This window comes from Apodemus sylvaticus, chromosome 11 (genome assembly GCF_947179515.1).
Source record: "Apodemus sylvaticus chromosome 11, mApoSyl1.1, whole genome shotgun sequence".
Lineage (NCBI taxonomy): Eukaryota > Metazoa > Chordata > Mammalia > Rodentia > Muridae > Apodemus > Apodemus sylvaticus.
This window is the reverse complement of record NC_067482.1, coordinates 5,689,668-5,751,854: the sequence shown is the minus strand read 5'-3', so window position 1 is coordinate 5,751,854 and position 62,187 is coordinate 5,689,668. Positions and strand designations below refer to the sequence as shown.

The following is a 62,187-nucleotide window of genomic DNA, read 5'->3' as shown; positions in this document are numbered from 1 at the left end:
GTATCTTGTGAGAACAGCTTGCCATGCCACAGGACGGCTCTCAAAACCTGCCTCCTTATTTCCTGTTCTCTGCATTCTGTTCTGACCTTCAGATTCTGAGGTAGGACTCGAGTTCTCTTCTGAATCTGAGGTAGCTCTCTGACTGATGTGACCAATGGAATGTGGAGAAAATGATATTCTGGGTACATGTGGTGAGAATACCAGGCCACAGCCAGAACGCAGTGACAAGTTTCTGCTGAGGACCCTGAAGTCAACCCAGTCAAACCTCCCGATGTCTACTCTGTACGAGGCAGTCAAAATAGTTGTTTTAAAGGTACAAAGTACAAATAAAAAGGTATTGGATGACGTCTTGACGAAGCAATAGATCATCAAACACTGGATTTGTTTCAGCTGTTGTCTCATTTTGACTTTGCTGTGGAGCTGGTTCTTGGCTTGGGTGTGGGAATTTAGAGAGTCTACAGCAATGTCCTCCTCCCAACCCTTCCCAGAATCCAGTCTCACATGAGATTATAAGTTTCATTTAGGATAGACCTCAGGCAGGGTCGTGGAGCCACCAGGAAGTGTAATTCAGAACCAGAACAGAACACATGTCATTTAGAGCTTCTCCCCACCAATGTTGGCCTTCTGACCAACTCTGTATGAAAATAGACTCCTCCTCTTCATATCCTGCCTCGCCGCCGCCGCCCAAGTTTTAAGCTCATACTGTATAAATCTAATAATTTACATATTTGAAAATGTTTTCCAGGCTGCTGTATCTAAAAAAGCAAGTGAGTCATGAAGGCATTTCAGTCAAGGTAATTGTACACCTCAATCCATCCATTCATACAAAAATATATTTACTGAGGACTTAGGGTGACCCAAGAATTGGCCCTGGCATTAGGGGCATTGTGGTATTGTGTGTACTTCACTTAACAAAACAAGCATCCTTGCCCTTGGGGAAATTAAAGCCTGGTGCTGTATATTGTATCGTTTAAGCGTTTACTTAGCGGCATGCGATTGTTACTTGAGTATGCTCCTGAACAGGTGCCAAACCCACTTCCAGAACCCTCAGCCAACTTCAGTACACTCCTCAGGAAGATTCTAGCAAACGATGTTTTCATTTCAGTTTTGGTGATGGAGCAGATGCTCTTGGCAATACTCCTCTGGATGCGATCCACTTAGTTAGCATTCCTCTAATCCAGTTCTGATTTCAAAAATTACTAAAATGTGCTAAGTAGTTTCAGGGGATAATGGAGCATTTTTGTTGTTGTTGTTGTTGTTGTTAAAAATAAAAGTTACCAAAGGGAGGCACTTTAACACTTTCTGTTCACATGGAATCGTGTGAAAGGCCCTTCCTTAGAGCAGTAAGAATTTGGAGTCTTTGCATATAGATGGGGTAAGGGGTGTTTAGACTGTTAAAAGTTAAAAGAGGAAGAGAAGAGATACAAGGCCATGTTCTCAACACTAACAACCTAGAAACATCTAAAGTTTTAGTGGCTTCCCTCATGTACTACCTGGAAATAGGCACCAACAGGAAGGTCTCTACCCCTCTCTGACTTGCCTTTCCCGGCCCTGGGTCTTTAGGGGATGTGTAGGTGGGCGGGAGACACGGCCATTGTTTATAATGCTCACAAGCCTGCATGGATGCGAAGTCATATATTTAGAAAGCAAAATAAAGCTTTAGGAAGATCTTCAATTTAATGGAAACTAGTCTAGTCATTTGAGAACCACAAGAGCTTTTTAGAGAAGGCCCACTTCTGCCAGCTGGAGGAAGTGTGGGTGTATGGGGTCCCTGTGACACCTGTGATGTCAGTCACCCCGAGCCTGAGGCTCATTGGCTCTGAGGAGCTGCAGCAGAGTTTAAATTCCGCACTGTCAGACAAGCCTTCTGAGCAGCAGCTGGAGAGTGGCTTCTCTGAGGTTCTCTGCAGGAGAGTTACATCACGTCACTGAGCTTTTGACCTTGTGGGGACAGACCTTGGGACCGAGGGTAAGGCCTTTCCGTCATTTAATTCTTAAAGTGACTTTAGCTTTGGTGTTTAAATATAGGAAATATGAGCATGTTACAAGGCATTGATTTCCAGAGGAAGATGGGCAGAACTGAGCTAGAGTGAAACAGATTGTTATTTTTGTTTTTTGGGATCACTGTCACAGCAGCAAATGACACTGATATTAAAATGACACATTAAGTCAAAGGAGCCAAGTGCTTTCCTGGCAATGCCTTAATTAGATCTCTGCCTAATTACTTTGAAAGAGAACATTTACTAAGCAGGAGGCTGATGGGAAAGTCCCCTTGGAGTTTAGTCCCCTTTCATTAATAAAACACAACCTTTATCTGTAGGGTTCTTAGAGGTGGAGATGCGAGAGGACCTAAATCAGTGTAGTCAATGCTTCAAAACTCAGTCAGGTAACTGAATGAGGTAACTGAATGCCACTCAGCCTAGTTCATTCAGAGAGCGTGGTGGCCATTATGGATTGTCTATACAACGGAAAGGCAATCATGACAGTGTGCATTTGGGTAGCTGGATATTCATGTCAGCATAATACTTTGCATGCAGTAGACTTTGATAAATGCTGAGTGGGACTGCCTGTTAATTAGGACACACACACACACACACACACACATACATTAGGTAGGATATACACGCACATACCACATACTCACATACACACATACATTAGGTAGATAACAGACACACACACACACAAATACACATACACACATTACACATGCCACACACATATATACATTAGGTAGGACATACATATATGCACCTACACCTACATTAGGTAGGACACACACACACACATTAGGTAGGAAACACATACAAACACACACATACACATACAGTCCCACCAGACATGATTTTACTCTACATTACTTCACTTCATCAGTAGCTGGAGTATCTGTCCTTCATGACAGAGAGTGGTCAGGCCATGTGTCTTATGATGTTCAGAAGACACTGCAGGGAGAAAGTGAGTTGTCTTTTTTGAGAGCCAAGCCTCCTGGTGCCCTCAGGTCTCTGTTTGACTGGCACTCTTGTGGCCTGCCCTTACTTAAAACCCTGTTGACTGAACACATGTGAACAAAGAATTTTCCAGAGATTCTCTGGTCTGTTTACTGTTCACCAAACGGTGATGTGGACCAGGGTGTCTCAGATGTTTGGAGGTTTCTGCAACCTGTGTTTGGAGCACTTTGTGATTATCCGCCGTGGAGGAAGGCGTATAATATTGGGTTGGTAGCAATTGTCCTGGAGACACTCATGATTACTGGAAAGATTGGACAGCTTTATTTGTTCAGTTAGTTCTCTGAATTCTAGATGAGTTCATATTCTGATAAAATCACACTTGATTTTCAAAGAGGAACGGTGAAGACATTAAAGCAGGTGCTGATTAGCCGATTGTAGTAATAATACTTACTACCATTTATTATTGTATAGGGTAAGTATTGTATCTCAGTACCTAGAACAGTCCCTAGCATATTGGCTGTTCTCAACAAGTGTTTATTAGTGGCTAGTAAACAAATATATTGTTCCTTAGTATTCTCAAGGTTAACAATGAGAGGAAAATAAATCTAAGTTTCTTTCCAAGGTTTTAAGAAGAGAGCCTATGACTTTTCATTTTTTGATTTCCTCCCTTTGGCTCCTTCTTCATTTCAGATTACATCAAAGAAGATATATACCTTACGAGTGATACTTAGTTTTGAGGAGATGCTAAGACAAGTTTCTTACTCAACATAGAGTTTTGAACATACTTGGAAACACAGCCCTTTCCAGATCCTGACTATTTAGGTCCTTTCAACTCCAGGTTAACAACCCAAAAGGGCTGGATGTCTCTAGGGCAGTGGCTTCTGAACAGACATGATTCAAGTCATGGCTGTTGAGTCCCGTCACTTGGATGGTCTTATAAAACAACCACATATCAAAGGTAGAAATTCTGTAACCAGTTATGGAAGGAGGGCTTGTGGCTCTGGGTGCTGATATGCAGGCCTGGAGCTGCCTTGTTAGCCTGATATTCAGAATCCTCAGCTGATATCTGCTTCTAATTTTTCTTGGAGAGTAGCTACAAGTTTGGTGTTTTCATTTGGAAATATTCTTCACCAAAACATCAACAGCACAAGAAAATACTAATTGAAAACCCAGCCTCGGCTTTAGGGTGTGACCTTCTATTCCTTGGGGCTGTATTCTCTGGGGGCTGACATCAGCTCTCTCGTGACACTAGGGTGTCTTGTTTTTGGTCTCCAGGTCTTCTATTTGGGAAATTACTGTTTTAGGTTGGGATGTAAATGGTATTCCTAGAAGCCCGAGCGAGTTAGGGCATCTTCCTTACTCTGCCCACTACTCCACTCCTGAGAAACTTGAACAGTGGCATCATACACTTCCTGGTGGAAAAACCTGTAACCTTTATTGGTTTAGAGTAGCTGTGTGTTTTAGCTCCACATTTTTTCAGTTATTAGATAGTAGAGGAATTAAACAAAATGCAAGAGAACTCAGGAGTCACTGGTGTTTTCTGGGGGTATTTTTGTAGAGTTATGAAGTTATAACTCTATTCAAACTGTAAAATCAGGAAGTTATAAAAGGCAGGAAATCTGCACAAGTTTCCTTTTGCCTGTGAAATTAAAGTGACTGACTGACATGTAGTTAAAATTGCATCTGGAAATTTTTTTTAACCTTTTAAAAGGAATGAGTCTAAGAACTTAAAAAATGTTTTGATTGTAAGAAGCAATGTCTGCTGACTTAGACTTATTTTAGGTATAGTTGCATCTCTTTTGATATGGTCTTCCCAGTTGATATTATGGAAAGAACTTAAGAGTAAGTCAATATAATATGAACACTACTCATTGTAGTACGTCAAATTACAATAAAGAAAATATTTCGAAAGATTCCCAAGTGGTACTAATTGACAGTCTATGTTGTAAACCTATGGCTTAAATGTGTTTTTACTATCTAGCATGCATTCTATATAAACAAAGAAACAGACAAGTACTGAGTCTGAAATGAACTTGCAGAATTTCTTAAAATGTGTGAAGCTCAATCAAGTGTGCCTGTTAGAGCAGCTGTGACTGTTTACTACGGCAGGGAAATTATTCCCTTTAGACCGTTTTGATAGCTTCCCCACCCCCCCAACACCAGCATTGGGTAGGTCCATGTTGAGATAAAGAACCAATTATTTTTGAAGCTACTGGCTCACAAAGTTTGGAGCGAAGCAATCTTCCCAAGGAGTGGAGCTTGCTGTGTCCTGTTTCTCTCAGGGTGACCCACAAGTGTTTCCCTAACCTCTAATCTCCTCTGGGTCCTTTGGTGCTGTGAATGACACCTGAGAGAATTTAGCACAGCCATGTATGACTGAACGCGTCACAGTCGGCATTAAGAGCTTTCTGAGGCTGTAATCTGAAGCCTGCCACAGCACGTGGCTTGAAGATCAAAACAAAGAAAGTGCAAAACCAAGTTCTTTTTTGTCTAGACTTTATTATATAGCTATAAAATGACTGAAGACACACACATGCATATACACACATGTGCACACACAGGGGATTAGTTTTAGAATAAAAATGTTAGGCTGCTCTGTAATACTGGCAATATATCTGTTCTCTTTTCTTTAACACCTTTCTTTTTACATCTTATGAGTTGGTGAAGAGATACCTTTAGGCCTCCTCTTTGAGATTTTGTTTCTCATGAGTGAGGTTTCCATTGACTTTTTGAACAGCTTCATGAGGTGTAATTTACACGGCACTTTCCTATGAGAAGCATTCAGTTTTTGCACACTCACACGTGTGAACAACATTTACCACAATCCCTTCAAGACATCTTCATCACCTACAAAAGACATCTGCACCTCCACCCTCACTTAGCTCCCTGTCACTCCAAGCCCTGAAAACCACAGATCTGCTTCCTGTCTCTAAAGATTTGTGCATTCTTGACAACTTGTATAAATGGAACCTTGCAACTGGGGTCTTTTATACCTGGCTTCTTTTTAACCTGGGCAGTGCCGCCAAGGCTTTGTTCTATTTTATGGCTGAATGCTATTCTGGTGTACAAATGCAGTCCGTGTTCTTCACTCTTTCATCCACACGTTCCGCATCCTGATTACTGTATCATGAAGTGAAACATCCATGACTTTCATTACAGGTAGAGGAGTCACATCCCAATATGAAGACTGTCACCCTCCTTGTGTTTCTTTGGGGGCTGTCCTGTGCTCTCCCAGTAAGTATAATGATAGAGATAATATCCCTCTTATACCTAAAATTCCACCATCTTTAATGACTGTACATTTCAGTAAGGTGAGAACAATAGTCTGTTTAGGAAGCTGTTTTCTTTAAACACAGCCAAGTTATTTCTTATTCTGTTCACTTCTGTTCACCCAACTGTGATTCTGTTCTTCCTCATAGCAATGTCTTAAAAGCTGAATTGCAAAATCAGCATTAGTCAGGACTCTGTTGGAAATTCATATTCTTGAGTCCTACCTCAGATCCACTGCCCAGATTCTCTAGGAATGGACACAGACAGCTGAGCTGTTGCTAGGCCACAGGGTGATCTTACTATAGAATAAAAGTCAACGATTACTGCTCCCCAGTATGTGGGGTGTTGAGAGGTGCTGTCTTTACCATTTCCTTGTGTGTTTATTGTGTATGTTCTGCTTTCTAGGTCACCAGATACCAAAATACTGAATCTGAAAGCTCTGAAGAGAGGACAGTGAGTAGAAATAAGACATTCTGAAATATTTTAATTTGTGACTAGTATTTTAATTTAATATGTGACTAGTATAACCTAGTTGGTGTGATGGCTGTAATAAGTTAAGAGCATATACATGCCAAAGCTATAGGTAGCATGAACTATAATAGAAGAAAATAATGCTCCAGTTCTTTCATGGTGTGATTTGATGGGGAAACCCCTTTCTGGTTTTGTTCTGATCCTGATGTGAACTGTGGTACAGGGAGAGAACTAACGATGACCCAGCTGTTCGTGAGAAATCAGAACTTGAAGTCTGTAAACAAGAGGCGTTTATTAGGCTAGGATACCTAAGAGGGCACCGGGTAGTCCTTGTCATGATGGTGATGTTTACTGAGTGCTGAACTCCTAATTACTCTATAGCTACCAACTGCCAGTCATTCAAGGATCACTGCCAGATAGAATTCTGAGTATTTTGTACTCATTTCTCATTTTCCTGTCAACACAATAGATTAGGCATGTCTTATTCCTTTACTCAACAGAGATGGAGGCACAGAGATTAATGTAGTCTGTCCAGGTTATATGCTTAATAAATGTTGGGGGCTGACTTCAAGCTTATGGTGCTGTGGCAGAAAGGTCTACACGTTCACTCAGTGTAATAGAGTCCTCCCAGAGGGGAGCCAGGGCCAGGCATTCTTCAGTTCTTAGACCGGAACTAGAGGCCAAGGTTAAGCACTAAGCTGGAACGCCATGTTCACCATCTTGCTTCCTGTTGGCTTATCCATACGGAGCAGCGTGGACCCATTTCTCTTGGTACTTAGCAAACAAAGTCAGAAGCCCGGAATTGGGTCCTGTCCTGCCTTAGGTGGCTCTAGACCTTGCAGGATATATTGTGAACTTTTGCCCTTTGATTTAAAAAGCATTCACTGTGGATCTCTCATTTACACGGAGATTTAGAGACACATCTTGCTCTCAAGTCTATCATGGCTTAAGAAAAACACCAATGCTTCCTCTCTTCTGACTGTTAATCCAAATGATGGCCAGCTGGAGAAGGTTTCCACTGTGTCTGCTTGCTGTACCTTAGAGCAAAGACAAAAGGTTGCAGCTCCTTTGTCTGAGATACCCCAGGCTAGCCCCATTGAGAGGCAGGTGGAAAACTTGCCAGGGGCAACTATTCCTCTTTGTATTGAGGGCATTTCCATGTTCAAGAAGAACAGCCAAGGTGGTGACGTAGGGGACAGGGCAGAATTTGCTCAGTGATTATGAGCAAATGGTCATAATTATGCTTCTCATGGGACTAAGGAAAGTGAAAGAAATCACAACTACAATGGTAGCGGTTATTTTACATTCGCCTTTGATGTCGGTATTCTCTGCTGACTCCACATTCCTTTCTCAATTCAACTTTGTCTATTCTTGAGTTTTGTATGGTGGAAATACTCAAAAGTGTATCAGTTCTTTGATTTACACCACACTGAACAATACCAACGACATTCACGTGCCATTGGCTGAATCCACTCTCACAGTCACGGTGTATCATTACACAGTGCGTGGCACTTTTCTTGGTGAGTGAATTAGGAGCTGGCGGTCAGTGGGGGCGAGTTGCCACCCTTTCATATACAAGCAGCCATTCCAGAACACCTGAGTCTTAAGGGTTTCATGGACATAGGACTTTGTTGCTAACAACAAAATGGCTGTGTTGAAGGTCAAAACTGGAAAGCAATGGGTTGGTTGGGACTTAGCTCTGGATTCTGAGTCCCAGTGTTTTCCTATATTATATCTTCTTCCGGTTGTAGGAGCATATGTATAAATATAGATTACTGTGTTACATGTTATTCTGACATATAGATGTTAGGTAAAGTGTCAGAAATATAGTAATCTATGTCTGTCTCAACATATTTCAGGTTATTACTTATTTTACCTTAGATTTTAGCTATTTTATCTTGAGTGTACGATTTACCTCTCCCTCAAACTTAAAAATCACCTGAAGTTATTTTACACATTTGCAGTGACATAACCTACCCCAAAAGAATAACTTTCTTCCCTTTGTTCTACACAGGGCAATTTGGCTCAGTCACCACCACCACCCATGGTAAATATTGCATTTAGCTTTTGTCAAAAATGCCTCATGAAGTGACTTTAATATTCTTTTCCCTTTCACCATCCTGAAAGTAGTAAATATAAATGTTAAAGGAACGGTGTGTATCATAGTTTTCCTTGGGAACTGCAGGAAGGAAGACAAACATTTCTCTTTTCCCTTTCAGGACAGTGAGTCATCAGAAGACAGTAAAGCTAGCCCAGAGGGACAGGTAATTAGACATGCTTCCTCAGCTTTCCCGCTGCCTAGGACCCGGAGGGGAGTGATGGGAGATTAAATTACCTGGCGACAGTGCTAAATATAATATTTTCTAACCATTGGTTATGCAGGATAAACAGTCCCATAAAATAAAAAGGGAAAGGCGGGTGAAGAAAATTCAAATGTGGACCCGATGTTCATTCCATTTTTATCATCTGAGACACTGTATCCCTAAATGTCCCTCTTAGTTAAAATTAAAAAAAAAAAAAAGACAAAACAAGGGGCAAAAACAACTAACACACACATGCACACACACTCACTCACTGACCAAGTCAGATAAGTAATGACTTTACTAAAAACAGAGGCATTTCGGGGTGCCTGTCTCCCTAAGGCAGTTCTATCATAGTCCTAAGGGATAAGAAAGACAGAAAGCTAATATGTTTTATTTAAAAGTCTCTCTCTCTCTCTCTCTCTCTCTCTCTCTCTGTGTGTGTGTGTGTGTGTGATGTGTGTGAATGTGTGTGTATGTGTGTGATGTATTTGTGTATGATGTGTGATGTATGTGATGTGTATGTGTATATGTGTATGAGATGTGTTTGTGTGTATATGTAGTGTTTGTGTATGTATGTGTATGATGTGTGTTTGATGTGTGATATGTGTTTGTGTGTATGATATCTGGTGTGTGTGTGTGATGTGTGTGAGATGTGTTTGTATGATATATGGTGTGTGTATGTGTGTGATGTGTGATATGTATGTGAGATGTGTTTGTGTGTATGATATGTGATATGTATATGTGTGTATATGTGTGTATTCGTGTGTGTGATGATGTGTGATATGTGTGTGTGTGTGATGTGTTTGTATGATATATGATGTGTGTGTGTATGTGTGTTGTGTATTGGGGATCAAAGCCAAGGTCTCATACTTGCTACCTGAGGCCTCTATTACTGAGTGGCCTCCCTAGCTCTGTCCTCTCCTTATGCCCAGACTGTGCTGCGGGGACCCCAGAAAGTGTAGGATTTGGTTCTTTCTGAATTGTAGACTCACTTTGATCCCTCCCAGGGCCAGACGGAGGAGATGAGTCATTAGCCTGCTTTATTCTTACTAACTATTCATCAAGGAATATTATGGAAATTTAAAGCCACAGCATTTGGGAAAATGACTGCTTAGGGGAGAATGTGATGTATTGACTCTGCATTCTGACGTGTGTCAAGGATCGGTAGGAGCTGGTGCTTGAGAATGGTTTCATGTATGTGTAACTGCTTAGCAGGGCACCAAGGGATAAGCATACAAAATAGGAAGTAGCTGGGCATGATGTGTGTAATTCCAGCACTCAAGTGGTCCAGCCTGGACTACATAGTAAGTTCAAGGTTAGCCTGGGCCGTAGGATAAGACACTGTCTCAAAAAAAAAAAAAAAAAAAAGACAATTCACTTGAGTTGCAACCTGTTTTCTACTTCTGATTTAAGTTCTGATTTAGGAGCATAGGGGGGAAAAGCAGAAAGAGCTGGTATTACCCCAGCTATCTCCCTCTGCTTCAGCCCCTGGACACTGACCAGAGCTGTTTACCTTGACTTCAGGCAAATAGTGACCACACGGACAGCAGTGAGTCTGGAGAGGTGCTGGGCTCCGACGGAGGCCAGTATAGACCGGCTGGTGGTCTCTCTAAGACTACGGGAACCGGCGCCGATAAGGAGGACGATGAAGACGACAGTGGAGATGACACCTTTGGCGATGAGGACAATGGCCCAGGGCCCGAAGAAGGACAGTGGGGAGGACCCTCCAGACTGGACAGTGACGAGGACTCTGCAGACAACACACAATCCACCGAAGACAGCACCTCTCACGAAAACAGTGCCCAAGACACGCTCAGTGACAGCCAGGAGCACGACAGTGAGAGTGAGGGACATCGGGTGGGAGGTGGCAGCGAGGGGGCGAGCAGCCACGGGGACGGCTCCGAGTTCGACGATGAAGGGATGCAGAGCGATGACCCCGGGAGCACGGGGAGCAACCGAGGCCACGGCAGGAGGAGCAGCGCTGGTATCAGGTCGGAGGAATCTAAGGGGGCCCATGAGCCCACAAGCACGCAGGATTCAGATGACAGCCAGGCAGTGGAGTTTTCGAGCAGGAAGTCCTTCCGAAGGTCGCGCATCTCCGAGGAAGACGGCAGAGGTGAGCTTGCTGACAGCAGCAGCAGGGAAACGCAGAGCGACTCCACAGAGGACACCGCCTCCAAGGAGGAGAGGAGCGAGTCTCAGGAGGACACAGCCGAGAGCCAGTCCCAGGAAGATAGCCCGGAGGGCCACGACCCCAGCAGTGAGTCCAGCGAGGAGGCTGATGGGCCATCCCAGGAAAGCAGCAGCGAGTCTCAGGAAGGGGCGGCCACTGAGTCCAGGGGTGACAACCCAGATAGCACAAGTCAGGCAGGAGAGCAAGGAGACAGTGAGTCCAGTGAGGAGGACAGCCTGAGCACACTCTCCAGCTCAGAAAGCCAGTCCACCGAGGAGCAGGCTGACAGCGAGTCCAACCAGAGTCCCAGCCTCTCAGAGGAGAGCCAGGAGTCCGCCCAGGACGGGGACAGCTCCAGCCAGGAAGGCCTCCAGTCGCAGAGCGCATCAGCCGAGAGCCGGAGCCGGGAGAGCCAGTCTGAGCAGGACAGCCGATCTGAGGAGGACGGTGACAGTGACTCTCAGGACAGTAGCCGCTCCAAGGAGGAGAGCAACTCTACAGGGAGCACTTCCAGCAGCGAGGAGGACATCCTCCCCAAAAACATGGAAGCCGACACTAGGAAACTAATGGTTGATGCCTACGACAACAAACCTATCGGGGATCAAGATGACAACGATTGTCAGGACGGCTACTAGCATTAGCGTGTCTAAGAAATGGCTCTCACAGGACGGAGTCCTGGGGACCCCAGAGTAGGGCGTTCACTAGAACTATAACTTATTGATGTTTTTGATCAGAAGGAAAACCAGGGGAGGGCTTTTTTTGTTTGTTTTTTTTGTTTAATTGTTTGTTTGTTTGTTTGTTTTTCCCTGTGAGGAAAACAATTTCCCTGTGAGGAATTGTTGGACATGACACTTTTTTCTAGGGTGTCCCCCATTCCTTAGAGGCTTAAGTATTCGGGCTTCTGTCAGAGCACAGGTGGTGAGAGTAGAACACAGGAATCGTGCCCACAGCAGCTTCACGGATGCTCCGGTTCACCAACCTGACAGTAACTGAGCTTCTGTTACACACCAGGCTCAGTACTGGGTGGGGGGAGGGGCGGAAGTGCTTCAGGCTCAGTCCTGCTCGGAGGAGTTTGTTCCAACGAGATACTCAAAAAGTAACACACTAAAGGATACAAAGAAGTCGCTCCTGTAGCAGTGAGTCTGGGCTACACAGCCTTTGTTTCCCGGAGAGTTGGAAATGACTGCCACAAGCCCCTGCCACCGCTGAGGTGTGTTCTACAGGGAATGGGGGCACCACAGGGAGTGACCAGCTTTGCTTTGGAGAATCGGAGGTTCCAAAGTAGCAAAGCCTGGAGTTGGAGGGCTACATAGGGTTTCTCCATTGAAGACAATATAGTTCTATTTATTCTTGAGAGAAACAGCATTACATCTTATGCAATTAAATATTTAGTATGTAAAGGCATTCTCAAAGGATGGCACAATGGGATCCATCTTAGATAGCATTTTTTCCCCAATTAATTTACCCTATTGAGTGCTTTTGTGGGCCTTCTGTAAACGTGGCCTCAGTGGTGATGAGGATGAGGAAAATTTGGTGGGGAGATGGGAGAAAAACATAATTAAAAAAAAAAAGGATGTATAGCTTTATTTTTTCAGACTATTTATGTGCTGTGCGAACACTCTCCCCAGCCCGTTCCGTGCGTTGCACACATTGAAATTCTGCACACAGGCTCCGCTGTTTTGTTGTTCTTTCTTTCTTTTTTCTTATTTTTGTTTTGTTTTTTTGGTCAAGTGCCATTGAAGTGTTACCTCATGAAAAATATTTGTTTTGTAATAAAGATATTAATTCCCAGAGAAATTGTGTGCTTATTTATTATGGTGCCTTTGATTATTAGAATATATTCATGGTAGGCAATGCTTTCTTTAAAACTTTTCCAAATACTTTGGTTTTTCCTTATTAAGTTAAAGTATGTTTTCTTAATTTTTTTTCATGGAAAATTTCTTTGTAATTAAGGTAGTAGTGTTATAAAATTGATTGTTGAAGAGGACTGGAGGGATGGTTTACTGGTTAAGAGCTCATCCTGCCCCTGTGAAGAACTGGAGTTTGGTTCCCAGCACCCATACCCATGACCCCATGTCCAAGTGCACTTGCATGTGTGTGCACACACCCCCACCCACATAACCAAAAATAAAAATGTATGTGCTTGTGATAGTTCACTAAATATACCTATTATAGACAAGGAGAGACTGGAGCAAATTGTTAGCTTCGATGAGACCTCATGAAAGCCTTGTGATGTTTGAGATTGATATTCATTCTTAATATTCTGTCAGAGGCTCATCTGCGTATTCTAGAAGGTATGGGAAAACAAAGCCCTTCAGCTTTTGTTTTTGAGGGAAACTATTTCACCTCAGCACTCCTGTCTCATCAGAGTGTTTACCTTCAGATGCGCACCACAGCTCATGTGAGGTTTCCCACCAGGTATCCCTGCCTATCCCTACTGTTAAGAGAATCCAGACTTTCCCCTTTATCCTTCCTTCACAAGGTCAAAGCTGTGTTCCCTTGAGGACACACACACACACACACACACACACACACACAAGTATACATATGTGTGTGTACATATATATGTGTGAGTGTATACATTTAAATATGCATATGTATTCTCTAATCCTTCCCTTTGAGATGCTAATTTAGGAGGTCTTGAGTAAGACCAGGAATTCCTCTGCTATAGCCCAGCATATGTGTCTGTCTGGGTTCTGGGCTCTTTGTAGTAAACTGTAAAAGATAACTGTCCTTCAAAGGTGTCCCACCTGGGGGGTCACCTGAGGCATAGGTGACTTGTTCTCACTCCTCAAATGTCCCACCTGACCCTAAGTGTCTGACACCAGGGAGCCTGTCTATAGTGACTTGCAGCTTCTAGGAAGTCAGTGGCAAGGCTTTCCCTGAATGCGATGATGCTATCAGGTCTAATTTGGCCTTTCCTTCCTGGAAACCTGGGTATACAAAAATAAGAACTGCAAAAGTGGTCAGAACAAAGCCAGGTAGGGACTGGAAGCAGAAATGGGGAGGTGGTGTGGGTTGGCCTGGTGTTGTCTTCTGATGTTCACTCTGCTTCCTCAAGAGCGGTTGCCCCCACAAGCCGTCCATCGCATACTCAGGTGATCTCGTGTGAACCTTCTCCCCATTTTAGCCTGTCAATAAAGGCCAGAGCCTGTGATTGGGCAGTGGAGGGGAGAAGTGTGACTGGAGGTTAGAGAGAGGGGACAGGTAGGAGGGAGAAGGGGAGGAGAGGGGATGGAGAGAGGACAGAAGACTCGATGGTCCTGAACCACGTGGCCAGGAGAAACCATAAGTAGCAAGGGGATTATACCTGGGGAATAAGTTAGTGTAGGGCTAGGTCTGCCAAATCTAGCCATATAGCTTACAATTATAGCAATTGGACTGTGTTTTTTATATGTTTATTGAGGTTGGAAATTACAGCAGCAGAGAGAGGTACACATACCCCGTTAATACGATGCATAAAGGAAAAGCATCGCACTCCCAGTGCTGAGGGAAAATGGCGTTCTTCCGATTGCACACTCGGACTACCCACCAGGCCCATCTGATTCTTCTCAAGTCCCCCTTCCCTCCTCCCCACACACCCACTGTCTTAACAACTATAGTCTTTGTTTTTTTTTGATTTAGAAGCCTACTGAACACAGGTTCATAAGTCAGCGTGTTAAGTTAGCCAGTTGCCTTTCGTCCATGACTCCTCAATGAAGCGAAGTCACAGATGTTTCAAAAGGAAGAACGATAGGAAGAATGTTCCCCACGTTCACACTACAAGTCCTCTAAGGCAGAAAATTGGAGGTTTCCTTTAAGTTCTATCAGCTCAATTAATGTAATATAATATAGATGTACATATATACAGTATAGACATAATTAATCTATTTATAATTATATACAATTATGCTATAATATACAATATACATAATTATAATATATTCTATATATACATATAATATAAGCACATATACATTATAAATATATGTTATATATACATATAATTATATATTATATAACAATTTATATATATTAATGAATGTATAGACATTCTTTTTTTCTTTCTTTTTTAAAATATTTTTATTTTCTATATTCTTTGTTTACATTCCAAATGATTTCCCCTTTCCTGGATCCCCCCTCCCCATATGTCCCATAAACCTTCTTCTCTCCATCCATTCTCCAATCACCTTCCTCCTTTTTTTCTCTGTCCTTATATTCCCCTCCAATGCTAGATCAATCCTTTCCAGGATCAGGACCTTCTCCATACTTCTTCATGGGAGTCATTTGTTATGCGATTTGAGCGTTGGGTATTCAGGGCTTCTGGGCTAATTAATATCCACTTATCAGAGATTGCATTCCATGTGTATTCTTTTGTGACTGGGTTACCTCACTTAGGATGATATTTTCCAGATCAAACCATTTGCCTAAAAATTTTGTGAATTCATTGTTTCTAATTGCTGAGTAGTATTCCATTGTGTATATATACCACATTTTCTGTATCCATTCCTCCTTTGAGGGGCATCTGGGTTCTTTTCAGCTTCTGGCTATTATAAATAAGGCTGCTATGAACATAATGGAGCATGTGTCTTTATTGCATGCCGGGGAATCCTTTGGGTATATGCCCAGGAGAGGTATAGCAGGGTCCTTCGGAAGTCTCATGTCCAGTTTTCTGAGGAACCGCCAGACTGATTTCCAAAGTGGTTGTACCATCTTACAGCCCCATCAGCAGTGCAGGAGTGTTCCTCTTTCTCCACATCCTTGCCAACACCTGCTGTCTCCTGAGTTTTTGACCTTAGCCATTCTGACTGCTGTAAGGTGAAATCTCAGGGTTGTTTTGATTTGCATTTCCCTAATGACTAATGATATTGAGCATTTCTTAAGGTGCCTCTCGGCCATCTGAATTTCTTCAGGTGAAAATTCTTTGTTTAGATCTGTACCCAATTTTTAACAGGGTTATTTGGTTCCCTGGGGTCTAACTTCTTGAGTTCTTTGTATATATTGGATATTAGCCCTCTATCAGATGTAGGGTTGGTGAATATCCTTTCCCAATTTGATGGTTGCCATTTTTTCCTTTTAACACTGTCCTTTGCCTTACAGAAACTTTGTAATTTTATGAGGTCCCATTTGTCAATTCTTGATCTTAGAGCATAAGCTATTGGTGATCTGTTCAGGAACTTTCTCCCCATGCCCATGTCCTCTAGGGTCTTCCCCAGTTTCTTTTCTATTAGTTTCAGTGTGTCTGGTTTTACATGGAGGTCCTTGATCCACTTGGAGTGAAGTTTAGTACATGGAGATAAGAATGGATCAAATCGCATTCTTCTGCATGCTGACCTCCAATTGAACCAGCACCATTTGTTGAAAAGGCTATCATTTTTCCACTGGATGTTTTTGGCTCCTTTGTCGAAGATCAAGTGACCATAGGTGTGTGGGTTCATTTCTGGATCTTCAATTCTATTCCATTGGTCCACTTGTCTGTCACTGTGCCAATACCACGCAATTTTTAATACCTTTGCTCTGTAGTATTGCTTGAAGTCAGGGATACTGATTCCCCCAGAATTTCTTTTGCTGTTGAGAATAGTTTTAGCTCTCCTGGGTTTTTTGTTATTCCAGATGAATTTGAGAATTGCTTTTTCTAACTCTGTGAAGAACTGAGTTGGGATTTTGATGGGGATTGCATTGAATCTGTAGATTGCTTTTGGTAAGATGGCCATTTTAACTATATTAATCCTGCCGATCCATGAGCATGGCAGATTTTTCCATTTTCTGAGGTCTTCTTCAATTTCCTTCTTCAGAGACCTGAAGTTCTTGTTGTATAGATCTTTGACTTGTTTGGTTAGAGTCACACCAAGATACTTTATATTGTTTGTGGCTATTGTGAAGGGTGTCATTTCCCTAACTTCTTTCTCAGCCTGCTTATCCTTTGAATATAGGAAGGCAACTGACTTGCTTGAGTTGATTTTATAACCAGTCACTTTGCTGAAGTTGTTTATCAGCTGTAGGAATTCTCTGGTGGAGGTTTTCAGGTCACTTAAGTAGAATATGTTATCTGCAAATAGTGATAATTTGAGTTCTTCCTTTCCAATTTGTATCCCCTTGACCTCCTTATGTTGTCTAATTGCTCTAGCTAGAACTTCAAGTACTATATTGAAAAGATATGGAGAGAGAGGACAGCCTTGTCTAGTCCCTGATTTTAGTGGGATTGCTTCAAGTTTCTCTCTGTGTAGTTTGATGGCTAACGGTTTGCTGTATATTGCTTTAACGATGTTTAGGTATGGGCCTTGAATTCCTGTTCTTTCCAAGACTTTTAGCATGAAAGGATGATGAATTTTGTCAAATGCTTTTTCTGCATCTAATGAGATGATCATATGGTTTTTTTCTTTGAGTTTGTTTATGTAGTGGATAGCATTGATGGGTTTCCTTGTATTGAACCATCCCTGCATCCCTGGGATGAAGCCTACTTGATCATGGTGGATGATCGTTTTGATGTGTTCTTGGATTCGGTTGGCAAGAATTTTATTAAGTATTTTTGCATCAATATTCATAAGAGAAATTGGCCTGAAGTTCTCTTTCTTTGTTGGATCTTTGTGTGGTTTTGGTATCAGCGTAATTGTGGCTTCATAGAACCAGTTGGGTAGAGTTCCTTCTGTTTCTATTTTGTGGAATAGTTTGAAGAGTATTGGTGTTAGGTCTTCTATGAAGGTCTGATAGAATTCTGCACTGAAGCCATCTGGTCCCATGCTTTTTTTGGTTGGGAGACTTTCTATGACCCTTTTTATTTCTTCAGGTGTTATGGGACTGTTTAGTTGATCTATTTGATCCTGATTTAGTTTTGGTGTCGGATATCTGTCTAGGAAACTGTCCATTTCCTCCAGATTCTCCAGTTGTGTTGAATATAGGCTTTTGTAGTAGGATCTAATGATTTTTTGAATTTCCTCAGTTTCTGTTGTTATATCTCCCTTTTCATTTCTAAGTTTGTTAATCTGGATACTGTCTCTGTGCCCTTTGGTTAGTTTGGCTAAGGGTTTATCTATCTTGTTGATTTTCTTAAAGAACCAGCTCCTGGTTTTGTTGATTCTTTGTATGGTTCTCTTTGTTTCTACTTGATTGATTTTGGCCCCGAGTTTGATGATTTCCTGTCTTCTACTCCTCCTGGGTGAAATAGCTTCTTTTTGTTTCAGGGCTTTCAGGTGTGTTGTTAAGCTGTTAGTGTATGCTCTCTCCATTTTCTTTTTGGAGGCACTCAGGGCTATGAGTTTTCCTCTTAGCACTGCTTTCTTTGTGTCCCATAGATTTGGGTATGTTGTGTCTTCATTTTCATTAAGTTCTAAAAAGTCTTTAATTTCTTTCTTTATTTCTTCCTTGACCAAGGTATCATTGAGTAGAATATTGTTCAGTTTCCACGTGTATGTGGGTTTTCTGTTGTTTTTGTTGCTATTGAAGACCACTTTTACTCCATAGTGATCTGATAGGAGGCATGGGATTAGTTCAATCTTCTTATATTTGTTGAGGTCTGTCTTGTGACCAATTATATGGTCGATTTTGGAGAAGGTACCATGAGGTGCTGAGAAAAAGGTATATTGTTTTGCTTTAGGATAGAATGTTATATATATATATATATATATATATATATATATATATATATATTAAATCTAATTGGTCCAAAGCTTCAATTAGTTTCATTGTATCCCTGTTCAGTTTCTGTTTTCCTGATCGGTCCATTGAGGAAAGTGCAGTGTTGAAGTCACCCACAATTATTGTGTTAGGTGCAATGTTTGCTTTGAGCTTTAATAATGTTTCTTTTATGAATGAGGGTGCCCTTGCATTTGGAGCATAGATGTTCAGGATTGAGAGTTCTTCTTGTTGCATTTTTCCTTTGACCAGCAAGAAGTGTCCCTCAGAGTCTCTTTTGATGACTTTGGGTTGAAAGTCAATTTTATCTGATATTAGAATGGCTACTCCAGCTTGTTTCCTGAGACCATTTGCTTGAAAAATTGTCTTCCAGTCTTTTACTCTAAGGTAGTGTTTGCTTTTGACCCTGAGGTGTGTTTCCTGTATGCAGCAAAATGTAGGGTCCTGTTTATGTATCCAGTCGGTTAGTTTATGTCTTTTTATTGGGGCATTGAGTCTATTGATGTTAAGAGATATTAAGGAATAGTGATTGTTACTTCCTGTCATTTTTGATGTTATTTTAAAAATTTGATTGGTTAACTTCTTTTGGGTTTGATGAGAGAAGGTTACTAGCTTGCTTTTTCCAGTGTGAAGTTTCCCTCCTTGTATTGGTGTTTTTCTCCTATTATCCTTTGTAGGGCTGTGTTTGTGGATAGATAATGGGTAAACTTGGTTTTGTCATGGAATATCTTAGTTTCTCCATCTATGGTGATTGAGAGTTTTGCTGGATATAGTAGTTTTGGCTGGCATTTGTGTTTTCTTAGAGTCTGCATGAGATCTGTCCAGGATCTTCTAGCTTTCATAGTCTCAGGTGAAAAGTCTGCTGTGATTCTGATAGGTCTTCCTTTATATGTTACTTGGCCTTTTTCTCTTACTGCCTTTAATATTCTTTCTTTGTTTAGTACATTAGGTGTTTTGATTATTATGTGACGGGAGGTATTTCTGTTCTGGTCCAGTCTGTTTGGAGTTCTGTAGGCTTCTTGTATATTCATGGGCATCTCTCTCTTTAGGTTAGGGAAGTTTTCTTCCATAATTTTATTGAAGATATTTGCTGGCCCTTTAAGTTGTAAATCTTCACTCTCATCTATGCCTATAATCCTTAGGTTTGGCCTTCTCATTGTGTCCTGGATTTCCTGGATATTTTGGGTTACAAGCTTTTTGCATTTTGCATTTTCTTTAACTGTTGAGTCCATGGTTTCTATGGTATCTTCAGCATCTGAGATTCTTTCTTCTATCTCTTGTATTCTGTTGTTGATATTTGTATCTCTGTCCCCTGATTTCTTCCCAAGGTTTTCTATCTCCAAAGTTGTCTCCCTTTGAGTTTTCTTAGTTGTTTCTACTTCTGATTTTAGATCCTGGATGGTTTTGCTTAGCTCCTTCACTTGCTTGTTTGTGCTTTCCTGTAACTCTTTAAGAGATTTTTGTGTTTCCTCTTTCATGACCTCAGCCTGTTGACCAAAGTTCTCCTGTATTTCTTTAAGTGATTTTTGCGTTTCCTCCTTATTGGTTTTTGTATTCTCTTGAATTTCTTTCAATGATTTTTGTGTTTCCCTTGTAAGGGCTTCTAACTTTTGATCCGTTTTCTCCTGAATTTCTTTAGGTATGTCCTTCATGTGTTCCTGTACCAGCATCATGACCAGTGATTTTAAATCCAAACCTTGTTTTACTGGTTTGATGGGGTACCCAGGACATGCTGTTAAAGGAGAATTGGGTTCAGATGCTGCCATATTGCCTTGATTTCTGTTAGTTATGTTCCTGCGATCTAGTTTTCACTTGTGTTTGTTGGTCTTGTCAATGCTGGACTCACCAGTGCAACCTGCCTATTCCCAGGTGGCCTCTGGTGCACAGCTGATCTCTTGCACTGCCTGGAGACAGGGTGCTGTGGCCCAGGCTGTTCAGATCCCGAAGCAGACACCTGAAGGCCATGCCGGGGCCTGCTGGACTCACCAGAGCACACTGACTCCTCCCAGCCAGCCTCCCAGATGCCCCTCTTGCCTCTTGCAGGACCTGGAGATGTGGTGTTGCAGCCCAGGCTGTTCTGGATCCCGAAGTGGAGATCTGAGGGCTCCTGCCAGAAGCCTCAGGACTGGAACCTAAGCTCCGTGCTGCTGGAGCAAGCTGTGCGCTCCCAGTCTGTTTCCAGGTGCACACTGAAATTCCTCACTGAAGGATGTGGTGTGCAGTCCATTTGGTTAGCCAAATCATAACTGATGTGTTGGGTAATTTCAAAACAAAACTTGATTGAAGAGGAGCACCTAGGGGTCAGTGAAGTGCGAATGACAGTGAGACAATTAGAACGTGAGACCTGAACAATGGACCAATCACTGCATGCATGACCTTTCTCGTTATTTATTTATTATTTATTATCAGGTACCCGTTAGAAAGTAAGCGTCAAGGCCTTTGGAGGAAGGAGTCATTGCAGGTGTTGGCCTGTGAGCCACTTCTTGCCCTTCCTGAGAAATTCTTTCTCTGCTTCACGTCTGCTGTGATGTGGGCTGCTTTGCCCTGCCCGCGCCCCTCACACCAGGCAGACTGAACCCTTTAAAGCCATGGACCCACATACATCTGTCTTCTTTGGTTGTGTTTAGTGGGTAGTTTTTTGAAGTGATGGCAAAAAGTACCAGGTAATTGTTAGGTGCAGCCAGTGCAGAGAGCTTGTACTATAATGGTCAATTCTAGATCTTTGGCCTGTTCTTAGGCCTTTGTTGGGTGAAGAGGAAACAGTAAGTGAGAACACTAATCCCAGTTCATTTGATGGACTGGACTCCGGCCCTCTGCCCCGGCTTGCTGGATTCCGCTGACAAGAAGTTGACAGGTGTCTCACTGGGTATCTGGCACGTGCACCTTATTGGCTGGCTCCCAGATGATAACAATCAAGACACAACCAGTCATCAAGACAAAATACAAGGATGTTTTGCATCTTGAAAAACCGCCCATCTGAGCATTAGTTACAGAAGGTGCTGTCTGAGTTCTCTCGCTGTCTTTCTCTCTGCATTGGCTTCATGTCAAGACAAACCATGATTTAAATAATAAAAGGTCTCCCTCTGCCTTTGTATCCTGACACACCAGACATAAGAGATCCCTGCCAGAGAATCATCTTCTGACTGGATCAGGCATGGTCAGGAAGCCTGGCTCCCCCTTCTAACACAGATCAGGACTGTTATTCTAAGCGCCTGAATATACATGAGGTGACTGCTCAGAGGTCCCTTTGTGTAGCTGACAGGAAAGGAAAGGCAACATGTGCAACAGTCTGGCCTGGAGACCTGCTAGAGGTTAGTTCCGGTCGGGAAGAAGGCCAGGCGAGCCCAGGGGAACAATTCCCGCTACCTCCTTGCACCCTCGTGCCCTTTCTGCCATGGGATGCGCCCTACCCCATTCCCACCGGCTGTACTAAGAAGGCTTATATTTTCTGTGCTTTCAAAAGGCATTAGTACAAGTAAGGGCAATACGATTTTTCTTCAGATGGTCCTCAGAGGACTATTTCCCTATCTCTTTCCATGTAAGGCAGAAGGGATGTGAATCCCTGCCCCTGGCCTTATCAAGGGGAAGGCTTGATGGAGGCAAATGACCTGGAGGGACGAGAAAATTCTAGAACCAAGGAGAATGAAAAGACATGCACAGACAGAGGGAGGCACAAAAGAGAAGACTTCTTGTCCCAAGAACGGGATTCCGTTTGGGCTGATAATTTGTCTTTTGAGAGGAAAAAAACGAAGAACTTGTTCCACCATTTTCTAGAAACTATGTGTGTGTGCACATGTAAGGGGCGCAGTTGAGATTCCCTCGACTTACTTTGCGTTTCAAACGTGAGAATAATCAGGGAGCCATGGAGGAAATAGCATACTCACTGCGACACAGAAGGTTCCTGAGGCCATTCACCCATCAGCAGACACAGTTCGGCCTCTTGGCCGTACTCTGAAAACCTGGACATTTTCCATGGTCGCAGTCAGAGCCATTTTTATGTGCTTATCAATACACACGTCTTCTTGTGTTTTATAGTTTTTACATCCACACAAATTAGCCAAATTATGTTTGTATCTTTCTTCTTTTTCCTTAATAATTTTAGTGGCAAAACTGCAAACAAATTTGCGCTAATATAATTTTGCTGTTTGCCATCCTTAGACGCTCTGTTCTGAATTAACTAAGCGAGAAAAGCACCTCCTACCCAAAGTCTGCCAAGATACGAGATACGTTACAGTTATTCTTCTAGCGGGTCTGGGTGGAGAAACAATCACACAGGATCGGAAGTCTGCTCTACACAAAGCGCTGTATAACTAAGCTAGGTTTCTTGACTTGGTGCTGGTACCACGTGAGAGTAAAAAGGCAACTCACTCAAAGATGACAATTCCTAAGTTGCAGCCTTTCCAGAGTTCAGTGTAGAGTTACAATTTAACAATACCATTATGATTTAGAAGATGAACATTATCATTACATATAATTGGAACCAACCTCCCTCCCATCTTTCGTTTCTCCCTCCCTTCTGTCTTTCCTCCTTTTCTCTCCCAGGCTTGCTTCAAGTTCACTGTGCAGCTCAGGCTGGCCTCCAACTCTAGACCATTCTCAGACCCCCAAGTAGTGGGATTATCACCTATGTAAGTCACCATACCCAAATCTACATTTCTTTCTTTTCTTTTCTTTTCTTTTCTTTTCTTTTCTTTTCTTTTCTTTTCTTTTCTTTTCTTCCTTCCTTCCTTTCCTTCCTCCCTTCCTCCCTCTTTCTTTCTTTCTTTCTTTCTTTCTTTCTTTCTTTCTTTCTTTCTTTCTTTCTTTCTTTCTTTCTTCCATCCTTCCTTCCTTCCTTCCTCCCTCCCTCCCTCCCTCTTTCTTTCTCTCTCTCCCTCTTCCTTCCTTCCTTCTTTCCTTTCTTTCTTCCTTCTTTCCTTTCTTCCTTCCTTCTTTGCTTTCTTTCTTTCTTTCTTTCTTTCTTTCTTTCTTTCTTTCTTTCTTTCTTTCTTTCTTTCCTTCCTTCCTTCCTTCCTTCCTTCCTTCCTTCCTTCCTTCCTTTCTTTCTTTCTTTCTTTCTTTCTTTCTTTCTTTCTTTCTTTCTTTCTTTCTTTCTTTCTTTCTTTCCTTCCTTCCTTCCTTCTTTCCTTTCTTTCTTTCTTTCTTTCTTTCTTTCTTTCTTTCTTTCTTTCTTTCTTTCTTTTTTTTCTCTTTTTTTATTATTCGATATAATTTATTTACATTTCAAATGATTTCCCCTTTTCTAGCCCCCCCCACTTCCAGAAAGTCCCGCAAGCCCCCTTCTCTTCCCCTGTCCTCCTACCCACCCCTTCCCACTTCCCCGTTCTGGTTTTGCTGAATACTGTTTCACTGAGTCTTTCCAGAACCAGGGGCCACTCCTCCTTTCTTTTTGTACCTCATTTGATGTGTGGATTATGTTTTGGGTATTCCAGTTTTCTAGGTTAATATCCACTTATTAGTGAGTGCATACCATGATTCACCTTTTGAGTCTGGGTTACCTCACTTAGTATGATATTCTCTAGCTCCATCCATTTGCCTAAGAATTTCATGAATTCATTGTTTCTAATGGCTGAATAGTACTCCATTGTGTAGATATACCACATTTTTTGCATCCACTCTTCTGTCGAGGGATACCTGGGTTCTTTCCAGCATCTGGCAATTATAAATAGGGCTGCTATGAACATAGTAGAACATGTATCCTTATTACATGGTGGGGAGTCTTCTGGGTATATGCCCAGGAGTGGTATAGCAGGATCTTCTGGAAGTAAGGTGCCCAGTTTTCGGAGGAACCGCCAGACTGATTTCCAGAGTGGTTGTACCAATTTGCAACCCCACCAGCAGTGGAGGAGTGTTCCTCTTTCTCCACACCCTCTCCAACACTTGCTGTCTCCTGAATTTTTAATCTTAGCCATTCTGACTGGTGTAAGATGAAATCTTAGGGTTGTTTTGATTTGCATTTCCCTAATGACTAATGAAGTTGAGCATTTTTTAAGATGCTTCTCCGCCATCCGAAGTTCTTCAGGTGAGAATTCTTTGTTTAACTCTGTACCCCATTTTTTAATAGGGTTGTTTGGTTTTCTGGAGTCTAACTTCTTGAGTTCTTTATATATATTGGATATTAGCCCTCTATCTGATGTAGGATTGGTGAAGATCTTTTCCCAATTTGTTGGTTGCCGATCTGTCCTCTTGATAGTGTCCTTTGCCTTACAGAAACTCTGTAACCTTATGAGGTCCCATTTGTCAATTCTTGCTCTTAGAGCATACGCTATTGGTGTTCTGTTCAGAAACTTTCTCCCTGTACCGATGTCCTCAAGGGTCTTCCCCAGTTTCTTTTCTATTAGCTTCAGAGTGTCTGGCTTTATGTGGAGGTCCTTGATCCATTTGGATTTGAGCTTAGTACAAGGAGACAAGGATGGATCAATTCGCATTCTTCTGCATGCTGACCTCCAGTTGAACCAGCACCATTTGTTGAAAAGGCTATCTTTTTTCCATTGGATGTTTTCAGCCTCTTTGTCGAGGATCAAGTGGCCATAGGTGTGTGGGTTCATTTCTGGATCTTCAATCCTGTTCCATTGATCCTCCTGCCTGTCACTGTACCAATACCATGCAGTTTTTAACACTATTGCTCTGTAGTATTGCTTGAGGTCAGGGATACTGATTCCCCCAGATTTCCTTTTGTTGCTGAGAATAGTTTTAGCTATCCTGGGTTTTTTGTTGTTCCAGATGAATTTGATAATTGCTCTTTCTAACTCTGTGAAGAATTGAGTTGGGATTTTGATGGGTATTGCATTGAATCTGTATAGTGCTTTAGGCAAAATGGCCATTTTAACTATATTGATTCTACCGATCCATGAGCATGGGAGGTTTTCCCATTTTTTGAGGTCTTCTTCCATTTCCTTCTTCAGAGTCTTGAAGTTCTTGTCCTACAGATCTTTCACATGTTTGGTAAGAGTCACCCCAAGATACTTTATACTGTTTGTGGCTATTGTGAAGGGGGTCATTTCCCTAATTTCTTTCTCAGCCTGCTTATCCTTTGAGTATAGGAAGGCCACTGATTTGCTTGAGTTGATTTTATAACCTGCCACTTTGCTGAAGTTGTTTATCAGCTGTAGGAGCTCTCTAGTGGAGTTCTTTGGGTCACTTAGGTAGACGATCATGTCGTCTGCAAATAATGATAGTTTGACTTCTTCCTTTCCAATTTGTATCCCTTTGACCTCCTTATGTTGTCGAATTGCCCGAGCTAGTACCTCAAGTACAATATTGAAAAGATAAGGAGAAAGGGGGCAGCCTTGTCTGGTCCCTGATTTCAGTGGGATTGCTTCAAGTTTCTCTCCATTTAGTTTGATGCTGGCTACCGGTTTGCTGTATATTGCTTTTACTATGTTTAGGTATGGGCCTTGAATTCCTGTTCTCTCCAAGACTTTAAGCATGAAGGGATGCTGAATTTTGTCAAATGCTTTTTCAGCATCCAATGAAATGACCATGTGGTTTTGTTCTTTGAGTTTGTTTATGTAGTGGATTGTATTGTCTTTCTTTCTTTCTTTCTTTCTTTCTTTCTTTCTTTCTTTCTTTCTTTCTTTCTTTCTTTCTTTCTTTCTTTCTTTCTTTCTTTCTTTCTTTCTTTCTTTCTTTCTTTCTTTCTTTCTTTCTTTCTTTCTTTCTTTCTTTCTTTCTTTCTTTCTTTCTTTCTTTCTTTCTTTCTTTCTCTTTCTTGAATAGGTTTCTTTCACAAATATTCAAATCCTGAAACTAACATTGGAATAAAAATGGGTCAGTGGTGTAATTTCTACAATTTCCAGAAGGTGGCAGCATTGCCTGCTGTTGTAGCCTCTGAACACCGCTCCCCCCCCCCCCCCCACTACCCCCTCCCGGAGGATGCCGGGATCCAGAGCACCGGAGGTTCTTAGGTCTAAGGTCCTGGTCCTTTAACTGCCACCAATAACTTTATATATTCCTGGGCATGCTGTCGCTACCTCTGTGAGTTCATTCGTGTGTCAGTGCTGACGTGTCAGGAAGAGACCGTTTCCATTGCCTCGGGCCCTCACAGTCTTTCTGCCTTCTCTATGGAACGAAAATCAATAAAAACCAAATTAAACAAACAAACAAACGCACACCCTGCAGTACCTCTCTACAAGTGTTCACTTTATTATGAAAAAGGCTCCCACTCCTTAAACTAAAGGTTACGTATTTTCGTCCTGACTCCTTTTACCTGTCTGTGAGTAGATGAGGGGTTAGCACACACCAGCCCTAAAGCTGCCATTCAGATGCTGTTGCATTAACCGTGTGGGGATTGTGGTCCCTCTGGTGTCATCTGTCTCTTGAGAGCAGAAGATAAAGTTCACATGTGAAAGATGCCCTTGCCAAAAGGGAAGGATAGTGGTTTTTGTCAAGGGGCATGTGTAGGGCCGAGGGAAATAGGAGAAATGTCATCGACATTAACCGCATTTTTATTGTCACTTCCCTACCTGGATAACTGTACTCTCGGAGCTCCCTTGCCTTGCTCTGTCTCCTCGATTTTCCACTGTGTGCAGCTCAGTGCTTGAGTCCAACTCCATAGCTCCCGGTCTTCACTCCCCCGCTAGGTTCTCAGGTCGGGCTGAACAACCCAAGTATAGAGATAAAGTTTGGCTTCCCTCACAGAGGCACGCAACAGAGAGACAGGAAGCAAGAAGCACAATTAGGAGGTTACCATGGCGTGTCAGTTAGGACTGTTTAAATGATGGCAGAATTAAAATCGGAAATTATCGTAAGGAAACAAGAGGCCCAAGGAGGGAGACATCTGCCTCCTCCTGCTCCCGGAGCTCCGCCTCCTGTTCCCGGAGCTCCGCCTCCTGCTCCGGGTTCATCTCTACCTTTTGTACACTTCCTTCCTCTTCCTCAGACACTGGTGTGTTCTACTTTTGTTAACACATATGGAGATAAGTATGGCTACTAGCATCCACACCCAACATTTCCTCTACCACAGATGATTTTTTTTTTTTTTTTTTTTTTTTTGGTCAAGTCTAGGGAAAGATTTTGCCTTGTCTAACTTAGACTGACCCAGTGTTATCAGTCATTTAAAATGGACCTATTGAGTATGCACTTAGAAGCAGGCCATTTCCAGATGTGAGGTGGGGTGCATAGACCCAAGAACGTGTCTAATCCACATCGAGATCTAGACAGAAGCCATGCCGTGTGATGCCATTGTGACATGGGTGACATGATGTGGCAGTGATAGGGTGATTGGTGTAATGGTGACACAGTATCACACTGGTGTGGTGTCATGTTTCTATGGTGTGACAGTGTTAAAGTTTATGATGTCATGATGACATGGTGACATGATGACATGCTGTCATGGTATCATGGTGACATGGTGACATGGTTACATGCTATCATGGTGACATGCTGTCATGGTGACATGGTGACATGGTGACATGCTGTCATGGTGACATGCTGCCATGGTGACATGGTGTCATGGTGTCATGGTGACATGGTGTCATGGTGTCATAGTGATTGGTGACATGGTGACATGGTAACATGCTGTCATGGTGACATGGTGACATGCAGTCATGGTGACATGGTGACATGCTGTCATGGTGACATGGTGACATTCTGTCATGGTGGCATGGTGTGACAGTGATAAGGTGATTGGAGATGTGGTGCCATGGTGTATGCTGCCATGGTGATGTGCTTTGGTGGAGATATGGTGCCATTTAGATATGATGCCACCACATGTAGTGCCATGGTGCCATGATGATTCGTGTCCCAGTGTTTCCATGACAAGGTGATATGGAGAAAATAAAAGGACACACAGATGAGATACATTTGAAAGACATAACTGTAGGAATGGGAATGATTAGATAAAATGTGAAAGACTAAATATGTACTCCTTGCAGATACCACAAACCAAAACAAGGAAAGCTTACACCTGGGACTATGGGCAGAAAATTTTGTGACATGGTGATGTTGACAATTTGAAACTGGCCCAAATGTCTACCTAGATTCTTGAGGCAGATCATAACATATTTGGAGAAGATTTAAATTTAGTTTTTACAACCTCTAATTAAAAACTTAGTACATTGCCTTACATAACTGGGTCCTGTGATGCCACAGATAAAGGACGCTAAGCTGGGTCTTTTCTCTCTGCTCTTGTTTGTACGCATGGTACTTTAGGGCATGCTGCTTGGAGTTGGATACACAGTTGTGGTGCTCATTTTGGGGGAGGACTAACTCTCACCCCCTCCAGAAGTTTTTAATGATCTGTAGCTCTTGATCTAGGGGTTAAAAAAATCTTAATTCCATCGTCTATTCCATTGGAAAGGTGCTGAACAACCTCGGACCCAATTCTCAAGCATAATTTGCCATTCTGTAACCTAAAGAATTTAATGTCTGCAAAGAGGAGTCTTGGCTGGTCTGGGGCAATGGGAACGCATTGATGAGTCCTTAAGGAAGCACAAACTTCCCTGCCCCTGGGAAATCTGAGCAAGGCTTGCTCCTGACTTACTCAGGGTTTCTATTCCTGCACAAACATCATGACCAAGAAGCAAGCTTGGGAGGAAAGGGTTTATTCAGCTCACACTTCCACATTGCTGTTCATCACCAAAGGAAGTCAGGACTGGAACTCAAGCAGGTCAGGAAGCAGGAGCTGATGCAGAGGCCATGGAGGGATGTTTCTTACTGGCCTGCTTCCCCTGGCTTGCTCAGCCTGCTCTCTTATAGAACCCAAGAATACCAGCCCAGGGATGGCACCACCCACAAGGGCCCTTCCCTCCTTGATCACTAATTGAGAAAATGCCCCACAGCTGGATCTCATGGAGGCACTTCCTCACCTAAAGCTCCTTTCTCTGTAATAACTCCAGCCTGTGTCAAGTTGACACACAAAACCAGCCAGTACACGTCTCCCACATCTCTACTCTCTTTGCTCAAAGCTCTTCTTATTGTCCTTGGTTGAGTCAGTGGGGTTAGGATGTTTCTTCGCCTGCCACAACTTAGTAGTTGACACTATAGTCAGGTCACAGTTCAGGTGGGACGAGATCTGCTTCTCCGCAGGTTGCCAGTTCGAGGCCACCTTTAGCTTCCTCACGGGTGGGTCTCTGCACGGGCTACCAAGAGAGGATGAGCAGGGCGGAACAAGAGCCTTTCTAATGTAACCTCAGGAGTGACATTTCATCTCCTTTGTTGTCTACATGTGTACCACGTGAGCACTTAGTGCCCCCAGAGGTGTGAAGAGACTGTCAGACCGCCAACGCTGGCCTTGATAGTTTTCAGCTGATATCTGGGTGCTGGGAGCCAGATCCTGGACCTCTGCAAGAGCAACAAGCACTCTTAACCACAAGGCCTCACAGAACAGTGTTTTCTAGTGAGTATATTTGGGGATAGTTCTATGACATGGTAGTCACCACTGTCTACTGCAGACTATGTTGGGAGGACATAACCTCTTCTAGTCTCTCTTATGTTGGTCCATAGAGAAGTTGTTCTGGGTTCTCATAACCAGGAATGGCTGTGTCACACAAGCAACTGTTTGGTTCTACACTCACACACCCTGTGACTTACGGATAATGCTTCTCTCTCCCTTTACCTAACACAGGCTTTAAACACGTGCCCGTGGCCAGCTTTGAGTGAATAGTAACTCGGGTGTGCTATGTCTCAGGTGTCCTGACACCCTAACTGTCCCCTGGTGTAGCTTTATTTTCCTGCCCCCATTTCCCCTTGACACAGATTAGGTCACCAGTTTAGCTTTCCCTAGTCTGTGCGGTTTTGCAAGCTGCCTTTGGATCCTTTATAGCAAAGAGCCGTGTTTCTCAAAAGTTCTCTCACAAGACACGCGACTCCAGCCAGACTGCTGGGACTCTGTGAGCATCCTGGTGGTGAATCCCATGACACTGAGGGGAGGGACACTGTGGGTCACAACCTTGGACAGCCCTTTACATCTTCTGGAAGTTCACCATCACCACATGACACGCTTCACAGCCACCTGTCCTTAAGCTTTCGAACTGCTAAGATTTTACAAAATAAACCCAACGAAGATTCCATACTCTGGATGCATTCTTAGCAGACCTCTAGCTCCCACTAACGAAGGTCAACAGTGACGGTCTGAAACCTACAGCAGTGTCTCCTGCTTTGCTGAACAACGCCTGCCTGTGTCCTGACCAATACATTTCGTAAATGCCTTGATGGCCTCTTTTGTTCTGTAAGTATAAGTTCAAGAACTAATTTCCACTTTAGAGAATGTTATTCAGGACATTATAACAGGACATTATGACAGAACATTATAATGTTAGAGATTGTTATTCAGGACAACCTAAATCCTTGTTCACAGACGAAGATCACTTGAATTTGGCTCAGGAAAAAACAAAAAATAAATAAAATTAAACAAAACAAAACAAAAAACAAAATCCTTTTATTTTCTTTGAGGTAAAAGCTGTGTTTTGTACCATAGCTCAGGATCTCACTTAGGGTTCCACTTTTACCACAGAAGCCATTTGAGCAAGCACCGTCTCTCCAAGGGACCTCTGTGGGCAGCTTAATGAATTCTTTCTGGAGCTCGGACTGTTCCTTTGGTTTGGGAAGGGTCTGTTGGTTTTCTCTGAGCTGGTTATGGGATATCCTTTTGTTTGTAAGAGTGGTGGATCAGAGCAGTTTGCTGGTTTTGTTTTTCAAACATTTATCTTTTGGCATCCAGCCTTTTCCCCAGTCATTCCTCCGTCTTTTCCGTGGTCTCTCCTACTTCCTGTGAACTTGTCCCTCTCTCTGTGGAGATTCCGTGAGTGTTTGATCATAAAGACACAGAAGGTTAGAGGCAAATGTTCCTTCCAGCCCATCAGGGTGGTGGTTTAAATAACACAGATTCGTTTCCTGTTTGGTAGATGACTGTGCTGAGGCAGGTTGACCCGTCCACCAGGTCACTAGGGACTATCCCATCTGTTTGGAGTCTCTTGGCCTGGAGCGCGTTGAAACAAGACACAGAGTAGGACTCTGGTGTGGCTTTAAAGACTCATGGTCTACGGATGTTCTAGCTTTCTAACCATACTGAATGCTGATGATAACTTCTAAAAAGTCCTAAAAACTTTTTTTGCTCATTTTGAGGGCACAGCAGGGGGTCAAGTAATGTGGTTTTTGTTCTATCTCTGCAGGAACTGCCTGGCTCTAACTTTCAGCCCGCTAGTTGAAGCGCAGGAAGAAAGAGGGACACTTTGAAAGTGAATTTAGCATTTATTTCTAAGTTGTGAACGTTTCCTATGAAAACTCTCTAAGAAAAGGGGGGAAGTGGGATGATGATCTCTTCTCTTTGTCCGCAGCACCTATTGTCTTCCAGAGTACATGATCACATGGTAAAAGGTTCATCAGTTTTATGCATAAATCAAATCATAACTCAAATAAGAAGTCTACAATGGTGAATATTTGCATGCATATCCATTAGGAGTAAATATCTGGGTAAATATGCATCACCTGTCATAGCCCCACAGGCTCACGGAGAGTTTAAAACCATAACTAAGTTATTAGTGAAGTATTGTGTAGATAAACCCAGTCGATATTTTATCTTCTGTCCTAGCACCTATAATAAATTGTCAGATCCCTTTTTATGACATTTGGTTAATCGTTTTACAACCTCTTGGAATGTGCTCTGAGTAGTAGAAAGTCTGATTACTATCAGAAGCAGTTAGCTGGCGATATCAGGAGACTGGCAGAATTCTCATTGCAGTTTTGACTATCAGAAAAGGACCCAATAGCAGTCCCACTGCAAAAGAGTTTAATAATCACTGATACAATTTTAGCAGTTCTTATAGGATCATCATTAAGACTTTAGAAGTCACATATTTGTCTATATAGCATCACTACAAGACAGTACTTTTTCATAGATCTGCAGAGATCTGCTTAAAAAGGTGGGCTAATACCTAGTGATTGTCATATATATTTAATAATAACAGGAAAAGCATATTAATACCAGGAATCTTTCCTAAAAGATTTTCTCCTGGTCTTGCCTATTGGAGCAAATCTGTCTTGCATTATTTATTAATTTAGGACAGACTCATCTCAGGAAGATAGCCTGATAGTTATTAGCTTGTTGGTTCCTGACACCTATCCTTTAGTAATGCCTGTCACACACAGCAGAAGAGGGATAGAAGGTCAAACAGCAACCTACAAAACAAAGGAAGTTCCTACTTCAGAGGTCTCTGCCTTGATATCACAGCTTAGTGAAGGTACTGGGCAGAATGTAGAGATGTAGAGCTATAGCAAGGAAATCAACAGAATAACTCCTTAAATGGAAAGTTATTGAGTTATTGCAAACACTCCAAGCATTAGTAAAATATTTTATAGGATAAAAGTAAGTATAGACACCAGAAAAAAAGGGAGGCATTGTGGTTAAGGAGAGTGACCCAGGGTATACTTGCTTGGTGAGATCAGCTGCTTCCCACCCCCACCCCTGCCACACCCCACCGTGATCCCTTCATTAGCTTACCTTTAGATGTAATACTCCTATTATGTGTCACATGCAGTGTGTTATGTCATGCCCATGGCCTTGTCTTGGCAGGCTGGTCCCTGACACAGCTTACAGGATTCTTAGCTGGGTAAGGCTGCCTGTTCCCATTCTTCTCCTGTCACTATGACAATGGCCAATAGGTTTGAAGCTTCCAGGACAGCACCGGCTGGAGTGCTCCATGTCCCACGACTCAAGTGTTTTGTGTCCTCAGCAAAAACATCTTATAGTCAAGCTCTAGAGTATAACCAAGCGCCACACAAGCTGCTGATTTTAGACCTTCACACGTAAGCGTTCAGAGCTCTGTGTTTCATTGTAATCACGACATCAGCTGCTTCTTAAAGTATTTTCTAAGATCCCTACTTAGATTCCTGAATGGTTAAGATATGCCATAAATTGTTGATAATCTAAAGATATGATGTTTTCTTTTTGCTATATTTTATTTATTTCTAATTTATTTCCCTGGTTTCTTGAAACATACTTGATGGTGTTTCAATCCTTAAATTTAATTGAACCCTTTTTAGAAACTCCACATGTGGTTTGTATTCCATAAATTCTGATTAGATTAAGCTGGTCAGTAGTGTGCCCACTTCCACACCCCGACTTTTGTTTTTCCTGTATAGTTTTAACAGTACAGGGGGACAACTGTTCTGATGCCCAGGTAACCAGGTTTCTACTGGTTACTGCTGCATCTATTTTGAACTTCTCTTAGAGTGTGAATACTTTTAAACATGACAGTACTTCAGAAGTCTGGTAACATTTCTTTCTCTGAAGTGGATACTTCGGCATTAACAGCAGTCTCTTCTTTGTAAATTTTTTAAAAATTATTTATTTATTTTTATTAGTACACTGTAGCTGTCTTCAGACACACCAGAAGAGAGCATCGGATCCCATTACAGATGGCTGTGAGCCACCATGTGGTTGCTGGGAATTGAATCAGGATCTCTGGAAGAGCAGTCAGTGCTCTTAACTGCTGAGCCATCTCTCTAATCCAACAACACTCTCACAGGTCCTGTATGGTAACTGGTTATGCGTATCACCCCTGCCCTGTCCCTTTGGTTACAGCCTGCCTGAACCTTTATATTCAGAGGCTGTTTCTTGAAAATAACCTGCCTGTCCTTTGGTTGGCTATTTAGAGCTTTTATATGGTTAGGTAGTTTGTTTCTGAATTGACCCATCCAGCTCTTTCCATCTTCCATAATTTTCCACATTTTAAGTGTTCTCTTCTTTTGACTTACATCGCTGTTTTGCCTATTAACAATTTCTGTAGAGGATACAATAGATATCCTAAGCCATCCTCACATTCTGTTTCATACAAGATGTGGAATGTCTCTATATCCCCTCTCTTCTCCTTTCTGTGTCTGCTACTATAGGGTACAAACCCCACAATGTGCAAACTTTATTATTTATACCTCAAATACTTAATTTTTAAAAAAAAATTAAAACACACACACACACACTTTGAGTTTTGAACATTCATATACTGCCTCTGGCCATTTTCAGCCCCTGTTACTCTAATTGAACTCAGTGGGCAGCACACACTCAAAAGACTTAAAAGTAGGAGGGGGCTTGTGTGGAGGAAGTGTTTCAACAGGAGCAGGAGGGGCTAAATGGCCAACTGTGGGCCTGTTCCATTGTTCCAGCTTGGTGGGTTTAGATGGAAGGAGGCAGCCCACTGTTTTACAGCTTTATTGTAGAAGAGTAGACCAAGAGAGAGGAGGTAGAGAGATAGAGGCTGGTCATGGCCACCCGTAAAGAGGGGGAAGGGAATGGGGAGAGAGGGGGAGCAGGGGACAAGAGACAGAACAAGAGAGTGAGAGAGTAAGAAAGAGTAAGAGAGCAGGGAGGGGGCAAACAGCCCCTCTTATAGTGGGCTGAGCTACCTGGCAACTGCCAAGTAAATGTGGGGCAGGGCAAACTTGGCTGTTGCCAGGTGACTGTGGGGGTGGAGTCCAGTCAGAATACTAAGGGTCTGGAGTGTGGCCCTAAGTGACTGAAGGCCACAGGATTACATGAGCATAGTGTCAGGTGCCTAGTGTCTGGGAGCATGGGCAAACCTCCTTCCGTCCCTTGTGGATTAAATCCACTGGGTCGCTGGGGTTTAAACCTAGCTCAACAGAACACAGACTGCTACACGGTCAACCAAAGGACAGACAGGCTATTTTCAAGAAACTGCCTCCGAATACAAAGGTACAGGCAGGCTGTAACAGGGCAGGGGGTGATATGCAAAATCAGTTACCCTACAGGAGCTGTAAGAAGAGAGTACTGGTTGGAGAGATGGCTCAGCAGTTAAGAGCACTGGTTGTTCCTGCAGGGGTCCTGAGTTCAAATCCCAGCAACCACGTGATGGCTCACAGTCATCTGTAATGGGATCTGATGCCCTCATCTGGTGTGTCTGAAGACAGCTACAGTGTATCCATAGACATAAAATAAATAAATCTTAAAAAAAATTAGCCAAGCAGTGGTGGCACACGCCTTTAGTCCCAGCACTTGAGAGGCAGAGACAGGCGTATTTCTGAGTTCGTGGCCAGCTTGGTCTACAGAGTGAGTTCCAGGACAGCCAGGGCTACACAGAGAAACCCTATCTCGAAAAAACAAAACAAAACGAAACAAAATTTTTTTAAAAAAGAGAGTGCTGTTTAATTAGCGTCACCACTGTGAACATTCGAAAGGCTACCTATCAGTGGCTACACCCCAGAAGAAAGCAGTCTACTGAATCTGAAGGAATTATGTAAGGAGAAGAATGGATCAAGCTCTTTATTTCAAGCCTACTTGAGTGTCCACTTGCTATAAATTATTTTTAACTTGAAGACATTTATTTAGCACTTCTTGGTGTGCTGATCATCACCACATTAATCGTGTGGAAATACCTTTACTTATAGAGAAAAAAATTCATTTCTTATAATTCTGATTTAATGGTGCAGCGAAGCCTAGTGGCACAGGCCTATAATTCCAGCTACTCGGGAGACTGAGACACCAGGACCAAGTCCAAGGCAGGAAAAAGCGACCCTGTCTGAACCAGGGATTGTGACGGGTCTAGGGATGTGGTTTTGTTTGGAAGCTTGCTAGAGTGTGCAAAACCCTGGGTTCAATTTTCATTTATTTATTTCCCCACACTAAAAGGCTTTTATCCCCCCTGGACATTTTAAAACTACTATGTTATTGTTTTCTGGCTTATATTGCTTCTGATGAGAATTCTGTGGTTTTTCTGTCACTACTTTGCTGTATGCAATGCACCCTTTTCTTCTGGGTCCTTTGAAGGTTTTATTTTTAACCTGGGGTAGAGCGGCTGTGCTGGGATCCACCCAGATGTGGCTCTCACGGAGCTGTTTGTGGCCAATTTCTCCATCATGGTCCAGATCAGATGTTGGGATGTTCAAAGCCAAGTTTTTAAATGTCTTTTTTTTCTGTCATGAGGAAAGGCTGAATGTGCTTAGGGGTATTTGTTCATCTGATACTGCACAGTGTTCTCTCTGCGTTGTTAAAGTTTTATTATTCTCAGGGATTCTCTTCTAGAATATGAATTACTTAAGCTCATTATTTATTCTACTGCCAGGATGTCTCGTCTCCATCTGGGACTTCCGGTCAGATGTCTCTTCTCCATCTGGGACTTCCGGTCAGATGTCCTTCTCCATCTGGGACGTCTGTCTACCCGTGCTCGGAGAGTTCCCGATGCCCCGCAGGCTGCAGAAGCTCTGCTCCATGTTTTCTGCAGCTTTATTACTGGATTTTGTTCTGCTTGGACAGTTTCTATTTAGTTTCTTCAAGGCCTTTTGTTCTTGCAGTATCCGAATGCTGCCGCGCCTCCCTTGGCTCTCTGTTCCACATGCGGGCTTCTTACTGCCCCAGATCTAGTTGCTCCTTCTCTTCTACTTCCCATTTAGCTGCTGAAATTCTCTGTCTATGCATTCACCTCTGGCTTTAAAACTCTGGACATAGGCTTTGTCCAAGTAATTACCATGTGCATCTTCTGTTTCTATTGCACATTTTATTCCTGGTTTGCCTAAACAGACAGAGGATACAGACAGACAGACAAAGACACACAGACACACACAGACACACAGACACACAGACACAAACACATAGACACAGACAGATACACACAGACAGACACACTCAAAGACACAGACACACAGACACACAGACACACACATAGACATCCACATACACAGACACACAGACACACACAGACAGACATAGACACACAGACATACAGACAGAGGATACAGACAGACAAAGGCATACAGACACACACAGACACACAGACACAAACACATAGACAGATACACACACACAGACACACTCAAAGACACAGACACACAGACACACACATAGACATCCATATACACACACACAGAGACATACACATACACACACACACACACAGACACAGATACACACAGACAGACATAGACACACAGACATACACACATAGACACATACAGACACAGACAGACATAGACACATTCAGAAACATACACATACACACACAGACACACTCAGAGACACACAGACACACACAGACACACACAGACATACACAGACACACACACATATTTAGGATGCTACATTGCTGAGATTCTGTGTTTGTTTTCTGTCAAAACTGTTGGATTTTATTCTGACAGAGAACTAACTTATTTACAGCTCATGTTTGGTTTTTAGTTTTGTCAGCATAAGTTTACAGAATTCTATATACCAGGGTTAAAATTGCCTTATTTCCAAATCGGGACTTCTCTGGGGCCCCGGTTCTGGGTTGTTCTTACTCTACTGGCCATTTGTACCTTCTGATTCTTCTACTTATGGTTCTGAAGCAGCTACTGCTCACTGGTCCTCTCTAGGTTTTGCACATGCACAGAGGTGACATACATGCAGATCCCTTGGGCTTCTCCATAAGGTGACTTGGATCTGGCCATGTGAGATACAAATTCCTGCTGCTTCAATAGTCCAAATGTCCATTCTCTGCTCCGTATGGCCAGTAAGCCTGCCACTTTCTGCTTCGGTTCCTTGGCCTGGGCATTATGTTCTATCAACAAACCAGATGAAGTAACTACGGTAGCTGGCTATGCTATCTCTCTCTCAAGGCTCACCACCCAGAGCTGTGAGTTCACCATGGTCTGGAAACAATGGTTTTGCCTATTTTGTTCAACTTCAAAAGTAATCAATTAGGGAAGGAAAGTCCAATGTTCATTCCTTCCATCATGGCCAGAGTCCAAAGCCAGGATTTCTTATTTGGTAAATGCTTTGGAAGACTTTAGGTATTTGGTGATTGACCTATATCCTCTAGTCACAGAATGTGTTTATTGGGTGGCTTATTTTGCCAAGCTTTTTACTAAGTACTTGGCATATATTTTACATTTCAATCTTGCAAGTAAACTGCTAAAGTGTGGCCATTTCTTTGAACTCCATTATCTAAATGAGGAAAATAAAATTTTAAGTGTATTAAATTCTTGTCCAGTAACTCGTATCAGATAAATTTGGTAGGCACAAGAACTGGACTCAGAAAATCAGCTCCAGAGTTACAGGCTTACGAAACCATGCTATGGGCTGGAGAGATGGCCCAGAGGATAAACCTGCCCTTGCAGAGGACCTGAGCTCGGTTCTGGGAAACCACACGGCATGGCCCGCAGCCACCTGTAACTCCAGCTCCAGAAGAGCTGACGCTTCTGGCTTCTCTGAGCACTTACACTCATGTGCACCTACCCACACACAGACATGCACATGCATACACAGTTAAAAATAAAGATACAAATAAAGAAGCTATGATAGGTTGATTATTCTGTACCTAGGAGAACTGCCTATGTAATGAATGTGTCCCTTCAGTGAGAAAATGGTTTATTTATTCTCTACAATGAAAAATACAGCTTCGAAAGCCTGCTAGATGCAACGGCACTAGAATAGTTTTATTGTACCCAAGGATAGGGAAGCAACATGTGTCTTTTGGTTACTTTTACAGAAAAGATCCCTTGATTCCTTAAGTTCATGGAGGAAAGAAGGATGATCGTATGTCTATTTGTCCAAAAGAACATGCCTGCCTCTTCACATCACCAGGGTCATCCATTAGAGCAGTTTTAGTTTCATGGTACAGCTGAGTAGAGAATCAGAAATTTTTATATATTCTTTTCACCCAGTTCATGTGGCCTCCTCTGCCGTCAGCATGGCACTTCTAAGGTGGCGCATGTATTGCGGTTGGTGAACCTTGATTGGTGACACATCAATCATCAGTCAGATCCTGCCCTGTGTACAGTGCCTATGAATTCTGAGAAACATATACCATGTTTACCACGACAGTATATCATATTTTCTAAATGAGCAAAAGAAGACAAAACAAAGTACCACTGTGACTATGTTTGTCATGGACTCATTTTTTTTTTTTTTTACAGCAAGAGCATTATAGGAAACTGATTATTGAATGAAATACTCACACTTTTAATTAAGGCTATTTGAAGCAGACTGAAGGAATTTTTGTGGGCACAGGTTAAATATTGAACAGGTTCTAATGAGGGAGGCTGTTGTTAGTAACCTGTGCTCTGGCTTCAAGGAACGTTCCCATGTGTGAAAGGCAGGAAGCTCACAGACAGTGGTCTTTCTTTCCTTTTCTCCACTGCCCAGCCCAGTGCTTTCTCATTTTGTGATGTTATTTTAAGCATCTTCCCCGAGATTCACCCTCATAGGATTGTCCTTCCTGATAACATTACCACCAGCCTCAAATTTCCATATTGAAACATTAGAATTAATTATGTTTCCTTTTCCTCTCCTCTCCTCTCTTCCTTCCCCTTTTCCTTGTCATCTTCCTTCCCTTGTATGTCTCCCCCCCCCCCCCCCAGTCCTCTTTGTGATAGAGTCTCACTTTAAGCTGGCCGTGAACTCACAGCCATCCTCCCGACTCAGCCTCTCAAGTGCTAAGATTGGAAGCATGATCTACCATTTCCAGCTTTATTCCTTCACAAACAATTAACAAGTCCCATAGGCCGGGTCTCCTGTCAGCCTCTTATTTTCCTCTCATTTACAGCAAGCCTTACTTCAAGCCATCTAATACTGTCACTGCCAGACAGTCAGCCATTTTCTCCACCAGCAATCTCTTCCTTTACGGTGGCTCATCTTTCAAACTGGTGTTATCAGAAAGCAGTAAGAATGTGATGAATGCTAATATGGAATTCCACATAAATTCCTTACCTATATGGACTGCTTAATGCAAATTTGCCAGAAGTCTCAGGCCATTATTTTTGGACCTGTTTTCTTTTGAATTATCATAGTGTGCACCATCTGAAGGGCTAACCTGCATCCTTAGTTTTTGGGTACTTTGTTGGGTTCTTATATCTACCTTCCTACTCACCCTATCCCTTCCAATCCCCCAGCACTAGGTAGGTAAGAAAGAAAGTTAGAGAGGAAAGGGGACATAGATCTCTTTAGAATACATCCTATAGCGGGAAATATTAAAAAAAAAAGAACTGGCAGCTTCCTGCACATGTGCTGGCAACTCTTGGTCCCGCTGGCTCTGTCTCTACCTGCCAACTCTCCAGCATGGCAGGAGCTCCAGAGTTCTCATCGCTAACACACCAGTCCCACGCAATGACCTTCCAACCCACAGTCAGCCTCCATACCACCCATCAACCTGGTAGAAACAAAACTCTTGAAGCTTATAATTAACCAATCAGATTTATGTATCAATAAATTCTCAATTTATAAGATGTCAATATAATAATGGCATCAGAACCAATTGATAATGATAAAAGCTTTATCCCAATTATTCTAACCTTATGGTATCATAACTACCTGTGGTTGGTTAAAGTCACCCTGGTTCACATGTGCCTCCATGTTGGCCTTTCCTTTCTCCCTTGAGATGCTCCCAACTCTGCAACTCTTAGCCCCGCCTCCCTTTTCCCTGTCCAATCACAGGCCTCCTCTGCACTAATGTAATTGAACAGGGAAAGTCCTGTGACACATCCTGCTGATTAGGGGTGTCAAATTCCTTAGGGCAAGGTCAGTCTTCATTGTCAGGGTATCTCCAGTTTCTTCTCATCTCTTTGCTCACAACCACTTGAAAAACCACAGCAACAGGAACCTCCACAAGCAGTGGGGAGCAGCTCTGGCATTTTTATACCTTCTCAAGAGTCCCCAGAATTCCACATGTAAACTATCTTCAGCTGGAAAAATCACGCCCTTGCCAGAGCATGAGACAAATCATAGTTAGCTGCTGTGTACAATTTGGACCTGGGATTAAACAAAACATTCACATATCATAAATGCATTTTTTAAGAATCAGAATTCTTACTGCACTTACTTTTCTTGATTCCACTCTAATCTGTGGTGAGGAAAAACTCTGGAAGGGAAGGAAAACCCTTTCCATCTACAGCATAAGGCGTAAGTAGCACACATTGACTCTCAAATCCCACCTCTGAGTTTACAGAGGGCTCTGGGAAACAAAATCTATAGAACTATAGTACTACAGAACGATCGTGCTAAGACTAAAAGATTAATGACAAGAAATGCTACTAAATACAAATATTTTTCTACCATAACAGTCTGCTGTTGATGGATACCTGTGTTTACAGACTCTTTTTTTTTTAAATCTAAATTAGATGTCACTCACTCATCTAGTTGGGCTGGTAGAAAATTCAACTGTACTCACTCTTAGCATCCACTTTCCTGACAGGACTGACAAGTTTTTGGGGCTTACACAGGACCAATGTCAGGTGAGCTTGCTTGACACACCACTGTGTCTTGCTTCTTTTAACCATGGTGGTCAGCAAAGCTGCAGCTCCCACTGTGGGGTCTCACTTCTTAGGGAAGACATCTTATTTATCTGTCTGATGCAGATCCTTTCAAGCTTCCAGCCTTACTTCAGTTCTCAATCCTGGAGAGAAATTCTTTCGCTGTGGGACATAGGGTTCTCCCTTTCTCTGCTATTTTCTACAAAACACTGGCACAAGATCTATCTTTTCAGGGGATTCCTTTGAAAGCAAAAGCCATGAAGGTGAAGCCATGCTTAGCAGCATCTGTGAATAGATGGTGTGAACCATTTACCTCCATGAATGAGAAAGGGACAAAGAGTAGTGACTGAGAACAAGAGGAGAGAATGTGACTTCTTAAGAGCAACTTGGGACACATCGTTTCTCTGAGTGTAATTTCTCAGTGTTTCCTACCCATTGTCCTAATGCCTTGACATCCCAACACACAGCCTGGACTTCCTTGTTCACTATCATGGCTTGTAGAGGGCGGACATGTCCATTGGAATCTGAGTTCCACGAATGCGTTTACAGCCCCTCTCATGTCAGATGGGGGCTTCATTATACCTCAAAGCACACTTTGTGGCTTTCACAATTTTAATTCTTTCTGGTTGATATTTCTTACTTTGCCCATTTTTAAATTTTTTTATCAAAAAAACAATTTGCATACTTCAAAGTATGTCTGTGATGCTATTTCTTCTTGCAAGCTTTCCCAACTACCACCAAGCATTTTGGAGCACTTTTTGAGCCTGCAGTGTGTTCACATATAGTGAAGGATCTCAGAAATAGACCTCACTTTAGGTCTCCATTTACTCTGGTGTAAACATCACTGAAAATGTCTCTTCCAACCCTGGGTCGTCATCTGGCAAGGGCAAGATGATTTCTCGTTCTCAAATACAGTCTTGTCTAACAATACACATGGCAAATGAGAACTGCTGAAAGATGCTATCCACCCCACTAGTGGCCCTGAGAAGTGGCTTGTAGCTGCACACCTCCAGTTCCTGCCTGTGTTTTCTCAAGATATCCTCTTCTTAATTCAGTCTCTAATGAAGGAGATTCCCGTTGGACCTGGAACCCACCAAGGGGACGTAGGATGATTTTATCTCAAGAAGGGAGAGAACCTTTACCAGCTTATACATTTGATAAAGGATTCATACCTACACTATACAAAGAACTAAAAAAAAAAAAACAAAACCCAAAAGCAAAACAGAAGGGAAGGAGTCAAAGAAACAAATGACCTAATTAACAAATAGGCTACGGGGTGTAAATGGGGTTCTCAACAATAGAAGAAATAAAAATGGCTGTGAAATACCTCAAAAAGTGTTCATCATCATTAGCAATTAGGAAAGGCAAATTAAAGGTAATTTTTTCTTATTATCATCAGAATGGTGAAGGTCAACAATGATGGGCAGCAGATGCAGGCAGCAGATGCAGGCAGGCTGGCAGAGACAGGAGAAATGCCGTGCACTGAGGATAGGGACGAAATTAGTGCAGCACTACGGAAATCAGTATGGAAAAATCCCTAAAAATCTATAGCTCCGTATGGCCGTGTGGCACACGTCCAAGGGCCTGGACATCCCACTCCTCAGATCCCTGCTCAGCCACGCTCACTGCTGCTCTAGTCACATCAGCTGGGAACTAGAAACAACCTCAGTGTTTTATAACTGACAAGGTAAATGAATAAAAAATGAACACCTTATACACGTGCTTGCTCCTGCAAAGCCAGAAAGACAAGAAAATTGTAGCCTCTTTGTTGCCTTTTTCTTTTTGAAAACTTAGTTGCAGGTGAAACCTCATGCCTGGGGCTCTGCGCACAGTAGCAAGGCTCTGTTGTGCTAGACAATCATGGCTCAAAAATAAAAGCCGTTAAATCAGGAGGCACACTCAAGATCTCTAGGGCATATAGCTTTCTTTTCAGATATGACTGTATCTTTGAAAGACTTTTATTATACACACACACATGGGTGTTTTTTCTGCTTGTATGTATAAGCACCACACACATGCTTGGTGTCTGTGGGGGTCAGAAGAGGCATCAAATCCCACGGAATTAAAGGTACAGCTAATTGTGAGTTGCCATATAGGTGCTGGGAACTGAACCCAGGTCCTCTACAAGAGCAGTAGATGCTCTTAACTACGGAGCCATCCTTTCTCCAGCCCATTACTATTATTTTTTTCCAGTTAATCATATTCATTCACATCTGGCTTCCTTTCTTTCTCCTGGAATGGAGCCTAAACAGAGAGGCAACTCAAGCAGAAGAATACTCACGTGGCTTCTTTCTGTGAAGATCCTCCTGGGTCCCTTAAATGAAGTCCACCTTAAGAGCCGGAGGTGGAGGTGGTCTGGGGCAGTGGCCTCCTCTTGTGTAGAGCTATATTTGTATATTTGCACAAGCAGGACAGGTTGGGAAGTCACAGACAGGGAAAATATAATAAAAAGGGCCAGATTCATTTTCCTTTTGGTTTCAATATAGTAATTTTCTTCTTTCCCCTTTCAATATGACCAAAAGATTTAATTTGAGCCATGCCACAGGAATGTGGTTTCCAGGAGGAAAAATGTTCAAATATCCACCTCCCTGGCCCTCACTTTAAGAAGAACAATGTCCTATAGTGTGCACAGAAATACTTTTTAGACTTACTTTTCTTTCTTTGACATTTGCCTCCTTTGTTATGTAATAAAATAAATAAAGATATATTTAAATTGGAGTATTTCTTCCAAAAGAGAACTGTAAACAAACTACAATTATTCTTTTGATTTTTTTTGGAAAATACAGCCATTAAATTTTGTTATGAAAAGAATAAATTTAATGTGTGTATATCTTTTTTTGCCAAATCCAATATTTTACTTTTCAATATAATTTCTCCTGAAATATTTTTTGAACTTTTTCTGAGAAACTCACAGTCTTTACAAATAGCAAATTTAAAACAGGAGCTCCTAACTCCAAGCCTTTCTCTGTAGAGTTGGGATCAGCTGGGATGATGAACTCTTGGTCTTCCCTAGTGAGGTCACTGGCTGGAGAAAGGAGCTATGTAAGATAGGCACAGACATATCCCTGTACTATGTCCTGAGCTTGGTTGAAAGCCCCGTCCCCCATTACACCTCCCTTTCCTTTCATGCTTCTGCATTTGCATGGACTTTTACAATAGTCCCTTCTTATTATCATTTGTCTTGCTTGTTTCTAAGCCTGGCATGTTTCCTTTATAATCCCAAGATTTACAACCTCAGTGCTCTCACTTCTTTCCCAGATGCCCTGGAAGATTGTACGCATGGGCCACACCATTCCTTGTTCTTTTGTTTTGTTCCCCGCTCCCCACCCCCACCTAACCCCCCCCCCCCCCCCCCCGCTATTTTTGGTATCAAATACAAGGTCTTAGAAATTGTACAAGAGAAAAAAATCAATGCACCTTTTTGCCATTCTTGTCTTAATTCATGAGATGGGGTCATGCTAATTCATGAGCCACCAGTGGCCACCCTTCCTCCCCTGGGACGCTCCCTTGCCTCTGTATTTTCCCTCTATAAGTCACGGTCCAGCTAAGTGTCACAGTGTCTGTGCTATGTCTGGTTAGCATCTGTCACATACGCTGCTCTGTACCTGTAGCTGTGTGTGGAGGCAGGTGTGTGTGCGTGTGTGTGTGTGTGTGTGTGTGTGTGTGTGTGTGTAACTGGAGTCCCTGGCTGCTGCTGGCGGCTGTCTGAATTAGGCCTGCGGACATTGCCTTTTGATGCTTCTGGGACGGAAGCTTGCACATCTGCTCTTTCCCTGGCTCTCCATGGCCAGCTTCTACTGTATTCCCAGGGGAAGACATTCCTGCTACGTAGAACATTTTGTTCTACTCCAGGAGGATCCCGCTTTAACCAGAAGATAAATCTTCAGTTGTTTCACTGACCATATACAGCTGTGTTAGCATGAGCTGTAGTGATTCTTACCAGTTACTTAGTTCACAAACACGCAATAATTATTAGTTGCCATCAGTCCTGTTATCCTCGTGGGCATTTCTACAAGGATTTTGTCTCCTTCCTTTTCTGTCTGCAGCAATCAGAAGCAAGCTTCCATGTGCCGAGAGCTTCTGAATCTGGTGGACTTGGGTCATAAACCTACCAGGAGTTCAAGTTATAGCCACAGCAGGTAACGGTGCTACCATTTACAAAACACCTCCTACCTTTCTGCGTTTTATTCACTCAACCTGCAGCACCGCCCTGTTGGGTAGGCATTGTGTGGTCCCTGGTCCCGTTATCATCCTTACCGCCTAAACTTCCCATCTAACCTTCCAGCTCACAACTCTATCTCAGTCACTCCACCTTGCAAAGCCTCAATCCTCTGTTTTTGTGCTGTACACCATCCATTACAATTGTTATTTTGAGTTATTACTATGACATTGCCAGCTCATTCATTCATTCATGCATTCATTCAACTACTATCTGAATGGGAACTGAAAATCAGATGCAGAGTTAAGCAATGAATATGGAAATACATAGATAAACTCTTAGAAATACCTTAACGCCATTTTAGTAGGACAAGTAAGTGTAGTACTGTGTTGAACAAGAAAAGCTGCGTGAGAAACGAAACAATTGAACAAAGGAAGAATTCCTTCCACCTTGAAGGGCTGGTGAAAGAGGAAACAATTCCATTTCACCAGGGCAGAGGCTTGGAAGGATTGAGAGGATGTGTGTTCTGACCATCAGCCAGTGCCTAGACAGAGCATACAGCCTGGGGAGGCCACTATTAAGGCACAGCAATCTGTTGTCCTGACTACACTGTGGAGTGCACTTTTAAGAGAACTGTGGGATTGGAACATAATGGTGAAGGTCACACAGCCACGTGCTTCTACCACGTGTAGAAGGAAGGTCATCGGAAGATCTTAAATTGATGGAAACAGAGCCAACTTCTACATGTCTCCTCTTAATTAAGATCAAGTCTACTGAAGTTTAAAATTAGGTTTCTAATTCCTTCATCGCTTCCTCAAACTCAGAGCGAGTGAGGACACCAAGGGTGAGGACCACATGACTGATAGTAAACAAAGTGTACACACAAACGCCTGTTACCATTATGCTAATTCCACAGCTTTTGAGTTTATTATTGGTGTTGGAAGCTTTTTGAATTGAAATTTCCAGTATTCTCATTAGGTGACTTGTAATTTAGTAAAATCGGCATTTGTCTCAGAGCAAGTCCACTGGTGTGAGTAATATTATAGGAGGTAATGCAATCAATCAGCTTGGGGTGTTGTTTTCCCTCTTACTTTTTTCTTTCCTTTTTTTTCTACATGTAAAAGGAAAGGCAATAAAAGTCCACTCCAGGCCTGGCAGTTTTAGGCCCTTGAATGCCCACTGTATAGGGCTTAGACTGGAGGCCCAGACACTCAGTTCAAAGCCCTGAGTGCTAGAGGCCTGTCTCAGTCAGTGTTCTGTTGCTGTGAAGAGAAGCTAGAACCTCAGCAACTCTTATAAAAGAAAGCATTTCATCGGGGGCTTGCTTACAGTTGCAGTTTATCCTACGGCAGGAGCATGGCAGTGTGCAGGCAGACAAGGAACTGGAGGAGCTGAAAGTTGTACATCTGGATCCACAGACAGCAGGAAGAGAGAGCTGCAGGACCTGGCTTAAGCTTTTGAAACCCTGAAGCCCACCCCCAGTGACACACTTCCTCCAACATGGCTACGCCTACCTTAACAAGGCTACACCTCCTAATTCCCCTCAAGCAGCACCTCCCCCTAATGACCACACATTTACAAATGAGGGTTCTGCGTCACATACACCCTCCACTAGACACAAGGACCCTCTTGGAAAACATGGCAGAAAGATTGCAAGGTTGAGGGGTTGGAAAGCCCAAACTGATACTTTAACATCTGGATGTGACAAGCATCCCCCTTGCAAGGTCAAGAGGGCATGGATGCCTACAGAAGGTGATACACAAGGTCAGGCCAGTCAACATTCCAGAATGCAGAATAGTGTGTGGGGGGGAGGGAGAGGAGGGGAGGGAGGCAGCAGACCCCACCCTTAGCTGAAGAACTATTGGTAATAGAGTTTGTAGGGGAAGGAGTTTTCTTTAATGGTGAAATCTCTGGTAGGTTGGCCTCATCACAGTGAGAGGCCCAGGCTTGTGAGGACTAGATTGGGTGAGGTACACAAAGAGAAAATAAGAGGATATAACACTGAGGGGGGTGGGGTGGGTCTGGGAGGACTTCTGAGGAGGAATGGGGGCAAATATTATCGGAGTATGTTGTCTGCTTGACCATGAGCCCCCTGACCCTCTAAGCCATCTCAGTAGCCCTGAACAGAAATGGTTCCTCAAATCTCATCAAAAACAAGACTTCTTAAAAAGTCTTCTCACTTCTTTAAAGGTACCGTGCTGTCATCTTATGCACACATTTTCAATGTTGTGAAAAGAGTTGTTGGTTACAGAGGATGTCTTCATGAAGCCAAACCTGTAAAGCTGGTGGTTTGGAAAAGGCTTGGAAAACCAACAGTTCACATTCCGAACTCGGGGCAGGAATGGCTGGACACACATGTAGGCTCTTCAAAGGCAAGAAAACAAACAAATGTTGAAAAGCCACTACTGTTTCCTCTGAGGATTCCCTTGCTGGGGCTGCGTATATCCTCCCAAGGCCAGGACTGAGGATCTGAAAGAGAGAGATTTGGCTATCAGTTTCCACAAACCAGTTTGTTCCTCGATGGTGCTGATGCTTAAGTGGGAAGATCCTTTAATTGTAGATTCCGTTGAGAAGGCAATGGTATTAAGGACATTTCACTGGTCTGTGGTCCTTGGTTCACTGTGTCCAGTCAGCAAAACGGTCCCAGCTGCTGATCTCTGACTGGCAGGCCAAACTGTGGCCAAAATGCTCACCGCACTGTGGAAGGAGCTGGCATGCTTACAACTTGACTGTCCCTTCCGGGACTAAATTCCCAATGCTGGTCAGATGTGAAATGTACTAGGAATTCTGCCCAGAGAATTACTTCAGGAGTGATGAGTAATTAGAGACAGACTTGGGACAATTATTTATAACTGGGGACAATTCCACATTAAAGACTCCACCATCTTCTCAGGAGAGGCTGGCCAGAGCACTGGGCTCTGCTTTATTTGCCAGCAAGATTCACCAGGCTATGCCCTCTGCCAATATACTCTTTTGAAAAGAGGGGATAATGTATTTGTTTTCAAAACGTCATCAGTTATTTCTTGTTCCCTCTGACTTGTCCAACTACTCCCATTGCTTGTACAAGCCAATCCTGTGTGTACAATTTTCTATACTTAACAACTTGTTTGGTCTGTTCTCTTGGAAAAATAGTTACACAGTGTCCAGTGCAGATATTAGCATTGGCTGTAGCTAGCTACATCGCAGTGCATGGCCTGGAGAGGTTTGTTTGAGCTTGTTTGAGCTGTCCCCATTGCATGAAAGGCTGTTTAGCTTTCCCTGAGCTCAGGAAGGACCATAGTTAGGAAGTGAGTCAACATCCCGCAGCATCCCACAATGGACCAGGCTGAGACGCTCTATTTTCTTTCTTGTATGTGGTACTGTCTATAGTGTCTCCCCTCTTTCTAAATCCGCTCTTCCCAGACGAAGTTGGTCTAGAAGTTGTTTGTGCTTAGTGGTTTTGGGGGGACTTAAGAATAGCAAGGCCCAGAACATTATTATTATTTTCAACTTGCTTTCAAAAATGCCATGCATGGTATGCATTTGCCTGTATGAAGTAAAAATGGTAGTTCCTGGTAGAGCAACACTGTGGAGGATGGGAAACAGATGTCCTGCTCAGACTTGGGGACTGACTCGGACACGCCATGGTGACAGGAGGAGGGAGAAAGCAGCCATACAGCACGAGCGCTGTCATGAGCTCCTGATCTAGATGGCAAGAGTGCATCACGTTCACTGTTTCACCAACATGGTCCTAATTTCTTATTGCTGTAAGGAGCTGAGGAATGTTCTAGGTTCTAATGCAGTTAGATTATCCTATTCCCCAGTTTTGATTTCACACCACTTCTCTTAGAGAAAAGCAAAGAGTTGGAGGAATGACTGCATTGCCAGACCAATATTTTTTCCCTTCTTTTTATTGAATATAATCTTCACTTACATTTCAATGCTGAAACCTTTCCTGGTTTCCACCCTCCCCTAAAGCCCCCAATACCTCCTCCCACTCCCTGCCTCCAAGTATATGCCCCTCCACCCGACCCACTCCCACCTCCCCCCCTCGATTTCCCTTTGTTGGGGCCTCTATTGAGCCTTCACCTGACCAAGGACCACTCCTCCCACTTATGCCCGACAAGGCATCCTCTGCCACACTTTTGACTGGAGCCATGTGTACCCCTTGGTTGATGATTTAGTCCCTGGGTGTCCTGGGGTGGCCAACATCATTGTTCTTCCCATGGGGCTGTAAACCCCTTCAGCTCCTTCGAACCACCCTCCAACTCCTCCATTGGGGACCCCATGCCCAGTCCAATGGTTGGCTGCTAGCATCTGCCTCTGCATTTGTAAGGCTTTGACAGGGCCCCTCCAGAGACAACCATAACATGCTCCTTTTACCAGACCAATAATTTATCATAGCAATCTCTTTGAAGTTTTCATAGTGTAGCATGAAATTTTTTATTTTAAGATATATTTATTTATTTTTATGTATGTGTATGTGTATGTGTGCCTGAAGAGGCCAGAAGAGGGAAACATCTCCTGGAAGTGGAGTTACAGATGGAGGTGCCCTGTGGGTACTGACTGAGTTAGGGTTCTCTGTAAGAGCAGCGAGTGCTCTTAACTGGTGAGCCATCTCTCTTACCATTGTGCACAAGAGTTCAAGGGTAAGGTCCACAGAACAGATCTCGAGAAAAGCAAGTGTCTTACTGAGAGGCGATCCTACACATTGAGGCAGGAGGGTTCTAGAAGAGGGGGATAAGAAGAACACTGCTAAACAAGATGGTAGTCAGAGTGCTGGAGCTCACTCTTTAGAAACTCTGGGAACTGTAGAACAGACTGAAGACATCCCCAGAGGCAGCAAGACAGCTGAGCACTATCTTCAAGGGCCATTTAAGTCAACGCATCATCTGCTTTAAAAAGTCTTCAGGTCCTCTGCAGACACTGTCTGCTCCACCAGCAATGTTGCGAGTTCCACGAACTGAGGGCAATGCAGCTCTCTCTGTGGTGTTGGAAGAACATACTTTGCCCTTGCTCAAGGCAAGCTGGGAGTCCTGGAGCGTTAATGTCCCCAAGGGCAGTTCTGAGCCCTTGAAGTGTTTAAAGATGAAATCCTAAAGGCCACGCCTCAGCGTTCCCTCAGAGGTAAGTCAACTGGCCTGTTGTGTAGGGACACTCCGCTGCTCATACTGAGGAACCAGGATCAGTTCCCCGTACTCATGTCAAGTGGCTCACAGCCATCTGTAAATCCACCTCCAGGGATCAGAGATCTCTTTGGACCCCAAGAGCACTGAATACACATAGCAGCCATTCAATCAAGCAGGTGAAACAATCATATATGCTTTTAAAATGGTAAAGTTGGAGATATGTATCATCTTCTTACAGATTCAGGTCTGCAACTCCAAAAAGATGCTTTACCTTCTCTGGCATTTTAAGAATAAATCTTTTTTTTTCTTGGCTAAATAGACTTCATTTTCATTCTAGTTGAGAAGTGAGCCTAGAATGGCAAATAGCCAAAGAACAGAGACAACGGGAGAGCCGACTGCTCCCAGCCAAGTTCAGCAGTGCCGGCTGGGGACCACATTCACCCATGCGACTTGTTTCTTGTTTGCTCTCTGAACTGATCAGATTTTCATGGAAGTGTTCAGAAGGAAAGGAAGCTGGAGAGGCGTATGTGGTGAACGTAAAGATGAAGGAACATCTTCACCTCTGGTGACCTGATCTTACAAAATTTGAAGATGTCTATAGCCTTAATAAGAAAATTAAGTTGTTTTTTCTTATTCTGACATTTGTGAAACCAAATGGGTAGAAATTTTCTGCACAGCAGTCGATTCCTCCACTATTAATCCTGGATATAATAGGATATCCCATAATTTAACTGCATTTTCAGAGTGAAAGATAACCCCATATGTTAAAGGGCCAGTCTCAGAGGAACCCTTGCCCCATCTCAGATACCAATCTTAAAATAGTGGGGCCCTGAGCTCCCCCTAAATTTTGCCTGGTTGGAGTACAAATTGTGGCACCCACAATCCTGTCCTTAGACTATGGTAATTTGCTAGGAAACTTCTTAGAACATGGGAAACATGTCTTAGTTACTTTTCCATTTCTGTGAAGCAAAGCAAAACACCATGACCAAGGCAACTTACAGAAAGAAGGTTCTAGAAGGAATAGAGTCTGCCACTACCAGGAACCATCTAGGAGAGGCTAAAAGCTAGCAGGTGATTTTCCTGCTAGGCAGGTAGGCAAGGCTAAAGGGACAGCATTTTAGGAAAGATTCTTGTTATTAATGTGCCTTTCCTGCTATTAGTAAATATGTATGTATGTGTATATATATATATATACATATATATATGTGTGTGTGTGTGTGTGTGTGTGTGTAACAACCACTAGGTATTAGCCCCTGCCCTTTTGGCCAAATTTCTGCAGATCAATGAAGATGCACTGTCTTGTAGTGATGTTATATAGACAAATAGATGATTTCTTAATTCTTAATGATAATCCTATAAGAATTCCTAAAATTTTTCTAATAGTTATTAGGTTCTTTATATTAAGACTGCTATTTAAGCTTTCTCTGATATGAAAACTGCAATTAGAACTCTGCTAGTCTTCACATGTCATGGGTTAATTGTTTCTGAGATAGAAAGCAGGCATTTACAGCTTAGAATACATTCTTGTAGAACACTTAATCAAAGGTCACAAAAGAGAACTAACAATTTATTGTGGGCACAAGGACAGAAGATAAAATTTGGACTGGGTTTATCTACACAAAATTTCAATGATAAGTTAGTCACAAAAATTGTGGTTTTTAGCTTTCCATGAACCTGTGAAGCTAGTGACAGATAATGCCTAGTTAGATAACTACTCTTAATAAAATACATGTAAACATCTCTGCTGTAGACCAAGGGCCTCTCCTTCCTTTGATGTCCAACAAGGCCATCCCCTTATACATATGCAGCTGGAGCCATGGGTCCCTCTATGTGTACTCTTTGATTGGTGGTTTAGTCCCTGGGAGCTCTGAGGTACTGGTTGGTTCATATTGTTGTTCCTGCTGTGGGGATGAAAGCTTCTTCAGCTCCTTGGATCCTTTCTCTAGTTCCTCCATTGGGGACCTTGTGTTCAGTCCAATGCTAAGGATTTCTTAAAGGTTGTAAATACACAGCCAGGTATGCCAGTGAGGTTCAGAAGGCTCTTAAGCCCACAAACTTCTGTTCCTATAGTATCTAGGGTGTGCCACTGTGTCCACTGTTTTTCTTGTTGCTGTGATAAAAATGCCTGACAAAAACACTTAAAAGAAAGGGTTTATTTTGACTCACAGTTTGGGAATTAAGATTTTTATTTTGCTTTACTTATTTATTTGATTGTTTGGGCAAGGAGTCGACACATGCCATGGCAGGATCCTGGAGGTCAGAGGACAACTCGCAGATATTGGCTCCTTTATTCTACCACGAGGGTCTTGCTTGGGGAGCAAACTCAGGTGTCAGGCACCCTTGCCTAATGAGTGTTCTCCTTGGCCCTACAGTTTTGAGACACAATCCACATGGGGGGGGGGAACTGAAGGCAGCAGGAACCTGATCAGCTGGTCACATTGTATTCATAGCTGCAGAGCAGAGAGCAGGGAACCCAGTAGAGACAATCCCTCCAGTTTTGGCATAGAGAGCCTAACCTAACCAAAGTAATTCTTCAGAGCTATGCTCAGTGTTTTATATCCTAGGTGATTCTAGACTCTGTCGAGTTGAGGATCTGCGTGAACTGTCATTGCAACCCTCCTGGAACATTGATTCTTTCTTGGTCAGCAACCTCAGAGTTTTCTATGGCACATCACCTAGGACCTTCATGCAGCTTCCGAGGGGTAAGCACGACTGAGTAAATCATTACTAGTGGCTACTTGGTTCAGCCCAGGTCTTCTCTTCTCCCGAGAGTTTTGGGTATGTGGTTGAAATGTCTAACCCCTGTAGCACATGACTGCTTCTTCTAACAAACAACCACTGGCCCCCAAGTGTCCGCTCAGTGTTATGAGCTCAGGTGTGTTTAGAAGGGAATTATTATGATTAACAAAGAATTCTCCTCTTACTACATTGTGTAAGAAATTCCAAGAGTTTTAGAAGCTCTGTGCAAAGAATGGGGTTGGGGCACCACAGCCACAGTTCATATTATGGCACAGTCATGAAGATCAAGGAAAGACTGGGCATGGCTCCAGATCAAAGACTTCTAAAGAGACATGAAAGCTTAATGTCACCACTTCCTTTTCCTCACAAGGACGTTATTGTGATGGCTTACAGGCTGGAGACCAGTTGTAATGATGTGTCAATGTAGCTCGCTAGTTTGGATGACATGTGTGGATATGGGACGGTGTTCTTATGATCGGATCCAGTACGTATTGAAGTACTTACCGGTGATGGGGCCTGTGATGTGCCATAGTTACCATGGAAGTCTAAAGAAGACAGAGTAATTAGCAGCTTTGAAAGTGGCTTCATAAGTGTTTATTGAAAGGACCACGTAGCACTCCCTGTGTGATAACAGGGTTCTGTGGATCTTGAGTAAGAATTAAGTAGGTACATATGCTCAGCTGTCACATCATAGGGGTCAAAGAGCAGCGATAGCAGGTGGCCTCCTGGCAGCCTAGTGCATAGCCAAATGGTGACGGTAGATTTCTGTGATGGAAATCTTCCATGTGTCTTATGGGACAATAATTAATTTTATTATAGCTTAGGCTTCTCCTCTAAGCCACTATTTTCCAATAAAATAAACATAGCCTACAGGTGCCTATTATAATAGCTACTACCTCCTTTATTTACAGATGTTGCCTGTCTTGGCAATTATATATTCCTCTTAGTCACAAGGTTTATGACTACTTGGGAAATGGAAGGTACTTTTTGTCTTCAGACATTCAAATCCAAGCGCAAGAACTAAACAGAGCCCTGTTTTGTACTATAAGAACACTGTTGTGTGCAGCTGTGAGAAATGAATGTTACAAAGTTTTTATGGTTGGAATGTTGGATTTGAAAGCTTCAAAAGCTCTGGAGCCCTGGCCTCCACAGTCAGTCTGTAGACAGACCGGAATGCCTGTCTTCATTGAGCCTCCCGGTGGATGATGGTTGGCAGGGTTGGCAGACCAGCCCGTGGTGATGCCGAGGACAGACGCCATGGCCTGGCATCTCTGTTCCATGACCTCCTAGAGATGTAGGAGAGATGTAGGCTATATGACAGCTAAATTGGATTTGAGCATGCTAGATGGTTTCCCCTTGAAAATAATATAATGATATTTAGAAGTATTTCCAATTATTTCTCTCTTCTGCCTCTGGCTCTCATTAACTGACCATGCATTATATACCAGAGCATCCTCAGAATTATGATGGTACAGTTTTCATCTCTGTCTTTAGGAAGTCTCATCTAGTTCCATTGTTTCAGTGACTGCCATTAATAAGACCCAGCTCTCTGAAAGTCAGATTTTATTTTTATCCCACTCCAGTTAGGTCTCTACTTCTTGATGTTCCACGGACACAGCTTGCCACCCCTTCTCCCAGTGCCTACCTGATTGCTTGTATTTTCTCTCTCAGCCAACGGCGTTTCTACATGCTTAACTATTCAAAGCCAGCATAGCAGTCATCAGCTTGTTCTTCCACAGAGGCCATCTCTATAGTCTAATCAAAGCCAAGTTCCATTTAATTTTTCAAACTGATCATATCTTAACCTTGATTCTGTACTGCTTGGCCTCTCATTTCCTGAACTGACAAAGGGACAATTAATATACATTAGACTCCTCTTTCGAACATTATGCAATATTTAATATATACTTCTGCAAACATTCTGTTTCTGAAAAATAGCCATTGAGATGGAGAAACATAACTTACAACTGAGCTTTTCAAAAAAAAATAATAGGAATAACAGCATTATCAAGCACACTTCCTGAGAGCCATGGTCCAGACCGTGACCAGAGTATTGCCCGCATCCCCACAACTGAGGCTGCAACCACAGCTCAGATGTACATAGAAGGCCAAAGACACTAATGCCCAATAATGACGAGCCTGCGCTTTCTCTTATGAGAGATCTAGCTGCTCAAAAGATATGGTTATAATGACAAATATAACGCAGAGCAAGGGAGGCTTCTCCATGGGTGCAGCAAAGGCACACTCAAGCTTTCTCAGAAGCCTTAGAGGCTGATGTGTCTCCAAAGGTATCATTTTATGAGAACATCTGTTTTCCTTAGCTTTTTGTTGTCCTTTTCCTAGTGGATTTTGTGGCTGGTTGATTATTGACTTGTTTCTTTGTCATTGTGGTAGCTGGATTGAGTTCAGCCCACTGCATGATACAGCTCACTGTCCATTAGGTAACTGCAATGTTGCCTGTAAAGTGTCATTAGCTGTTGCATGCCAGGGCACTCGGAGGAAGACTGGGCTGCAGCAGGGCCAACAGAACTTTGTAATCTACACTGTGGCAGTGATTTCCCATCTATATCTCAAAACAAATTAAAATAAATTATACTCACTTCTTAACAAACTTGACTTTCCAAAGCTCACTATGGGATAAACTGGCCTCTGTGGGCTGGCCACTTACTTAGGCAGTAGCCCATGACCAGGAGAGGAAGACAGTGGACTGGACTGGACAGGTCAAATGTAAAATTGAAGGAGTTGCAGTGCTCCTGGGCATGGATAGGGTCAATGGGCAGCAAACAGGATTCAGTCACAAGATCAGAGGTTGAGAAATGACTTTTAACTCTAATAAATTGAGAATGAAGAGATAAGATCATCTATTTGCAAATTTCAATCTAGTGACTGTGCTGCTCTGTAACCCAGGAATACAAGAATGGCAGGTGGCACACTTCTGGTGGTCTGTTTGATTTCCCCTGATGATGCACTCACTCAGTCATCTACAGATGTCTTATATAATTAATTATATATTAATCATCTCAACAAGCTGTGTGCTGTTTTCATGTGCAGCATATACCCTAATCTAGGACCTAAACCAGAACAATCTCAGTAAACAAGGGATTAATCAACAAGTGAATAAATGAATGAATGAATGAGTGAATGAATAGGCTTATGAAAGAAAATTTTAGAGGTAAAAGGAACTACTACATGTTGACTCTGTTCTTCCCAAATTCATGTTACAAGTCCAAATGCTAGGACCTGAGAATACTGTTTGAAATGAAGGCATTTTGATTTAATTACCAAGATAAGCTCATTCAAATGATCTATATCCAATATGATCTGTATACTTATGGGAAGGAGAAACTTGGAACACAGAGACAGAAATACCCATAGAGAAAACACTAAGAGAACAAGGAAAACATCAGAATGATGTGTCTACAAACCAAAGAACAGAAGAGGCTGCAACAATCACCAGAAGCAAAGAAAAGCGCATGGGAGAGGTTGCCTGTTATTCTGAGAGAACCAGCCCTATTCATCTAGCCATGTAAAATGATTAGTTTCTGTTGCTGAAGCCACTTTATCCTACTTTTCTGCAATAGTCTAAGAAAACAAAGTCCAGGCTTTGAAAAAATAAATAACAGAGAACAAGGTGGTCAGTGCAGTTTCTGAGAAGCCTGTCTCATCTTAGTCCCTTCATAGGGAGAGTGAGAAGCAGAACCATTGCTGCCACCCAAGGGAAAAATGGACTTTTGATCCTTTTCCCGTTTTATCAGTCTTTCACAGGCATGTTTAAAGTATCTCATGTGGGCTTTATTGAGTGATTTACTTCTATTGTCACCTACTTACAAGATCAGGGTCATTTTGAAAGGAGCAGTTCATCTTGATTCCTAGGTCTTCATTTTTACCACAAAGCCTCAAATCATGCTTATTACATAAATGAATAGATATTACACACAAATCCAATAAGAATTTGACATATACACTTTGTCTATATTGAATATGTAACTTGAAGTAGATTGAAAATATAATCCACTGTGAAGCAGTGTTCTTCTAAACAGCTCACTGGAAAGCAAGACTTTCTGAGTCTATGGGGGGACCTCAGGAAGAGCTCACTTTGTGTGAGCACTGTGTCTGACATGAGCCCTCCTATCTCACCCTTTACAAGCTTAAATGGGCTAACATGTGTAATCAGTGCTGTCTGACACTGGGTAAACCCTCAAAGGTGTTAACCACTTTGTTGCTGTTCATTAATTGCACTTCCAAAGTCCTTCAGTGATTTCCTGTGTGTCTACTATGTACCTTGGTCACTGGGTAAAACAGGGCATGGGAAAGCCTTACACATACAGAGGCAGATGCTAGCAGCCAACCATTGGTCTGGGCATGGGGTCCCCAATGGAGGAGTTGGAGGGTGGTCCAGAGGAGGTGAAGGGGTTTACAGCCCCATGGGAAGAACAATGATGTTGGCCACCCAGACACCCCAGGACTCCCAGGGACTAAACCATCAACCAAGGGTTACACATGGTTCCAGCCAAAAATGTGGCAGAGGAATGCCTTATTGGGCATCAGTGGGAGGAGTGGGCCTTGGTCAGGCGAAGGCTCAATAGATGGCCCAACAAAGGGAAATGGGGGGGGGAGGTGGGAGTGGGCTGGGTGGAGAGGCATATACTTGGAGGCAGGGGGTGGGAGGAAGGGTTGGGGTATTCGGGGAAGGGGAAACTGGGAAAGGTTTTAGGATTTGAAATGTAAATGAAGATTATATTCAATTAAAAATAAAAATAAATAAATAAACAGCATGGAATTTTTCTCAGTACTCATTGAGTTAACGTTCTCATGGGAAAGAAGATAAATCAATTACAACATAAATAAAAACTGCAGTCATGATTATTGCTATGAAGGGCAGATTCTGGTGTTTTCAGACGACAGGTGGGGAATTTCACTGGTTGAGGCCAGGGACAAGGACTTGAAGTTTTAAATGTGAGGAACAATTGGAAACTGGGGACTTGAAGAGCATGGGAGATAAGAAGATTGGTCACCTCAACATCAAGAGGTGATAGGGTCTTGGGTGCCTTGGGGAAGCTGGTGATAGGAGCCTGGCTCAAGGTGAAGCTGCGTTCACACGCAGCAGACTGCTAGCACGGTTCACACCAGCAGTCGGCTAACACAGTTCACACCGGGAGCTCAGTAACACAGAGTTGTCTCTGATAATCATCTGGCACAAAGGACCTTGTATGAGCTGTTGTAGGTGGGTGGTGTTTAACATAGTGCTCAGTTTTATTATGAACATCTCTCAGATTTCAGAATGGAAATGATGCAGGTGGACCTCGTGTGTGTGTGTGTGTGTGTGTGTATGTGTGTGTGTGTGTGTGTGTGTAAGAGAGAGGGTGTGGGGGGGTGAAGGAATGATGGTAATTTAGGTTCAATTAGTCATGGTAGAAATGGAGAGAACTGATGAGCTAAAGGTCTACCAAGGACCATGACCAGCCTGCTTGCTTATGTCACAGCTAAGAAGAGTCTCATTTTCTCGATAAAACGTTGTTCTAAAATGATGGCTCAGGATATACGGTATGCTTCGAGACATCCAAGTGAAGTGTGCATTGGTCAGTTGGGAATGTGGGTTCACAGTGCAGGAATGAGTCATACAAACACGAGTCGTCAAGGCTTCCATTGTCTGAGGGAAAGATGTGAGGGTGAGGGCATTGTGGTCCATAGTCTCTCCACCCGTGTTGCGGAATGCACAGTCAGCCCTTGGGAAAGAGATGGATCAACTGGCTTAACGTGTCATTATTTCTTTCTTTTCGGCAATTTCTATTTTGAGTCCCCATCCACCGCGTGGTTCAAACCTAACCACAGCCAGAAACTTGGGAATTTCTTCAGCACTTGTCTTAGATGGGGGAGTGATTGGGGCTGGGTCCTTGGTGTGGAGACATGGGGTTACAGTCATCTGGTCTTAAAGAGTTACAGTGAGATGTCCGTGTCCTGCTTGTGAGACTCCTGAGACCCTTCTTTTCCAAATTACTCCCACTCTGGGGGAGATTCTTCTCTGGTTCTGTGGTCTCAGTTGCCCCACTAGGACTCTACTGCAGGAAATAGGTGGTTCGTACACTCTGCTCCCAGAACTTGAGCTCTCTAAAGTCTCCTTACCTCAGAGAAACAGGGTTTCTCTTTTGGTCTGTCCAAAGCCTCTGGAGGTGTGGGGCAAGGCTCAGCTGTGAGTCTCTGGTACAATTCCCAGTGACACAAAACGGGAGGATTAGTCTAATTTTGCCTTTGTCTCTACCATGGTAAGTCCTGTTTTCCCCAGGGCTTTGGCTGTTGAAAACTTTGGAGGAGGAATCACTATCTTCCAGTTTCTATTTCATGTGATCTTTCCTCCCAAGAAGCAATTTCTGAAGAGCCTACCTAGCTCCTCAAACTTAGTAAGAAGTAGCATGGAAGAGAAGACTGATATTTGAAAAGACCCCCCATCCAGGACACTGCCAGGAGAGGATTGTTCTCAGGGACAACTCTTCCAGATGAAGACTTAAAAAGATTTTTTTACTCACGACCCCTTGTCCCTAAAGCTTTTTATGTACCTATAGATAATATGGTCATGTAAAATAGGTATACAAGTCAAACATCAACTAATAAATCATAAAGACATTCATTGTAAAGGAATCCTTTGATATGCACATAATTTTAACATGTGCTAAAGACAAAAATGCATGTTCACACTACTAAAGTACATGCACCTGCTTATTTTGGTAATAGAATCCTGGGCCAAATATTTTGTAGTGCACGATTCTCCGATTCTCCGAACTGACTGATATTTTTATTTTAAAATCATCAAAGGTGAGAACACTGGCTTGCAGAAATTTGTAGAACAAAACAGCACAAGTGTTGATCACTTCAGAAACAGTTGGAAATTCTGTATTCATCCAAAATTCACTTAATAATTAATTGAGTTGGCCTCAAACTCACGGAGATCCTTCTGCTTCTGCCTGGGGTCAACGTTGTATGTCTCCAAGCCTGTCTTATTTATCAATTTTTAAATAAATTTTAAAGCAAAAAATAGAGATTTTTGGAATTGAACATATATGTAATCCAGAGAAATATCAATTTGATATTAGCATGTGAGGAGTGGCTATTAGAAAATATTGAGGTTCTGTTTCAGTAATAAGGTTGTGTTTTGCTGGGAGCAGAAAACTCAGCCATAAAGCACTGAGGTTCACGTGACAGTCTAAACCCGTTCTGGTGTTCCAGGTGCTGTCATCTGGTGTTGCTCAGTACGGTGCCGGACAGTGTGAAGAGTGCTCGAACTGTGTTCAGAACTAAGGCTGTCCGTGCAGTGACAGACTGTGGCACAGGCTGCTCTGCCGAAAACAGCTGGAGTTTGTTACACACTTGATTTTAAATTAATTTCTTCGGAACTCTTTTACTAAATTCTGGGGGATCCCCACATTATAGTGTGGAAACCCACACTCAGTTGCCCAGAAAGACAATTAATTATGTTGTCAGAGGAGCTACTGTATAGACCCAGTGCATGTTCTATCAGTCCACAATTTTTTAAAAAAAATATTTATTTATTGTACGTATGTGCGCATACTGTTGCTGTCTTTAGACACTCCACCAGAGGGCACTGAATCCTCTTCTAGATGGTTGTGAGGTAATGTGGTTGCTGGGAATTGAACTCAGGACCTCTGGAAGAGCAGTCAGTGCTCTTAACTGCCTAGCCATCTCTCCAGCCCTTCCCCCCCCGCCCCCCCCCCCCCCCCCCCCCCGTGTATAAAGTTTAATTGAAATGAAAGTCCATCCAGTTCATTGTAAGTACTATTTTCCTTCTAGGTCCTTCTTAACTGAATTTAGTTGGAGGCAAAATTACAAAATTCCACGAAGTTAGGAACACTAATGTAATTATTCCTTTCTCTGTAATGTTGATGAAAATATATACTTTATAATACATGGTCTTTCAGCCCCAAGACCCACAGGAATTATGTACTGCTTTTCAATATTAACTTGGAAAGTGAGGTTTGAATGTAGCACAACAGAATTAAATTAAATACACAGATGCCTAATTACTGCCTTACTGAACAAATAACTATTCCTACGGGATGGTTGGGGAAAGGGCCACACTAAATTTTCTTTTTATTAAGAAATGCTTTTATCCCTACTCTATTCTAATGAAGAACATGATAAAGTTTTACATTCATGATATAGTCTACATTTACACAGGCCCATGAGAAAAACATACACCGACACTTCTCACGCCATGGGAGCA

The 62,187-nt window shown here is 42.7% G+C and overlaps 1 protein-coding gene across 1 annotated transcript; it reads left to right on the top strand.

Moving 5' to 3' along the window:
- Positions 1–1,891: 1,891 nt before the first annotated feature.
- Positions 1,892–11,957, top strand: Dmp1 (dentin matrix acidic phosphoprotein 1). Its single transcript, XM_052198604.1, has 6 exons — positions 1,892–1,969; positions 6,108–6,182; positions 6,624–6,671; positions 8,704–8,736; positions 8,909–8,953; positions 10,517–11,957. The coding sequence occupies exons 2-6, from the start codon at positions 6,129–6,131 to the stop codon at positions 11,798–11,800; spliced, it is 1,464 nt and encodes a 487-aa protein (XP_052054564.1). The 5' UTR covers positions 1,892–1,969; positions 6,108–6,128; the 3' UTR covers positions 11,801–11,957.
- Positions 11,958–62,187: the final 50,230 nt, after the last annotated feature.

What these genes read in the sequence shown, in the direction of transcription:
- Dmp1 (XM_052198604.1), top strand. Translation starts at nt 6,129, where the DNA reads ATGAAGACTGTCACCCTCCTTGTGTTTCTTTGGGGGCTGTCCTGTGCT. An exon ending in GGCTGTCCTGTGCTCTCCCA is followed by an intron (nt 6,183 to 6,623) that starts GTAAGTATAATG and finishes TCTGCTTTCTAG; the next exon opens with GTCACCAGATACCAAAATAC. An exon ending in AAGCTAGCCCAGAGGGACAG is followed by an intron (nt 8,954 to 10,516) that starts GTAATTAGACAT and finishes CCTTGACTTCAG; the next exon opens with GCAAATAGTGACCACACGGA.